Source organism: Chanos chanos, chromosome 3 (assembly GCF_902362185.1).
Source record: "Chanos chanos chromosome 3, fChaCha1.1, whole genome shotgun sequence".
In the NCBI taxonomy this organism is placed as follows: domain Eukaryota; kingdom Metazoa; phylum Chordata; class Actinopteri; order Gonorynchiformes; family Chanidae; genus Chanos; species Chanos chanos.
In genome coordinates this window covers 3,452,011-3,524,099 of record NC_044497.1, presented here as the reverse complement: position 1 = coordinate 3,524,099, position 72,089 = coordinate 3,452,011, and the positions used below count along the sequence as shown (strand labels likewise).

At 38.6% G+C, this 72,089-nt stretch overlaps 2 protein-coding genes across 2 annotated transcripts; both read right to left on the bottom strand.

The window, feature by feature from the left end:
• Window positions 1-30,531: 30,531 nt before the first annotated feature.
• On the bottom strand, window positions 30,532-45,073 carry LOC115806362 (MORC family CW-type zinc finger protein 3-like). The gene is made up of 18 exons (XM_030767036.1): window positions 45,035-45,073; window positions 43,212-43,284; window positions 42,599-42,731; window positions 40,755-40,993; window positions 39,730-39,874; window positions 39,337-39,484; window positions 37,291-37,425; window positions 36,983-37,099; window positions 36,367-36,464; window positions 36,085-36,192; window positions 35,712-35,840; window positions 35,546-35,620; window positions 34,605-34,638; window positions 34,002-34,044; window positions 33,454-33,493; window positions 32,950-33,054; window positions 31,688-32,068; window positions 30,532-31,543 (listed from the first exon to the last, which is right to left on the bottom strand). Exons 1-18 carry the CDS (start codon window positions 45,071-45,073, stop codon window positions 30,532-30,534), a joined length of 3,054 nt encoding a protein of 1,017 aa, XP_030622896.1.
• A 6,606-nt stretch (window positions 45,074-51,679) lies between these two features.
• Window positions 51,680-70,750, bottom strand: LOC115806359 (MORC family CW-type zinc finger protein 3-like). Its single transcript, XM_030767034.1, has 17 exons — window positions 70,712-70,750; window positions 67,785-67,857; window positions 67,024-67,156; window positions 65,861-66,087; window positions 61,627-61,786; window positions 61,254-61,401; window positions 59,627-59,761; window positions 59,321-59,437; window positions 58,478-58,575; window positions 58,107-58,214; window positions 57,370-57,498; window positions 57,177-57,251; window positions 56,570-56,606; window positions 55,981-56,023; window positions 54,854-54,893; window positions 53,740-53,958; window positions 51,680-52,193 (listed from the first exon to the last, which is right to left on the bottom strand). Exons 1-17 carry the CDS (start codon window positions 70,748-70,750, stop codon window positions 51,680-51,682), a joined length of 2,295 nt encoding a protein of 764 aa, XP_030622894.1.
• Window positions 70,751-72,089: the final 1,339 nt, after the last annotated feature.

Genomic DNA, 72,089 nt, shown 5'->3' with positions numbered 1-72,089 from the left:
GAATCGTCACCAGAGAGAGTCATCAGTCTGTTCCACTGTCCAAACTGCCTTCAGATCAGGAATGCTGTGTTTTCAAAAAAATAGAACCACACCAGTGTTCAGCTGTGGCCTATATGTCACTGATGTCAGAGGAGGTGCTGGATGAGTTTGACCTGAAGATGTCCAAAACATCAGCAGCAGGTCAGCAGAGGCTGCTCCCAGTACTGAGGACATGCAGGAAGGCCAGGTCAGCTGTGCTATATCAGTGTTTGTTACATAATTACTATAATTATTGTATTCTGTTCATTCACTTTCACTTCTCCAAATGAATGAACTGACCATTATCTCTTGTCTGAATCCTGTGTAATTGTGGCCTTGATTCTCTAGCCATTGAGCTGATTCCTTGGAGAGGAATACATAAGCTTTGTGTTTTTGCACCACTAGAGCAAGCAGAATAAACTAAACCCTACATAGGTGTTACAGTAATACTGCTGTCACTAAAACGCAGGCCCTTGGTTCCTTTTCCAAATGTCCAAAAGTCTTGCATTGTGGTGTGGGTCAGAAGAACATAGTAGTTAATCTCTTCTGAGCAATAGTACATTCTCATGTCGCATTCAGTTTTCTGTTATCCCGACTGGACCAGCTAACTGCGCCAAAATGAAAAGAATTAATCAATTATTAATTGATTTATTCATAATTAATGATTAATTATCCAATTAATTATATCTATTTTTGCACTGCGCAATATAAGGAAAATATGCAGCATGCGATAATTTTGCTGGATATTGCGGTAGTAACATGAGATACAATAAATTAAAGATTACACCATGCAATTTCAGTCTGTCTCTGATACTATATGCTGCATATGAAGACCCTGAAAACAACAGGTAGTGTTTGTTATGCAATGAAATCAAAATAATTTCAAACTATTTTTCAAGTAGCCTATATTTAACAGCAGACCAAAAAAAAAACCTGTTACACACACAGTTTTACCCTTAAATGTCCCATCAGTTTAACGGGACAGAAGATGGGAACATATTGGACCAAGATTTGGGCTGCAAGTGTCAGAGGGGGGATACCAGCTTTACTGGCAAAGTGAGGCTTGGAATGTACTGGGTTTTTTTTTTTTAAGTTTTTATGCTGTTCACAGTTTCTTACAATCTTGCACCAATCAAAAGACCTCACTCAAAATCACTTCCACCAGATACACTGACAAAGAGAACAGAAGGACAGGATATAATGATGCTGAGGAGGGCACACTCTGGCAAAAACATATATTCTGATTACCTTCAGAAATCTGATCATACTCCATTCCTCTTTTGTAAAGAACCCTTAACTGACCGTTGTTAATGGGAAGTGGAATGCATTGGAGAAGAGGTCACTGTGGGTGTTACATATCAATTTGATATTGAATACATAAAACTCAGCAACATTGGTATGGATGAAGAATTGTTTTGTCTGTTTTGTGAAAAGGATGGATACCACTTCTGTCAGAATCAGGAACTATCAGCTAAATGTTCTTGCATTCAGTCCTCTCACACAATAGGGGTGTATCTAGACTGGGCTGATGGTAATCTGGCCTTCTACACTGTCTCCAATGACACACCAGCCATTCTGTACCCACTCCATACCACATTCACTCAGCCTCTCTATACATTTTGTATGGCTCACGGCAAAGCTACATCCGATTTTAAGCGAGTCTACTGAAAATGATGAATCATACTGATTTACAGGCAATGGTGCAATGAATTTACCAATGGGTAACACTCATGAAGTATTTTATCATGGCAAACTCAATATATTGGTCTAGTACCATGTATATGAAGTGCACCAACATGGAATAACTAAAACAAAATGTATTGTCATATAATAATGTGCAAATATTTTACTGGATTAATTGATTTGATTTTTATTAGGATAGAGTGTGTCATGCTTTTGAGAATTATGATGCTTTTCAGTAACTCACCCAGGAACTGTCAGTAATCTACAACTGTCAACTACACTATACAGACTGGCTAAATTCATCAAGAAATGCTTCATATCCATATATTTTTCCACCTATGCTGACAAATGTAATCTATGTTGTTAAGCACATTAATCTATTAAAAAAAAGCATCATTTATCATGTGTGGATAAATTCTGTGTAATAAATTGAGGAGTTTGAGCACCTCTATCCCATTGAGATGCTATGCAAAATAAAAGCTACATGTGAAGCCCCTTTAGGAAACAATCCTATTCAACTTTTCTTCAGTAAATCCCACAGTTCTCTCAGGAAAACATTTCCTTCTTTAATTTAACAATAAGTCACTCAAAAGTATTCATTTGGGAGAAGTGATTAATGGAGAAAGGTTTGTCTCTCTTTCCCAATGAGCTCAATATGTTTGTAATGAAAAGATTCCACAGACAAGAGAGAGAAACCCATTAGTAATTTTTTCTATAGCTTGAAATTTGATATAAAGGGGCTTAACACACACAGAAACACAAGAAATAGATAACTATGGATTCATCAAAACTGGAGAGTCATGTGCCTGTAATTTAAAGGACATCCCAAATCATAGTTAATTTAAATCTCTGTAGCTGAATAGGACTTGAGTTAAGTGAGTGAGTTTAAGTGCGTTAAAAGGGGTTATTGTTTATTGTTTCATTGTGTATGATATAGTACTTCAAATTACAGAGTATGTTTCTTACAGAGAAAAGAATATGTCGGAATCCAGTGTGAGGCAAATTTTTCTATCTGTAAGAGGGTTGTTAGTTCACAAGAATTTACTAAAATCAGATGTGATGAAACAATGTTTATTTCATGCAGCATGGGAGAAGTACACCTTGGTGTCAGGCTTGCAGTGGAGCTGGACCCAAACGCAAGACACAGTGATGGTGGTAACAAAAAAAGGACTTTACTTGCAAAAGTAGATAAACAGGAAACAAACCTGGATATAAATGGTGCAGCCAAACAGTGTCTTTAAATGAACAAACAACGATAGACAAGGGTCAGGTCAAACACAAGGGCTTACATACACGAGGAGAACCAAACTGGAGACATGATTGGTGGAACTTAACGGGGTAAATGAGGTTAATAAATAGATTAAACTGAATCAGGTGAGGGGCGGAGACAGACATGGAATAGGAACACAAGACATTTAAAAACAAAAGTCCAAAACAAGGTGCAGGCTGTGACACTTGGTCAATGTCTCCTCTAAAACCCCTCCCCATTGGTCCAGTGTGTATCCTTAGACATGATGTCATATAGTATTATTATAGTATAGTATTATTATTGTTGTTGTTGTTGTTGGTGTTATTTTGAGGTGTAATCAGTACCTTTATGTGATATTGTGTGGTATATACACAGATGTTGTCAATAAATTGACAATATATATAAATATATAAATATATATATACACACACACACACACACACACATGCATTTTCATTGGTCATTTGTTTTTAATTGTGAGAAATAAGAACACATGGCTGAGTTCTTTTACCTGTTTTGCATTGAAATTGTTTTATTTTATATAATATTTTGTTTTGTGCCTTATTTATGTTATAGTTGGATTTGGCTAGGAGTATAACTTGAAAGGCTTGAGCTGCATGACGCCTGCTGCTTTGCTTAAGGACGGTTGCCTTTGATTGGCCTTTAATGGCCAATGCGTGTTGGATGTCCATCAATAAAGACATGTTATGTTGCAAAATTAGTGTGACTTTGGGATGACAAACAGCACTGTGCTCATCATATCTTTCATATAGCAGAAGCTGTAGCCTGAATCTTTCATGGCCTAACTGGTGTGCTGTGGAATCGACTAGAGGACAAAGTATAGGTGTTTATAAGCTAAAAGGCAGAATACAAATGTTTCTCATTCAGTTAGACAGACATTATATCAAAGTTTTAGGTGACCTCTCAGCACTGGTAACATGTCCCCCACTGGGCCACACAAACTTACCACTCGTCCCACATTTCGTCTGTTTGCATCTGGTTACCCTGTAACTTTGACCCCAAGTGAAGGACAGTTGCATAACCGTCAAATATGTAATTAATGAGCCTTTCATTAGGAGACTTTTTTCAGTATCCAGCTCCACCCAGACCAGTGACTGTTATTAGCATTTGAAAGGCCGAGCTTTAAGCTAACGACTGTGGTCAAGCTGATTCCTGATAACCTCCGTCTAACAGCTGTATTTGGACATTTGCCTGAGCTTGCAGATCTTCATAACAAAGTTCTGCTTGCATCAGATACATTCACACGTAGCAGAATACCAGAAATCAGTCGTTTTCTACTTTTTTTTCAGTCGTTTTTTTTTCCTCAGATATGGGTTAAAGGTATTTGTTATCTATGGCAGACAAGGTCAAAGGCTTTGTGGATCATGGGTATATCTTTGCACGAGAAATTGTTCTCTTTAGTCAGTAACATCAAGACTCAGTCACAGTAACATCTTGTGCAGGGAGCAGCTTGTGCAGGGAGCAGCTCCTCTCCTCTCCTTTTCTTCATTTGTACCATCACTGAGCCTCAATAAAGAAGATGATTACCAACAACCATCTCTGCATCTTTTTATTATTTAACCAACAAACACAAATGTCCAACACTAGCAACTAAGATATGTGAGCTTTACAAATGTGTTTTAGTACAGTGTGCCACTCTGGCCTGATGGTGGATCTAGCATGAATGACTCATCAATTTTCTGTCCTCTCAGGACCTAATGCCAGTTATGGTAATATGAGGAAAAAAAAAGGAACAAAACATCACGATGACTGTGAAATTTACGGGTCTATTTCTCCAACCCTGCCACAAGTTTCACTTTCACGTCCCTTTACAAATTCACACACACACACACACACACACACTGAGAGAGAGAGAGGGAGGATGGGAGGTACTTCTCACCAGTAGATTTGTGAGGGCTGGGAGTTTGAACACTTGTCTCTCTCTGTGTAGACAGTGAGCACAGTGAAAGAGAACGATACTGAATGAATGTAATGTTGAATGCAGTGAGATTTAGGTGGATCTAAGGCACATTCACTCCATGTATAATGACATCTAAGTTTATACACAGGAAGACTGACTACTAATGATAGCGAGATCATTGTCACTGTCTATCTTAAATATACCTGAATGCCACAACTTTACGTGCATATGAATTATTACTCACACAGAGGCACACTTAACCAAAATAAATGATCTGTGTGATGTTCTAGTGGAGGTTCTCACACTAATGGTAGCAGGGGAAGGAGAGGAAAAGGAGGAGGAAGAAAAGCAGGCCCAGCCCCGTTCAAGTGTCAGAGGCGAGTGGAACTTTATGTCATTAGCAGAAGGGTCTTTCAGCGACACGGATCTTCCAGAGTGGTGAGACTGGGCTGATTCTGCACAGAGATGAGCAGGATGGAATGGACAGGCTACATTACAACTGACTGATGCCCTGGAGCTGAGCTAAGCCAAAGCTGGAGCTGGAGGATAGCAGGGGGTCTGAGTTTTTTTTATCTGATTTGGAAATGGGGTGCTGCTGCCCCTTTGAGGGTGTGTGGAGTTTGCATGTTCTCCCCCGTGTCTGCGTGGGTTTTCCTCGGGGGGCTCTGTCCCACAGTCCAAAGACATGTAAGTCAGGTGAATTGGAGATACTAAATTGCCCCTAGGCGTGAGTGTGTTTGTCTGTGTGTCTGCCCTGCAGTGCACTGGGGACCTGTCCCGAGTGCTTCCCCGCCTTTTGTCCAATGAACGCTGGGATAGGCTCCAGTATCCCCCGCGACCCTAATTAGGATAAGCGGCTTAGAAGAATGACTATTAGCCTACTCGTATCTGTTGAGATATCAAATAAAATTGCCCTACCGTTGTGAATTCACTGACAGCTTAAGAGCTGGCCAGAAGTTATGTAAAAGGACTATAGCATGTTTACAACTATCTGACAAGTTCAATACCCATGATTATTTGGTAATATTGTACAGATTAGTTTCATATTCTCTTGTTCTCTATAGTTTGCGAGTGAGTGAAGGAATGGGAGTTGGACTTGGTTTGAATTTCACTGTCGTAGGAAACTAACCTCTGTCATGGTTTTGGGACTTTGTTGCCCTCTGGTGGCCTTTTTTGTGTGTGTGTGTGTGTGTGTGTGTGTGTGTGTTTTGTGATTACCCCGCCTTCTTGTTAACTACTTCACCTGTGTCTCATTTTCAGTGTCATGTGGCTTGATTTGATTATTGCCTGTGTGTATTTAAACCCTGTTCCCTGTCTTATTCATTGCTTAGTCTTTGATGTTCTCTGTGTGTCACCCTGGCTGAGACCATAGCTTGTTCCCACTGGTTTATGTGTTTTGGGTTCTTTGTTATTTTGTGCTTTGCTTTATTCCTTAGAGCTTAACTGCAGAAGGTATTGTTGCTTGACTTCTGTTTTATTTTTTGGATCCTCCTGCTTCTGTTTTGATTTTTGTGACTATATTTATCATTTTCAGACCTTTTTGGATTTTTGTGGGTTTTATTCTTTTTTGTATCTAAGATCTAAGATCTGAGCTTCTGGATTTTTTTTTTTTTTTTTTTTTTTTCCCCAAAATCTCCTGAGCTTTTGGATATTTGTTTCTTTTTGGATTCGGAATCTTCTGAGCTATTGGACTGAATAAAACTACTCATTTACTTTGGGTCTGAACTTCTAGCTGATGGCTCTGCTGGTAATATCAGCTTGTCTATCCTGAGACGTGGGTTTGAGTCCTGTGTGTGACAACCTCTGAGTTAATCTGGTCTTCACTGGGAATGATTGTTATCAACTTGTGAGCAAATGGTACGGATGTTACTGTGCTAAATTGTTATGGCAAATGGTTTTAGCTTTTATGTGCATTAGTCTTGAACGCAGGGAGGCTTGCGCCATAGAGAAGGTTAAAGGGAAGAGAAACAGAGAGGGAAGAAGAGGGGGTCACAGAGATGGAAACAGGGGCACACAGGGAAATGATTCTGTGTAATGTTTGAACTCAGAATTAATGCAACAGTCAGTAGCCTATTGAAATATAAAAAGTTTGTCCTCCATTTGCCGACCGACAAATATTTTCCAATGTTAGCCCTGTCTTCCTCTGACTGAATATTATTATTGAACAAATATTTACTCATTGTTAATCTGGAATAAAGTTCAGTATTTGAGCACGTTATTGACTCACTGCTATTTGTAGGGTTTCAGATTCCTCATCAGCTGAATCTTTTGTCTCCTCTGGAATATCACAAGATCTGTAACAGACTAAAAATATTAACAAACAGCCAACCAACACCCAACCACACACACACAGGTGACAAGCTTACAAAGATCTTGTAAGAAGAGAGGTTTTTAACCAAACTTTTTGAATTTGGTATGAAGAGTCAAAATAGTATGCCTAAGTATATACAAGTTACACATTTTTTAAAACATTACTGTGGCAGAGACATGTTTAAGTCAAAGGAGTTGATAATTCAACATTCATAGGTTACTCAGCAAAAGAGCCTGTTTCATGGAAGAATGAAAATGACAAAATTAAACTGAATGAGATAATGGGTGGTTCAGGCAAGGTGTGTTTATCATAAGCAGGGAGATCCTACATAAAGACAGAATATAAAACACACTTACAGGAAAGTGTCTCCAATTCAGTGTCTCTGCATGTCTATGGGAACTTGTTCGATAGGTCCTTACTTTGAGGAACAAAAAGGCAAGTAAAATGAGAGGTGAGTTACACCATGTCCTCCACAGGTTGACAGTCCTCTGGATTCCCTGAACATTCCTCTGGCGTATTTCTTTCCAATAGTCCTTGAACTTCAAACCGACGTCATAAATGTTTTTTGGGTTTTTGTTTATAAAGAGGAACAGAATAAACCAGCACATCGGTAGTAAAATTAAACTATGAGCAATCACCAAAATAAAAAATAAATAAAAAAAATAAAAAACAAGCGGCTTTCAAAACACATAAAGAATGATGTTTCCAACACACAGCATTGGTATTTACAATAAATAACATTATGTTATCCACTATCAGGGTGAAGACCACTTGTCACTCAACCAGACCTGGGGGGTATTCAAGAAAGTGGGTTTAGTGAAAACTCTGAGTTAATAAACATAGAACAAGTAGTAAACCTCGTAATAGAAGAGCCTTATGGCTTTGTTTTACAAGGAGAATGAGGCCATATGGCTCTTGTATTAGGAGGTTTACTACTTACTCTAACTGAGTTAACTGACTCAGGGTTTTTACTAAACCCGCTTTCTGGAGTTCATTGGACATGACTTCAGTTGTGTCCCTGTGGCATGATAGACATTTTATCTAGAACTTTCATTTGATACAGTAAACTGATTCATGTCAAAAAGTAACTGGCACTTTCCCACTGCATGGTACTGGCTCAACTCTGCTTGACTCGACTCAACTCTACTCGCCTTTTTCGGTTTTCCATTGGGCAAATCTAGTATCTATTACCTGGTATCTGGTACTTCTTTGGTGTCACCTCTGTTGAAGCTCAAAGCGAGCTGAGGCGATATCAAAAGATGATGTGAAAACACTGCAGGCTATCAATTCATCAGAGAGTCCTGTGAGTTTCTAGTAGGTGCTTGCGTTTAAGTCTAGCCTGTTATTTAACAGTAAACCAGGCTGACACAGATGAAAGTATCAAATCTGACTGAAAACGGAATCACACTTGATCCCCCTTGCACTGCTCTAGTCAGTGGTTTCTCTGTTTTGTTATTTTTGAACACTCACTCTCTCTCACTCATTATCTAAGCCGCTTATCCTGATTAGGGTCGCGGGGGGTGCTGGAGCCTATCCCAGCGCTCATATGGAGAAAGGCGGGGAAACACCCTGGACAGGTCGCCAGTCCATCACAGTATTTTTGAACAGTTTCTCAATAATTCTCAGCAGTTCTTGTGGTACCAGTTGACAGTGAGTTTGATTCAAACGTATATCTGTCAATGTCACAGAATCGACAAAAATATTGACTTCTTCTGAAATTATCCACAAAGCCTCTAATGTTGTGAGAGTCAGGATTGTCTCCAGCTATGACACACAGACATCCTCTTGAAACACTGTCGTCTTTCGGGATAATACCATTATCTTCCAAGTCTTTGAGATCCCTCAGCAATGGACTGAGGACTAACTCATATCCAAGTCTCTTAAAAGTCTTGTTTTCTACACAAAAGCACCAGCTGCATGTGATCGATATTTCATTTTTGCCATGGTGATATGTCACCTAAAGTAAACAGCAAGCACCTTGTGTTTTTTTCTTCTTTTTTTTTTTCCTGATCCCAATGGATTCACCACCTCAAATGAATCTTGATGGAGTATCAAGGCTAAAAATGACCTTTCAGATTGGAGAAAAAAAAAGTTTTTGGAAATAACCTCTCTATCCCAAATATCCTGCATGACATCACTGTTAGTCACACAAGAGCACACTTTGTCATACTGTTGCTTGACTCACTCACTGTCAAGTAGGGCAAGAAGCGTTTCTTGTACTGGAGCATACTGGGCAAAGGACTCTTTTTCTGAATCACTTAAACCCAGATATATTGGCAACGGTTGAGCATATCTGAAACTGTTTTTGAAGATGGTCTTACGACTCTGATCTGTTCTCAAAAGGCTGTTACAGGCTTTAAGACTTTGTTTTTGAAGCTCTCTAAACATAGTTTTGATCGTGCTGTCAGACATGCCGAACAATGTCAGCTTCTGACTCAACATTGTAAACATGTGGCACTGTCCAAGGTCATAGATGTCCTGGGATTCTTCAGAAATGGTCTGAACTACAGAAGCAGGTAACAAAAGCTTAGCTTGACGCTTCAAATAAAATAGTGTCAGATTCTTAAGGAAGAGAGTTTCATCAACATTAAGGATATCTCGATGGTGCACTTCACTAGACTCTCTTTCCCCAGGCTCATCATCTATGCCAAAAGAGTGACTAGTACTAGAAGTTTTACCTGTGGGGTTACTAGCTAAGATTGGCACTACTGTGCTCACTAGATGATCAGCTGAGCTGTTCTTATGTGCTCTAGATTATACATGGGCAACGCACGGCCCATAGTTTTAATCTGGCCTGCCGTGACACCTTCAAGGGAAGAACTATGGGGGAAAAAAATGCTGTGTTACGTTACACTTCCACTGCAGCAAACTTTGCTTCGCTGTCATTCAGGTTGTACGGAGGTGAAATTCGGCTCTGATTGGGCGAAGTCGGACCGAATCTGGCATAGCAAGCAAAATTGAGATGCCAAATCCCCAGCTTTATGCAAATGAGAACCACGCTAGAACCAGTCAGTTCAGGGTGTGACAAAAGCATAGACATCAATGATAGCTACTTATATTCAATCAATGTAAAAACTGATACTGCATTTAAGTGGATTGGTTTATGAAAGTAAATCTTTTTTACAGGCAGTCCCCAGGTTATGATAATCCAATTTCTGGACAAATCATACTTATGCACGGACTGCCATAAAGCCTATTATATTAAAAATTTGAGTTAAATACAATGGTTCATGATAATGAAAGCCCGCACTACTTTGTGACGCTCATGAAAACATTGCACAGCTTCTGCGATCCGTCGGCTTGAAGAAGGAGAATGCCGAATTTAAGCTAAATACAAAATTACACACTCAACATAGTGTTAACGGCAATGTGCTCTGAATGGTGGACGGTGTTATGTTTAAGATGTTTTGGAAATGTTTCTTTAGTGCTTTATATGCGTAGAGAGGTAAGACTATAGGCCTATAGTGATACAAACATTTGACTGACTAGTAGTAGTAGACTAACTGAGGCTAAATAAGAACCGTATGTACCTGTTCCGTCTTACCTACAAATTCGACTTAAAGACAGACTTTGGGAATTGATCTCGCTCATAACTCGGGGACTGCCTGTATTGTAACCTCAGAATACACCGAACTGAGGTGAAACCGTAAAAAAATGTCAGGCTTTTAAAGTAAGCTGGCAAATAGGCTACTGTAATGTAATCTGTCATGTACATCAAATTCATGTCATTTATCGTCCAATGTGTGGCTGTCGGCTTACCTTATCAAAGTGAGTATGGCCCTCTGCAAAAACAAATGTTGCCCATCCCTACTCTAGACACACTAGAAGCAAATGTCGATTTCACAGAGAATGTTTTGCTGTGTTCCCTGAAAGGGCAACCAATCGCTCTACCTCTGTTGTAGATGCAACTTCAATTGCAAAATGAGACCTTTTAAGATCTGACATTTAGACCGACAACCCTCAATGTGACAAATGACTGAATCCGGTAACTGAAATTCTGAGCCTCTACTGGACCTCTGCTATTCCTTATGGTCTGTACACATGTGAGACTTCCATGCAGTGAATTTCCTGAAAGATTGCAAACAATCTGGAACTCCACAAGTAAAGGCTTGGTTTGGTGCATTTTTGTGTAGCTGTGTGTATCTGGCAAAAGCCAGATGGTGTTAAAGTCATGTTTACAGACTGACAGATAAACATAGCTATGTGTGTCTTTGAAACCTTTGTGGAAGTAATCTAATATGGCGCCTCTGTAAAGTAGGGGCAATTCATGTTAGCTATGATAGGTAGCTACAAAAACATATCCAACTGATTATACACGTGTGTATAGAGCGCTTACAAAAATGAAAAGAACAACAAGAAAATATGCTTTCAGTGGGCTAAATGTCTCAGTGGTTTGCACTTGGTTACACTTGGTGGGTTATCCAGATAACTTTGCTAACGTCATATATAGGCAGCTTGCCAAATTACTTTATTTGAATAAATCAAGTAATGCGTATGGTCATGAAAATGCATGCAAAAATAACAGTTGCTAGTTGGCTAGAGGTCACAAAAATCACTCCAGCTAAATTACCTATGACATAATGTTAGCTAACGTTAATTTAATATAACTAATCTGTAACTTCTATGAATTAAAATTATTCCTTACTACAAGCTGGGGGAAATTACTGCATTTTTATTAAAATGCTAAAGCTGGAAAAATAGCAAAATTGGTATATTCCTGGATGCTTCACGCATTGCAGTGTACACATATTATAAACAAACCAATCTTAAAAACTATAGTACACTGTATTTTAAAGTTAGCAAATTCAAAGATGTCGTACAGGCTAATGAAAAGTGAGGGCTCGTAATAGTTTTGACATGAACTATTTTAATAGCATTAAAATGAAAGCAATTTTGCATTACAATTCATTTTTATTCAAATGCAAAGGCTGGCAAAATGGCAAAAGCAGTATATTCCTTCACTGACATTTCCTTCGATGACATTTCCATGGTCTAACTGCAATTACACAGTTACCTAGTGCAATCTGTTCGACGTCCCAAAATGCATTGCAAATTACATCCTTTAACTGTAAACCTCCACACACGGTCATTTACTGTAAAAAAATTACTGTGAAATTCCATAATTTTTTCTTACAGTTCTCCTATGAAACAGTAACCAATTAACAAACAATAAAAAAAAAAAAAAAGCATGGCTATGCAACTGCAGGGTGATTTTTTCTAAAGTGAAACCTTAAAGCTTGAGTGACATTTTTTTTTTTTTTTTTTAAACTGTGCCTCATCATATTCGTTTATGAGTGAAATTCAAATGCTGTCTCGCTACCAGGGCTCAGTGTAAGCTATGACTTTGTCGTATCCACCGTCCATGAAAAATCGAGCTTGAGCTCTAGGCTTGATGGGCATAGTTGACTCATACTTGTAGATGTCATACTTGTCGTTGGCATCGGAGTCTGAAGTTTTCTCAAAATACTGAGCATATTGATAGTTTTGATATTCCTCAGCCTTTTTCTTTTCATCAGAGTACAGTCCCACCCATGACTCTGGAAACACATCTTTCCAGTTGGTGAAAGACTTTTTGATGTACAGGCGAACACAGGCATACCCATCTTTGGCATAGAGCAGTATACTAGCATCATAGCCCTGTATTTCAGTAGGGATCCTCCCTCTGGCCTCATCCAACTCAGGACCCAGCCATACCACCTGACAAGTCGAAGAAGAAGGTGCACTTCTTGGAAACATCAGAGCAACTCGAAGACCAGGATTAAGCTTTATATTTGTATCTTTGCTTCCAAATGTTTTCTTACTGGGTTTGTACCAGTATAGCACTTCTTCAGACTTCAAAAGATACAGGTATCCATCCATGCCAGTAGTATTCTTGGGTATGTGACTCCATGTCATCTTAGCATGTCCATCTTCTGTGGTTCTTACCTCAAGCTGCACTTTATTGTTCATATCACATCGTGTAACAACATCTTCATGTGCACTTCTAAAACAGTGGCTACACTTACACGATTTCTTAAACAGCATATACATGTATTGCAAGTCATAGTCTGCTAAAGCCAGAAACCATGCCAAACCTTCATTACCAAACATATTCCAAGCTATTTCCTGTCTTTCTTTTAAGTTCTTAAATTCCTCTGTTGTGAGATTAAGCCTAGGATCATTAGGAAATTTCTTAGAATGGCTGCACTTGTCAAAGATGAACTTGCCAGTGTCAGGCGTTTCAGGTGGCTCATTGAGTAATTGAATCTGTATTAAGAGTGTGTTACCAATCTGGAATGTGTAGTTTGGGTCATAAGAATTTCCAGTATCCGTTCTTTCATGATACTCTGTGATATAGACTTCCTCTGCTGTGGTTGGACTGTCTACAGACACTTTAATTATAATCCTGTCTATATTAGCAGTGTGACTGTCTTCCTTAAAACTCTGAGTGACATAACTGGGGAACTGGGCTTTGGCACGTAACAGATTTAGGTCACCTCCAATGTAGTATCTGAATTTTGAAGTATCACGCAAGACTGGAAGGACTTCTTCATAATTGTCATAAGTTTGAAATCCATAGTCTTCTTGGGAGGGATTGAAATTAAGTTGAAATCCAACTTGCTGATCATAGTAAGCATTGTTTGCAAACCAGTGCAATAGCATGAGACCATGTCGTGGCAATCTCTTTCCAAATTTGATATTTTTTAAGTCATTAATACCATTTAAGGTAATGCTTGTGGCAGAGATGTGGATAAGAGATAGTAAGAAATAGCAAAGGAATATTCCCAACTTCATACCTAAACCAAGGGGAAAAACAAAACAAAAAGTGCAGTTTATAAGGTTGGCCCAGTCACACAGAAATATTGTCAACAGGACAAAAGAGAAAAGCAAGAACATTCTTACCTATCTCTTGAGTGAAGTCCCCTTTCTTGAGAAATGACCACACCTTCAGTGGAGACAAGAGTGGACATGATTATAGCTGCAAGTCACAGCTTTTATATACTTCATGCCTGGTACAAAGTATTGTGCAACTGGGACTGGGCCCTGGAAGCTGTTAAGAGGTAGTTAATGATCAGATAACAGAAAATGATCAGATAACAGGACTGGAACGTGTCAGATAAGCATCCCCTTCTTCTGTTTACCCAACATCTTTTATTTGTTTGTACCCAGGATTTTTAACTGCTTATGTTTGACAAAAAAAAAAAAAATCAAACCAAAAGTAAAGGAATAATACTTCATTAAGTTGATCATTTAATATGATTTTTTAAAACTGTTTCCAAATGGACATTTCAGCTGAATGTTCACTGGTAGGGAAGCCACCGCTGGCCTAAAGACAGTTACTAATCTAACGGCCGAAGGTTTAATGTGTGATTGTCTTGTCCAGCGTCCTGCTGAGAATGGTTATCTGACTGAAAACCTCTCAAATAATCTGACTCATTTATTATCATTTATTGGCTAAAATTTGTCAAAGTGATATTAATAACGTTATGCCTCTTTATGAATTTATTACTTATTCGACAAGGACTTGTCTGCGTTTACGCAATCTGCCAGTAGCCTGTTTAGTTCAGGGACTGAAGGACGACCACTCAGTTTAAGTCAGGGACTAAAGGAATAACCTTTTCAGTATAACTATGCTAGTTTAGTTCATGGACTGACGGACAACTGCTCAGTTTAGTCTATGGACTGAGGGAATAACCTGTTCAGTATAACTATGCTAGTTTAGTTCAGGGACTGAAGGACAAGAGCTCAAGCTTAGTCTATGGACTGAGGGAATAACCTGTTCAGTATAACTATACTAGTTTAGTTCAGGGACTGAAGGACAAGAGCTCAAGTTTAGTCTATGGACTGAGGGAATAACCTGTTCAGTATAAATATGTTAGTTTAGTTCAGGGACTGAAGGACGGCCGCTTAGTTTAGTTCAGTGATTAAGGGAATAACCTTTTCAGTATAACTAAAGTGATTAGGCTAGCACGGTTAGTAGCTTGTATGTTTTTTGAGTATCACCCAACTCTGCCGTGATCTAGAATTAATCCTGTTTACCTGTGGCCTGTTACTCAAACTCCTTATAACGACTGAAATTAGTAACTTCAAAGGAGGCAATACTGCAGATTAACAACTAACAGTTTATTATAATGCCAGGAATAAACAAATTACTGTATAAATTCAGTGAAATATTCAAACCAAGAAACACTAAACCAAATTAGAAATAAAAGCATAAATATTTAATGCAAGTAACAGTAAGTACAATAGGTAAAAACCAAAAGTTAAAGATTCATCTTAGCTGCCAAGAGTGACTACACACAGGGATATGTGTGGGAGTTCTGTATACAGAACAAGCTCAATACACAACTTTGACTCTTTCCTTTAAATACCCATCCAGAACAAAGAAGTTACTGGCCAAATGGAAAGTTGAATGTATAGTGAATTAACACATCTGAGGACCTTAGGAAGGAGATAGGATCCTGGAGTTGCCTTTTGTGCCTCCAGACTGAAGTAGAGATACTATTATCTCAGGTTTCTAAAAGACCTTGTAAAAACCTACCCTATTATTATACAACTGAGACCCTTGTACTCCTCGCACTGAGACTATTAAAATGATACTAAACCCCAACGTGTTGACATTTTCCATTCATTAAATACATTTGACCCCTAAACCCCAGTATGCTGACATCCACCACTGTGACAGCAGGATGTCTTGTGTCCTGGAAACAGGGAGGGGGAATGGCAAGCCAATGGTAGACAGACACTAGGAGACAGAGGTCCACTAGAATATGCAGTGATTGTCTACAGTTTTCAAGATTCAAGAGTTTATTTGTCATGTGTAGATAACACAGGGTCAACCGTACAATGACATGTATGAGACGAGAGAAACAGGTCAACTCAGCAATAAGAGTAAAATAGAGATTTAAATAAATAAGAGTAGAGAATAAGGAGTTAAGAATAAGAGTCAAATAAGGGATTTAAATAAAAATAAGAGTAGAAGAATAAGGAGTTAATTAAGAAAAATAGAAAATGAGAGGTATGAGCAATAGAACAATTAAAATACAAGGAGGGTGCACAATAAATATAACAAAATATTTGAAATATAACACTATAATGTAATGTGTGGAGGTTTAAAATTTAGTAACACCAGATGTGTATTGTTCACTCCTATGGTTCAACCAGTTCTCAGGAACAAATGGCCTTACACACTTTAATATTTTATTGAAATATAAGTTGTTGCATGTCATTTTTACATACGAGAGACAGTGAAATTTCTGTCTCAAACGAAACACTGGAAAAGCTGGGGTATAAATTATGAACCTGGTTTCACATGCACTGATGCCAGTTAAGTCACTGTCCAGAGATCATAGTAATACAAAAAATGCACTCATGTATCATGTAGAATTATTATATGACTCCTGTCAGCAGTTCGTGTTACTCGGGCTAGTACCCTTCACTGATTGATGCAAAATACTTTAGTCGCCAAACACACACTTTAATTAATGCACTGAACATATGCACCTCATATGCACCTTAGTAAGCACACATTTATGATCATTTCATATCAGTAATAGTAAAACTGATTAGAGAGATTGGCAATGAAAAAATGGTCAAGGTACGATGCTAAATAAAGTTCATTAGCATTCATTTGTAAATATACACATCAAATAAATTCTGGTACCGATCCCTGTGATACCAGTCTCCATCATCTGGTACCACCACAGTGTGTTTTGGTGAAAACATACTGCAAAATAACTGAACCTCAGAACAAAGCCATTGTTAACAAGTATTGCTATGAACAAAGACACTTTAATCCGTACACGTCTGAGTGTAAAGAGAAACCTGGAGAACGTTGGACATTTCTTCTTAAAGGATAAATTTTCTTTTCTTCTTAAAGGATAAATTCAAACATCAGGTAGTATATTCTTTGTAACTTCAGAAAACATAAACGGAATATTTACATTATTACAGTATAATTACTTTAAGGACAAGGAAGAATGAATCCCCAAAATGACAGGTGATATTTTTTACAGATTCTGTTGCTCAACACACTAAATCAGTCCAAGCAGGTTTAAAAAGAGATGAAATTCACTTAGTCCTTCAAACTGACCCCTGTTGATATGCAGTTCTACAGAAATGTAATTCTGGCCCTCACTAGAACCTTTTGAAATTCTGCACGCTTAGCTAAATGTGTATTAAAACCTCTATGTTTTATCCCAAACTTTTTAAAAAGCTATCTTTTTTCTGTCCGATCTAAGTGTCATTAAAAGGTCACAGTGATAAACAACAAAGAGGAAGTTATGTGAGAATGTCATGGTTGAGTGTGTGCAGGAATGTGCCTGCAAGCCCAAAAGAAGAAGTATTACTGATCTGTTGTAACCTATAGAGCTCTTGTAACCTCTGTATAATCAAAAGCATCTTGGATTACACAAATGAAACGGTCAAAGGGATGCTGTTTATTAAAGATAAAATCATACGTGAGAAAAGGGGAAGTTACTCAGAGGAAGTTGTGAGGGGTCCAACTACTTGCCACATAATATCACACGGTACCACATAAACCACATAGACCACATAGTACCACGCAACACCACACTACACCACATAAAAGCTTACCAGATAATGCCACACAGTACCCCATAAACCACATAGTACCACATAACACCACATTAACGCTTACCAGATAATACCGCACTATACCACACGATACCACACAGTACCACACAGTACAACATGATTTAGAATCACTGTGATTGCATATGCACACTCTGAGCAGTGAGTGGTGAATTTAACCTCTGAATTCAACCCATCCTATACACACCGGAAGTGAGCACATACAGACACCAGGAATAGGAGCAGTTGGCAGCACACCAGCTGGGGGTTAAGTGCCTTGCCCACACGATACCACATAACCCCACATAATACCACACAGTACCACATAATACCACACTGAAGGGTTTCTGCAAGATTTTTTTCTTGCCTTTACAGTGTCCAGAAAGAATTAATTTTGCTTGACGAATTTGAAACTTACCGGTTACGTTTCAATAACAGTCTATGTTACAAACGCAAATATAATGTATACCTAGGTTGATGAAAGAATGACAACGACCTCAGATCAGTTTGACCATTAAATGAACAGTAACGAATAAGCAAAACCAACTGGAACAACTGAGCAAAACCTCAACATTCACTGCTAAAATGCAGGCTTTTATGAAACATCTGTAACCTGTTTAAAAAAAGGCTAGGCCTACATGGCATCAAATGTAGATTACAGGCTACCAGGTAACATTTTATTTTTAACTTTTCAAGCCCGTATCTCTAACCATTTGGCTGTGGCTGCCGCGTGGTACCCCACGATACCACATAATGCCACACGGTACCACATAATACTATACAGTACCACTTATTGCCACACAATACCAGACAGTACCACACAATACCACATTATACCACATTATACCACACATTACCGAACAGTACTTCACTTTTTACTTAATATAAACGCCCACATGTGGAGATTCAATCAAAAGGAGATGAGTGATTGTGAACCTAATAGGGCTACAGGTGATGTTAGTAGGTCTGAAGATGTCTAATGGTAAGTGCATGATTTTTGTTGTCTATTATGAATTTAATGCATTTGGTGGTTGAGGCACAAAATCTGACTCCTTGTAGTTATCTCTATGTGATGCTGATTCATATAACATTAGGCCTATGGAACGGAACACTGTTGATTCATTAGTCTAAGTGTTAATACCTGGCAGCATGAGTTTGTGATCTCAGAATCTGAGGCTGAAATGTGCACAGACCTGCGTCTGTTGCTTGGCGCTTGTGTGGAAGCCCTGGATGTGGCATAATCGTGTGAACTTTTATATTCAGAGGTGTGTTTACGTGTTTACCTTACATCTGTATCCCATGAGCTGAATATCTCACCTTGTGTTTCACGCAGAATGGCATTGTAACTGTCGCAGAGCGGGTACTGCATATCTGTGCAGGTGTGAACATGTGTCAGGGGTGTTGCAGTGGACATTAAACTGTGGCAGCTGGCAGGTTAATGGGAAACCCTGAATTTCAGAGCACCCTCGCTGAGAAGTCAAGCAACCCCATAGCACCAGCAAAAGAAAATCTCTTGCACCGCCCCTGACGGTACCACATATTGCCACATAGTACCACATTATACCACACAGTACCACATTATACCACGCGGTTCCATATAGTACCACACAGTACCACATTATACCACATGGTTCCATATAGTACCACACAGTACCACATTATACCACACGGTTCCATGTAGTATCACACAGTACCACATTATACCACACGGTTCCATATAATACCACACAGTACCACATTATACCACACGGTTCCATATCGTACTACACAGCACCACATTATACCACACGGTTCCATATAGTACCACACAGTACCACATAATATCACTTAATAACACACAGCTCCACATAATACTATATAATAATGATATAATGTGATATTATGTGGTATTGTGTGGCAGGGTTTCTGTTAGCTGATAATTACCGGTTTTTGCCAGTTTCAAATTCGTCAAGTAAAATGAATTCTTTCTACACACTGGAACGGTAGGAAAAAAATCTTAGCAAAAACCTGCAGCGTGGTATTATGTGGTACTGTGTGGTATTATGTGGTACTGTGTAGTATTATGCACTACCATGTGGGCAAGGCACTTAATCCCCAACTGGTGTGCTGCCCGCTGCTCCCATTCCTGGTGTCTGTGTGTACTCATTACCGGTGTGTATAGGATGGGTTGAATGCAGAGGTTAAATTCACTATTCACTGTGTGTATGTGATCACAGAGATTCTAAATTATGTGGTACTATGTGGTATTTTGTGGTATTATGTGGTACTGTGTGGTATTATGTGATACTGTGTAGTGTTATGTGGTATTGTGTGGTACTGTGTGGTATTATGTGATACTGTGTAGTGTTATGTGGTATTGTGTGGTACCGTGTGGTACTGTGTGGTATTATGTGGTGCTGTGTAGTGTTATATGGTATTGTGTGATACTTTGTGGTGTTACAGTATGTGGTACTGTGTAGTGTTATGTGGTATTGTGTGGTACTGTGTGGTATTATAGTATGTGATACTGTGTAGTGTTGTGTGGTATTGTGTGGTACTGTGTGGTATTATGTGATACTGTGTAGCGTTATGTGGTATTGTGTGGTACTGTGTGGTATTACAGTATGTGATACTGTGTAGTGTTATGTGGTATTGTGTGGTACCGTGTGGTATTATGTGATACTGTGTGGTATTATGTGATACTGTGTAGTGTTATGTGGTATTGTGTGGTACCGTGTGGTATTATGTGATACTGTGTGGTATTATGTGATACTGTGTAGTGTTATGTGGTATTGTGTGGTACCGTGTGGTACTGTGTGGTATTATGTGGTGCTGTGTAGTGTTATGTGGTATTGTGTGGTACTGTGTGGTATTACAGTATGTGGTACTGTATAGTGTTATATGGTATTGTGTGGTACTGTGTGGTATTATGTTGTGTTTGTGGTTTATCTGGTACCGTGTGGTACTACGTGACAATTAGTAGGACCCCTCACAACTTCCCCAGAGTAACTTCCCTTTTTCTGACATGTAGTTTTATCTTTAATACAGGTATAATACCGGAATGTGACACATCAATAATACTTCCTCTTTTGGGCTTGCAGACACATTCCTGCACACACGCAACCATGACATTCTCACAGAACTTCCTCTCTGTTGTATTCCACTGCGCCCTGTTAATGACACTTAGAGTGTCAGCTACAAAATTATGTGATACATAGAACAGAACACTGATGTTTAGACAGTCCTAAAGTGACAGTTTGCAGTTATTTCAAATAATAAGTCATCCATGGTTAATACATTCAAAATATTTCTCTCACATGCCTGTCTGATGACATGAATAATTTCTATGCAGAAGTTTGGCCACTTTAAAAGGACATTCAACATCACATAGGTATGCTCAACAAACACTGAACATTAAAAACATTTAGATTAGCATAAAATAATGTGCAAGCCAGTGTCTATATTATCACCACTAAAATGCTTGAATTTTCTCCTGAATGGCACAACCTTGGACAGCCAAAAAAATCAGCTTTTTAAAAAGTTTGGGATAAAACATAAAATTCAGATGAATAGGCATTTATACACATTTAGCTAAGTGTGCAGAATTTCAAAAGGTTCTAGTAAGGGCCAGGATTAAATTTCTGTAGAACTGAATTAATTTCAAAATTATACTGTAATAATGTAAATATGCTGTTTATGTTTTCTAAGGTTAACACACAGTGCCACACAGTACCACACAGTACTACATGATACCACACAAAGGAATTACTTGATAGTATGTGGTATCGTGTGGTACTGTGTAACAGGTGGTAATTACCGGTTTTTGCCTGGCAAAATGTATTAAAAAACAATAATTAAAAAACTTGCCAGTCAAAATTTCCAGTAATAATACTCATACAAAGCATAGCTATAATGAAGGCTATTCCTTAACAGGACATTTGTGTTTGATTTCAGGTTGGCAGCAGAGGACTTTGCCACAATGAAAAAACTGTGTGGTATTACGTGGTACCACGAGGCTGCCGCGGCCTAATGGTTAGAGATACAGGATTGAAAAAAAAGTTAAAAATAAAATGTTACCTGGTAGCCTATAATCTACATTTGATGTCATGTAGGCCTAGCTTTTTTTTTTTTAAACAGGTTAAAGATGTTTCATAAAAGCCTACATTTTAGCGGTGGATGTTGAGGTTTTGCTCAGCTCTTACTGTTTATTTAATGAACAGTAACAATTAAGCAAAACAATCAAACTGATCTGAGGTCATCGTCATTCTTTCGTCAACCTTGGTGTACATTACATTTGCATTTTCAATAGACTGTTACTGAAACGTGACCGGTAAGTTTCAAAATTGTCAAGTAAAATTAATTCTTTCTGGACACTGGACCAGCAAGAAAAATCCTAGCGGACATGCTGCAGTGTGGTATTATGTGGTACCATGTGGCATTATGTACTGTGTGGTGTTATGTGGGTTTATTTAATACTGCGTGGTGTTATGTGGTATTATGTGGGTTTATTTGATACTGTGTGGTACTATGTGGTGTTATGTGGTACTGTGTGGTATCGTATGCTATTATGTGGCAATTACTATGACTATGATCCGTTGTAACGGAACATTTCGAGTTCACTCTGCAGTTGTCAGAACATGCTGTGTCAGAGTTCAAAGGTGAGACAGACTAGTCGCACTCCCACATCACGCCACCTCTGAAGTTATTTGTCACACTGTATAAATACTCTGCACCCTTCTCTGTTCAGAGAGACTGTGTCCAGCCATGAGAAAGCACACTCTCCCATGTAGCATGGAGCATGCCATAGAGGGACTGCTTGATCACGGCTGACGTTTGTTGTTTCTGAGACTTAGCAAATCTCCATAAAGAGACTGCAAATTTCCCTTACACGTGTTCTTATTATTCAAGGAAATAACTGGGTCTCAGTACTTTACAACAGAACAGTGAACCTAAACTCCACAGCTGATCCTGTGCAGTAATGAGAACACATATCTATAGTCTCTGAATATAAAGTACATACGTGATCACATTAGGATGTGGAAGAGAAACCTTTCATTTTACTAATGACCTGCTCGAAAACAAAACAACAAAAACAAACAACAGTCAAACTGCTAATATACAAGAGGAGGATCCATCTCTTAACTCTTTTTGTAAGATTGCAATGAGGGGACACTGACTGTTGAAGACATTTAGAAGCACATGGTCCAGCTGATGAGAGATTTAGACTTATTTTAAATGATGAAACATATGCATTATATAACGCAATAAATAATTACATTTTATTCATTTATCTTTATTAGCATGTGTCCTAACAGAGGTGTTTTATGTATAACCCTGCTAGGGCTGTTTTGGCTACATATTGCAGACAAATAATATTAATTCTCTTAATTAAATACTATGATTGTCACGTGAGCATCTGACTGAATTTATTCTCGTAATTGTTTCAATATTTCAATTGCAATGTTTGAAGTTATCTTCTTATTTACTGCTGCCATTGCTTTTGCCATTGATTCCTAACACTAACTATTTGTTTTAACTAAATAAAAAAAATTAGTCTCATTTGCTGAGTCTAATGTCATCATGTTATTTATTTATTTAATTATTTATTTTTAAATTTGGAGAATGTTGTAAAGAGAATGAAAATGGAAAAATGTTGTAAAAAGAATGAAATGGAAAATGAACATGAAAATGGGACTAATATGCAGAAGAACAGTGAAGCTGCACTGTGCATGCCAGAGAAGCACAGCACTTGGGGACAAGTGGTCTGAAAAGTAGTCTAATGAAGTCTGCACTTTGACTGCTGTCAAGGGTCTAATGACTACTATAAATGATCAAAACTTAAGGAACTAGCTGACTATGCACCCTGAATTGAACAGTAGATTAAAGAATATTCTAATCATAACTGTCTATACATCCTGAATTGAACAGTACATTAAAGAATATCCTAATCATAACAGTGAGCAGTGAAACAGTGAAATTTTATCACACGTGATACAAGATTGAGGACCTAGGTTTAATTCTCTTCAATGCCAGTGGTAGGGACTAGGCAGGAGGAAATGATAGGACAAAATAAACAAGCAGTACAGTCCCCCCTATGTGGAAAACAGCATTACTGCCCCCCCTGTGTGGAAAACAGCATTACTGTCCCCCCTGTGTGAAAAGAAACAGATACAGATGATAGGGTCACTTTTATTTTTCAACTACCATTACAGCTGGTAAATGTTAAACATTGTAGAACAGATGTATAGATTTGTGAGAATTCTTCAACACCAACCAAGTCCATACAGTTGAAGTACAATTGTCTGGTATGATATTCTGTGCAGTGATACATTTTTAAGATTTTTCTTATTTTGTTTTATTTCCTTCCTAGTACCAACACCAAGTGAGGTTGCAGACAGGGCCACCCCTACTACACGCGCATCACGTGCTTTGCGTAAGCCACCAAGTGCCGGAGGGGGCACCAAAACATTAACGTGTAAACGTAAACTAACAAACTACATTACACGCAAACGCACAGATCCGAAGTCTGTCGAAAAAATGTAAAAGAATAGTTGAGGTTGTAATTGCTTGACAACCTAACAGCCAAGAGCAATTCAAGAGACTAAATTCTCCAGTCTGCCAAAACAGCAAGCATGCACAGAAAGTTTCTGAGTTAAATGTTCCCAGTTTTTATCTACAAATCTAGAAATAACAGCGATTAAGTCTGCTTTTGCACGCTATTCATAAACACACAATGTAGGTATCTTTTTATGAAATTTAATGGGGTAGCAATCAGATAAATATTTGTATTATCCATTTAGTTTGTGTGCAGACAGTTGTATGATTTGTCTCTGACTATCACACCCTGCTCCTTTTTGCCCCTCTCTGTTCCCTTAGTTCATTTTGTTTTTTTCTCCCTCTAGTGGTCAGTTTAAGTACTGTTATGCCCTGTTCCTTTTGTTTCCCCCTCTTATGGTCAGTTTTGGTTAGCTCTTAGTTACTTCCTACATGCTTGGTTTGCTCTTGTAGGTTTAATCATTGAGCCCACCTGTTTTCAGTCAGTTTTGCCTCATTTAGCTTTGTATAAATACTCTTTAGTTTTCCCTGTTTCTTTGTCTGGCTTTGTTCGGGGCTTACCCTATGTTGTGTTTGACATACCTGCCCGTTTGAAACCTGACACTGCGTTCCTGTAAGTCTGTGGAGGTTCTTTTTGTTATTTTCTTGCAAATAAAAGTAAAACCGACCTGCACGTACATCCAGGTTCTTTTCCCAAACGTGACACTGACACACATTTGCTATGGCATGTGAGGGGATTTTCATTCCAAACCTGACAACAGACACACAATGTAAATATCTTTTTGTTTATTTTGATGGAGTAATAACCAGAGAGATATTTCGCTGTAGAGAAAATAGAAGGTATGAAAGCTGGGGGTACACTGCTTCTCTTTTTTTTTTTTTAATTCTTTTTTTTTTTTTTTTTTTTAATTGTTGATACATACAGACATACATACACACACATGGGACACATAACATAGAACAAGACATCACATTGATCCTGTCACAGAGCCATTATGTTGCAGTTGAAGAAGAAGAGGGGAAAGAAGAAGGAAGAAGTAGAAGAGGAGGAGGAAGAAAAAAGGACAATAACAATATCAGCAATAACAACAACAACAACAACAACAACAATAATAATAATCATCATCATTGGTATAGTTATAACACTGAGTATTCATAAGTGATAGCAGTGAAAATGATACTAGTAGGAAAGATCAGTAATAATGATAATAGTAGTACTAGTAATAATAGTAATAATAATAATAAATAATAATAATAATAATAATAATAATAATAATAATAATAATAATAATAATAATAATGTAGTGATAGTAATGAAGCAGGAAGATAACATTTAGATACCATTAAAGGAAAAGGGGAGAAGAAGGAAGAAGGGGGAGAGAAAGGAAGAAAAAAAAAAAAAAAAAAAAAAAAAAAAAAGGGGGGGGGGGGGGCGGTCAATTTGTTGGAAAGTTCAGAGCTACAAGGATGGGTTCCCAGGTGTTACTGAATAATTTGGTCTGTTTATTGTTTTTAGCTGTGATTCGTTCCATTGAGAGGTAGTCTGTTAACAGATTAAGCCATTGTGATATTGAAAGTTTGTGCCTGTATTTCCAGTTTAGGAGTATTGTTTTTTTGGCTATTGTTAAGGTGACAAGTATGATCTTGTGGTATTTGTGGATATGACTGATGGGTGTGAGATCTCCTAGAAGGCAAAGGGACGGGGACAGTGGAATGCTGTGACCCAGAAATTTGGAGAGTTTGGAGGGTACACTGCTTCTCATTAGGAGAGGCAAGCCTGTCTGAGGGCCTACTTAGTTTTAAATTTATTTTGGCTTGTTTGTTCAAGCAAGAGTGAAAAAACGCATTAAGAAACAGCAGTATATAGTTCAAAATTGAGTTTGGACTGTTCACTAATAGAAATACACTTTCTTGATTTGTGAAATACCAAAGACCCCAGTGGCAATCTCCATGCCTCTATTTTCAGAAAAACAACAGGCCGCAACACCATTCTTAGAGCCAACAGCTTCCATCCACCTCGGCTAACTGAGAACATGTGGTCAACTCCAACAGCTTCAAAGAATTTGTGACTCAGAGAAGGATTTTGAAAATCAGTTGGCTGATATGTGTCACAAATTTCGCCAGAGAGGATATGACCAACAGATTCTCTCGAAAGCTATTTCAAAAGTGAATTCCTTTAGTAGAGAACAATTATTCAAGAAAAGATTAAGCCAACAGCAAACAAAGTGCATTTCATCACTACTTATGGCCATGAAGCAGAACAAATTAAGCAAATAGTAAAACGTTACTGGGGCATTGTTAATAGTGACATTGTTCTGCGTTCAGTTTTTCTAGAGATGCCATCAGTGAGCTATAGACAAGTGCCTACACTTACAGATAAAGTTTTCAGCCCCTGAAAAAAGAACTTGGCTCAGTAACCATGTGGGCATTTACAGCTGTGGAAACTGCAACCGTAGTTTGCAGTAATATGATTAAGACTAATACATTTTCTCAGATAAAGTTTTTTCAAATGAAATCTTTCATTAATTGTAACTCCTCTTATGTTGTCTATAGATTGAAATGTGAGTGTGGCCATTTCTACATTGGACAAACAAAAGGAAAGCCAAAAACTAGAGTTGCGGAATATAAATATGCAATTAGAACTGCTAACTTACAGTATTCCATGGCAACCCATTATGAGGAAGCTAACCATGGCAGTGAGGGTTCACTTAGAGTGGTAGGCACTGAAATCATCCCCAAGTCTATTAGAGGTGGCTCTGAAAAGGTAGGATAGTTTAGTTAAAAAGGTAGGATGGTTTAGGCAGGCCACAGATATCTGAAAGGGGGACCAAGAATGGGTGGGCAGTAGACCAAGTAAAGGAAGGTTACCAACTGTGTCACATCTGGAATGCTGTCCTGAAGAAGATACCAACCAACACAAAGCATCACAGTATACCACTTTAATATCCAATGTGCATACCAAACTGATAGCATACATGTCATATCAACACCTCTTACAAAAATGAGGGAGATGGCAGATAGCATGTTGAAAATGTCAAACAATACCTTAGTATGGTTGTAGGTAATTACTTGGTAATTTCATATGTTAACGTAGGTGAAATGAACCTCTCTAATAAGAAAGGACACTGCCACCTAACCATAATTCTATAGGTGATTAAATGGTGGTAGCATGTTAACAAATATCTGATGGAGCTGACAGTTTAACATGCAGACTGACAAAGGGTCAAGATAAAGCTAAGCAACTAGCAAGATCTGAGATTTAGCAGAATAGATGAAAAGTGCAGCAGTAGCTTGATCTTGCCAAATAGTGAGCCATCGTCGAAGTATGGAAACTATGTTATAACTTGTTTATAACTGTTTATTAATGATTTATAAAGTGTATACAACTTTTCCAGTAACATAATTATAAACCATTTATAAATGCTTTATAAGGTAGTCTCATTGTAAAGTGGTACCAGAAAGTTCCATCTTCGTTCTGTGTCATTCACAGGGATTTGCTGGGGAGACGAGTTTCACCATCACAAACCAGAGTCTCCAAGTGGTTTGATGTTTTGATGAGTGAACCAATGCAGTTCAGCCAAGGACATCAAAGAACAGGCAAAAAGTAAGCACGAGTAATTAATTTAATGCAATATGTTTGATTTGAATAGAAAAATATACAGTGACTGAAATTCTGGAAATGTTTTTTTTTTCTGACCTTCCCTTTGTGTCCCTACACTGAGCTAACAGACAGTGGGCCAACAGATGATCTCTTCCAGTTTGACACGTGCAAGGAGAAGCTACAGAATCAGTTAATTCATTTCAAACATTTCACTGCAGCTTCTGTCCAGCAAATATAAAAAGCAGGGACCAGAAGTCCACTGTACAGACTAGAGTGATGACTGATTGGACAACAGTTCCGTTAGTAAGAGCTGTTCAGGACAGATCTGAGAGGATTCCCTACACTGAGACTGTATCAGATGGTAGACTGATATATAGATAGAGGGAGCATAGCGTAGTTTGCAGTCAAACTACTGTAGAGTGCAGTGGATAAAGCCCTCCAGAGTAGGAGTGGACATCTAGACATCTACAACCTCCGTTTCCTTTTTGGCCTCTCAATGGGCTCCAACCAGACTCTCCTACAAGACCTCATGATGGGTAAAAGTTCAGAAATGAAGGAAAAGACCACTTCAGAGATAAATAAGTACATAAAAATGAAGGTCAGGAAGGAATCATCACCAGAGAGAGTCATCGATCTGTTCCACTGTCTAAGTGAACTCAAAGACAATTCACAAGTGAAGGAAATCCAAACTGCCTTCAGATCACGAATGATGTGGGTTTTTTTTTAAAAAAAGAGAGAACCACGCCACCTATATGTTACTGATGTCAAAGAAGGTGCTGGATGAGTTTGATCTGAAGATGTACAAAACATCAGCAGCAGGTCAGCAGAGACTATTCCCAGTACTGAGGACATGCAGGAAGGCCAGGTGAGCCGTGCTATATTAGTGATTGTTACATAATAATTATGTTATAATTATTGTTTTATGTTCATTCACTTTTAATTCTCCAAATGAATTAACGGATCATTATCTCTTGTTTGAATCCTGTGTAATTGTGGCCTTGTGTCTCTAGCCATTGAGCTGATTCCTTGGTGAGCAATATATGAGCTTTGTATTTTATATTTTCCTCAAATATATAGTTTAAAATTGAAATATTAAAAAAAAAATGCATTTATTTTTTACAGCTATAGCTCCCATTTCTGTCAAGTATAGGCTGCTGGTAGCAGGCTATACTCTGCATTTTTGATATGTTGTAAAGAGAGAATTATGCAATGCATTGGTGAATAAAAATTGCCCAGCCCAAAAGTCTAGAACCGGGTCTGATTTAAGCTGTCTTGATAAAGTCAGTGCTAACCCATTAAGGCAACATTAAGATGCAACATTTGCTTGATCCCTTTAAGAACGGGTGCAGCGTTTCTGTGCTTCTCCCTTTAGGGCTGGATGAGTCACTCAAAAGTATTCATTTGGGAGACATAATTAATGGAAAGCTCAGCTTTCATTTAGAGTATTGTTTCTCATTGTAGGGTTATCTCTGGCTGGGAGTCCTCTCTGGGGTTTCACATATTTAGTTCAGTTTAATTAATCACACATACTGTTCAGTGTCCACTTCTCCCCTGTGTTGTGTTGAAACTGAGTGTAACAGTGCGATTCAGTGGAAAAAGTCCAAACATATTAATTAACTAAAAGCTTGGTAAACAAAGGTCTTCTCCATAAAGTCATAATAGTAAACAAAGGGTAAATCCATGTCCTTAAACCTTCTCAAAGAAATGCCCTCGTTATGCACCTGACCTACTGAAGGTACTGAATGTGTTTCATTTTAGTGCTATTTGAACCAGAGATCTGTTTATGCAGCATGCCGTGGAAAGATAGAAAGAAATTAAACAAACCCAGAGTTAGGGTTAATTAAGATGCTCGAGTTTTTCAGCCATATTGATGCTGCTAAAACATGTATAAGTTGCAAAAGAGTTAAATACCGACTTTATTTATGACTACTGCATCTTAAAAAAAAAAAAAAGCATTGTTTTAACCCACTCTTCTTTTACACCAACACTACAAAAGTTGAGCCACATTGAAAACAGAATGAATTCTATAAGAGTTCATTAATGGGTATTAAGGGTCAGTCTTTCATGCATCCATGAGCTATAGGTATGTACTATATGTATGTAAATATATGTATGTAATATATGTTATGTAAAGGATACAAAAAGAAAGCACAATGTTCACTAAAAACCAGGTCTCTTCAGGTTTAAGGAAAAAAAGTGGATGTTTCCACCATAGAATCAGTGAGTCTGGATTTTCAAAGACTTGAGAAAATCAGAACTTTATTTATTTAATTTTTTCATTGAGCCTCGTCATTTCTTCACGCTTAAAACAAATTTCACTTGTGAAAACATATATATATATATGTATATGTATAATTGTATGTATAAAAATAGAAAAATCCTTTATCTATGTATGAAAACAGAAAAAATCCTTTAGCAGTGATAAAATCAGCTTAATCATTTTTACATTAACAAATCTAAAACAAGTTTATGGAAACAGTTGATCCATGCCTTGTCTTTGTCAACATTTCATATAAGATTAAGAATAAAAGCAAGAAATGTAAATCACGAACCCTAGTCAATCTCTATCCTGCTACACTGGTTCATCTCTCCTCTGTCTGAACTATTCCATTTGGTGTTTACTCTGTGAGTAGAGGGATCTCTCAGTACTCTGTTGGCTCTTCTTGCTGCTCTCTCCTGTTTGTAAACTGAACTTCCTCTAGCTGTTCTCTGAGAGAGTGTATTTGTTTCTGGAAGTTGTATAATGTTTTACGTACTATGTTCACTAGCTCCCGTTGCTCTTTCATGCCAAGGAGTGAACTCTGAGCCAGAGTGAGGAGTTTCTCCAGCTCTCCACAGAGCATTGGCTGCTCCTCCTCTCCCTCCCTTAGGACATTACCACACCCATTCTTCTCCTCTTGTCCTTGTTTCACGATGCCATCACAATCATTCTGCTCCTCTTGTCCCTCCTTCATGATGTTGTTACACCCGATCTGCTCCTCCTGTCCCTCCTTCATGATGTTGTTACACCTGATCTGCTCCTCCTGTCCCTCCTTCATGATGTCATTACACTCGATCTGCTCCTCCTTTCCCTCCTTCATGATGTCATCACACCCGATCTGCTCCTCCTGTCCCTCCTTCATAATGTCATCACCACTCCCATTCTTCTCCTCTTGTCCCTCCTTCATGATGTCATCACACCCGATCTGCTCCTCCTGTCCCTCTTTCTTGATGTCATTACACCTGATCTGCTCCCCCTGTCCCTCCTTCATGATGCCATCACCACTCCCATTCCTCTCCTCCTGTCCCTCCTTCATGATGTTATTACACCCGATCTGCTCCTCTTGTCCCTGCTTCATGATGTTATCACATTCAATCGACTCCTCCTGTCTCTCTATCTTGATGTCATCACACCCACTGTGCTCCTCCTGTCTCTCCATAAGGCTGTCTTTACTCACACTCTGCTCCTCTTGTCCATTGTTAAGGCTGTCTTCACACCCATTCTTCTCCTCCTCAACATCATTAGCAGTATTGAGTGACGGTGTTATTGTGTGAAGTTCTGGCACTGGGTTGAGGGTTGAAGGCGTTTCAGAGTTATCAGTGTTCCCACCATCACTCTGTTTGGTTCTCTTTACTTCTGTGTTTTCTTTGCCAAAAGTAAGAGCTCTCTCTGACCTGATTGAGAGGATGAGAGATTGAAGGGTGTTCTTAATAATGTTTGATCAGTGTTGCAAATTTTCATAAGCTGCTCATTCTGCTCTGCACACATATTGACTTTTGTTCTAATCCAGTGCTTACTCAGCTGCATAGCACACTCACCCATTCAGCTCCTCCTGTCTCTCTCTCTTGTTGTCATCACAATCAATCTGCCTCTCCTGTCTCTCTCTCTTGACGTCATCACACTCAATCTGCCTCTCCTGTCTCTCTCTCTTGACGTCATCACACTCAATCTGCCTCTCCTCTCTCTCTCTCTTGACGTTATCACACTCAATCTGCCTCTCCTGTCTCTCTCTCTTGATGGAATCACTCAACTCCTCATCAACATCATTAGTAGTACTGAGGGACATTGCTGTTGTGTGAACTTCTGGCACTGAGTTGACGATTGAAGGTGTTTCAGAGACATTGACGTGCCCACCATCAGTCCGTTTGGTTCTCTTCACCTCCTTGTTTCCTTTGTCAGAAGTAAGGGGTCTCTTTGACCTAATAGAGAGAATGACAAATTGTTGTACAGTTTCATCAGCTGAAGATGTTCATTAGCTGCTTATTCTGCTCTGCAGACATACTGACCTTTGTTCTATTTTCAGTGCTCAACTGTATAGCACACTCACCCATTCCATACCTCCTTTCTCTCCCTCAGGATGCTCTCAGATTGTCAAAGCTATGTCTCCACCCCCCCCCCTCCCCATTTCAACCTATCACTGCTTGACTTTGCCAACCCACTAATCATTGGCTCATTCAGTTCATGAACTCATTATCACCTGTCTCTTCTCCATTGACTCATTTGTATATATATATTCCATGTTTCATCTCAGTTCCTTACCAAGTATCTCATTCTGAGTGTACCAAGCCATGTATACCCTGTCTACTACTCTACTCTGTGTATCAGCTTTGTTTTTCTCTGATTATGTCTCTTATTCTTGTCTATATGTGCCTGTTTACAGTATTCTGAGCCTAGCATGTTTACGATGCCTAGCGTTGGAAATAAACTTCATTCACTACTCAACACATGCATCCAAATTTACAGGGTGTTCACGCCATGTAGTAGCCTTCTAAATAAAATCCAGGTCGTGAACTACTACTGGATTGTTAATTTTTGACGCATGCATTCAAATGATTCCACAGGAGTTCAAACAATGTTGAGTTTTGTGATTTCTTAAGTAAAAGTAAAAATGGTCTACATCCAAAGCAGATAACGAAAAATGTTCAAGCCCTAAACTGTTTTTGTGAAACAAAGAAAATCCAATATGTTTCAAAAACCATGTACTCACCAGTCCAGTCCTCCCTCCCCAAGGCATTTCATATATGCTACTTAGCGAAATGTGTTGATTTCAGAATAAAAGTACATAAAAGAATGATATTACCTTCTCCGCTTCTGATTTGTATCCGCCATACTGTCGTCACCCTCCCCCACATCATCATCATCATCATCGTTGTTCAACTCTTTGTGAGGTCTCCTTTTCCTAAGACTGCGGAAAAGAGGTGGAGATTTCATAAACTGAAGATGAGATAGTTTGCATTAAAAATAAGACTTTTGATATTGGCTCCTTATTCTGTTTTGCTCTTGGACTAAGATACGTACTAAGATACGTCTGTTCAGCTTTCAGTGACACACTCACCATAACTAATCACAAAGCATCTAGATAACTGACTACGGGTAACCTTGTCTTTTCACTTCTCAGAAATAAATCCATGTTTCAGAAGGGATTAAGCTGTGGTCTGTCATGATGGACCTAGACGTCAATGCAGTGCCTATGTCATCATGAATCCCCCCATTTTCTCTGTCTGGAAGTTTTTAAAAGGACCAGTGAGAGAGAGAGAGAGAGAGAGAGAGAGAGAGAGAGAGAGAGAGAGAGAGAGGTGGGTACCTCATTGGAGTGCCAAAGTCTGACTGAGATGACGTGGAGCCTGTTGAAGGGAAATACACCAACAGTATTAATTATTACTCATAAATAACAAATACGGAGTGTGAGCTTTATGCAAGTGTTTTAGTGCTGTGTGCCACTCTGGCCTGATGGTGGAGCTAGTGTGAATGATTAAACAATTTGTTAATTTACTGTGCTCTCAGGACCTAATGGCAGTTATAATAAATGTGAGGCACAAACAGAAAAACATCATGATGGCTGTGAAATCCATGAGTCTATTCCTCCAGTCCTGCCTTACAGATGCCTACACATGATATTATTACACATGACATATTACATTATTTACATATATTACATAGCATTATGACTATAATGGCAGTTTTCACTGTTTGCGGACAAATCATTCACCCTGCTCAAAGAATCAGAAGTCTAACTATTGTTCATTGAAATTCATTTAAAATTCAAAGCAAAGCTTTCAAACTGATATGGACTAATGTAACACACATACACACACACACACACACACACACTAGTTGGGAGGTGCTTCTTACCAGTGCGTTTTTGAGGGCTGGGAGTTTGAACACTTGTCTCTGTCTGGTTACACACAGAGAGAGAAAGGGAGGTTCAGTTTGTTTTTGGAGCAAAACCATTCTATGTGGCAATGATAAGATTTGACAAAGTAGCCACAAGTCCTGCTCGCCCTGTCATCTGGCCATCAAAACATTAAGCAATTAAGCAGTCAGCAACACAAGCCAATGAAACAAACTGGTTAGAGCGAAAGAACACTGATGCATTGTTAGATCAGTTCATTAAGTAAATATCAAAATAGTCAGTCAGCTAAATCAAGCTATTCCAGTTTATCCTGGCACCAGTCAGTCATCCCTATGAATTAAAAATGAACTAAACCATCCTGAACAGTTTAAAAGAAAAAAATAAATAAAGGTTAATTTCTAGTCAGAAAAATAGATTTCTATTCCAACTAAACAGGACATGTTGCCAAGTTTTATTTATCTGTTTGTTTGTTTGTTTGTTTATTCATTCATTCCTTTTTTTATTTATGTTTATTTCTTTATGTTTTTTAATGATCTCAGATTTAGTGTGTACTACTTCCCAAGCAAACTCACTGCCACACACATACAGCACACAACTATTACCTGTTTCCTTCTCTCCCTTTGTTTCTGTTTCTCCCTGTGTGAGAGAGAACATCAGCATCATCAGACTGTGGTCCTTCAGGACGCTCAAAAGGAAAGACTGACATTAACATTATCAATTCATTTTGCAGTACTGAACTTAGACATCTCAATTCAATCTCAGTTCGCACAAATTACTATCAGCATATACAACCGACATTTTACTTTAATTAGTTTGATTAAAAATTTAGGTTTCAATGATGTTATGTCCACAAAACAAGTTTAAAGATTTAACATATTTAAGGCATGTCAGACATGTTTATCACATATTCAAAACAGTGCTTTTAATCAAAGACATACCAAAAGAAAGTTTCATTTTTAGTTTGTTTTACAGACACTCAAAACATAAGGAGAGCATGTAATTACACCGCTAAGAACATAACGAATGCATGCATTACTTGTTATGCCCTAGAGAGTCACTTGGTGATACAGAAAAAAAAGTATAGACAAATGTCTGTTAGTTCTAATAGAACTACATCATTGTTTTTTCCTCTTCATCTTTCATCTCTGAAGCCCATCTCCCTGAGCAGTGCTTTTCAGGTTAAACTGACTGGGCAACCGTGGTCTAAAGGTTAGAGAACCGGGCTCAACATCCAGGACCAACATCCTTGGCCGTGTGCCCTCGAGCAAGGCACTTAACCCCAATGCTCCCCAGGCACAAGGAAGGCTGCCCACTGCTCCTGTGTCTGGTGTGTGTGTTCACTACTGGTGTGTTGGACAGGTTAAATGCAAAGGACAAATTCACTGCACAGTGTTTGTGTGCAATCACAGAGATTTACATTTACAAAGAAATGCCTTTCACTGATTGTTAATCTGGAATGAAGGTCCGTTTTTGAGCATGTTATTGTCTTGACTCACTGCTGGAGAGTTAAAGTAAAACAGTAAAACAGTGTTTTTGAACTCACTGCTGTTTGAAGGGTTTTGGGTCAGGCTGTTCCTCATCACCTGAATCTTCTTTCTCCTCTGGAATATCACAAGATCTGAAACAGACCAAAAATATTAACTAACATACACACACACACACACTAAGGGTATGAAGGGGAGCCACCCTAGTGACACAGAACAGATCACCTGAACTGATTGTCAGGGTTCATGTGGCAGAACCATTTGCGTGGGAGCAGGTCACAGTCAAAGCCATCTGGGATTTTACGCCACTTCATACAATCATCACACTGCACCCAATTCTGGTCTGGAGATTCCCTAAAGGATGTTACACATACACACACACACACACACACACACACACACACACGCACATTAAATTGACTGCTATAATGGTTGTTTGAGGAAAAGCATGTTCATCATAAGGAAGGGGATCCTTCATAAATATAAAAATATAAAACACATGTAAGGGAACATGCTATCCAAGTCAGTGTCTGGGGACCTGTTAGCTAGTACTTTCCCTTTAGGAACAAAAATGTGAATAAAATGAGAGGAGACCTACACCATGTCCTCCACAGATACAGAGCTGTCTGGATTCCCTGAGCTCTTCTTATGACGTACTTCGTCCCAATACTCCTTCAGCTTTCCAGCGACATTATAGATGGTTTTTCTACAAGATGAACAGGATAAACCAGCATGTTGATAGTGAAATTTAAACAGGAGCATTGCCAGAATACATAGAAAACAAGGACCTTTCAAAACACATAAAGAATGATTGGTAAAATGAAATTTTTATATCTCCTCGTCTTCGTCAGGGTGAAGGGCAGCTGTCACTCAAACAGACCTGTACTGTTCTGTGTCATCAAAGTCCTGCTTGTTATGTGTTGGTTTGAGGAAATCACACTCAATCACGCCAATGACTCCAACTCCCTGGTTATTGGCCTGTCAAAAGAGTTAGTGGATGGGCATTTATTCAGGTGTATGATTCTCTATAGTTCTCTTACAAAGAAGTGAAAACAATAGAGAAAAAGCAAAACAGTTTATTCCCAGACATGACAGACGTTATAATAACATCAGAGTAACTGATGCTGAAAATGACAGGATAGTGATTTGTCATAGTTTTACAGTTATCAGTGTGTACAGAGGTGTTCACAAGATCACAAGAGAGAGGTCACAAGAGAGATGAGTCAGTTACTATCAGCATATCCCAGGCACATTCAAAACCAAAGCTATTCATCATATATGCAACATTATCTGTTATGTTTGATAAAGCTACTGATTTATGGAAATACTTGAGAAAGTTATATCTTTCCAAATGAGTACATACACCTGCTTAATCATAAGCACATAAATGCTAACCAAAGACAATTTTAAACGTTGCACTGTATGGTAGTTGAAAAGCAATGTTTTGGAGTTTCAACTATTTGTTTTACACAAGACTACTAGTAACACACACATACTTGGAGCTGGCAGCCGACACGCTTGTAGGCTTTGATGAGCCGGTTATTGTTGTACATCATGAGCCCGTAATGCTGTTTGCTCTTGGTGTTGTACCCAAAGGTGATCAGCACAGATTTCTGACGATTTGATTTAAGGAAACTAAGCAGTGGGAGTTCACAAGGTGATGCGGAAAATCTGCATACGCAGCCATAAAACTGGGATCATCTGTGTCTTTCCTTTTGGCCCTTCCTATTCACTGTCCCTTCCACACCCTTTCCCTCTCTGGTGACTGTTTTGGTTTGTCTTTGTGATCCAGGTGTAAGGATACAGGCTTAAGGAAGGTGGGTTTGTAGTAATCCTTTCTGGTGAATGCCAGACTCTTGGAGATGAGCTGCGTCTGTACCTTCTTCTTACGAATGATGATCTGCATCCTGGGCTTCATGTACAGAATACTGCAGTACGCCTGAGACAGACACCATACAGTCAAACACCAAACAGCACGTCACACAAACGCACAAATACATGTAACACAAATACCACATCACACAAACACACAAATACACATGACACAAGTAACACAACACACAAATAAATAAAACACAACACATAAACAACACATCACACAGACACAAACATACACATCACACAAACAACACAACATACAAATAAAACAGCACACAACAAGCGAATAACACAACACACAAACAGAAAAATACCAAATAACACAGTACAGAGCCACTCTTTACTGAAAAATAAACCCTGACATGGTGATGCAGGACCCCGACACAAAGCAGAGGGGTTTACTTTACAGTAATGACCAGCTCACTGTACCCTGCTTATTACATGACTGCTTACAGAAGAAATCTTCTTTTTTTCTTTTATTTCCCATTACAATTATTCATGTTTGCTTATTTTGGATGCATTTCAAATCAGATCATTTCAAATTAAAGAAAAAGCAAGAGAGACACCTGAGGAGTTTTGTGCACATCATGTGACCCCAACCTGTTGGAACAGCACCCCCTGTTCCAGAACCTCCTGATTTACAAATTAAGCACTGGTTCCACCTGTTTCATGTTAGTTTAGTCTTGTCTGGTCATGTATACAGTAAATATAAGTAGTAGTAGGCCATAGTTTTGGCCTTGGTTTTCTGTGTGGAATTGTGTGGTGTGTTGTGTTGTGTTAAGTCAAACTGCTGCAAAGCCTAAATACTTGATCATCTAAGTTGTGACTAATTTTCAACTTTCCTTTTTGTTTGTTTGTTTTTCAAAATGATAATGTGCAATATTTAACACTACACATCTAGGTGTTTAAATCTACTTTCTATAAACTACAACAATATTACTACTTACCCGATTGTATTACTGTGATGAATCACCTGTATTTGGGGTTTTAGGGCCAAACCGAAGCTGTGTATTCTACACTGATATATTAGGCATAGAGCTGAAACTTGCCATGCAGTTGTATTACAAGTTATCACAGAGGCCATAATTTGTTTCAGAAAACATTCTTTTCTTGTCTCATAATTTCACGTCTCCTGCTAAAGCAGCAACACCACCTAATAGTCAGAAGAAAAACACAGGATGTATCTAAATGGGCTCATTTTTTACAAGCCAAACACAGTAGCATCATCTTCCATTCATCTTCGTAGTGTTAAGTGAGTGACATGAGTCATGGCACACCCTCTTAATTCACTGATCCTTTGGGCTAAATTCATTCAGCCCACAGATCACTGACTTTTGACCAATGACAATGGACATACAGACGGCACGTACAGTGAGGTGCTACTCTAGCACCTACTTGTGTGAGAGTGGGGAGGGAGAAGAAGTGAACGCTGTGGCAATTGTGGGTGTTAGCACAAATGAGGTGGATTATTTACTTTACTTTAATTTCTTCAGTTTCTCTGGAGGAAAAATTGGAGATTAAGAGACTGGGTACGCATCGCCCAAATGATGTTCAAATAACACAAAATGAGTTTTGTGTTACTTGGTTTCAACAAAAGGACTGGCTAACAGCAAGTGTAGCCAAGGATTCACTTTTCTGTTTCCAATCCTTGCTTTTTGGAGGAGACACAACTTGGACTCAACAAGGGATTGTGGATTTGAAATAATTGTCAGACAAAATTAGGAAACATGAATGCAGCACCTGTCACATTGGAAATAGCATAAGGTTATCAATGTTGGGCAAAGGTAACTGTTAACATGATATCTTGGGAGTGATGCTGCTGTTGCTGCAGGATGTACTATTGATGGGTATAATGCATTTGTTGACCCACCCACCCAATATCACCACCAGCTCATAATGATGTGTCTTTTCAACATCCTTCAATCCGTGTACCTTAGGCAGTCGTACCCAGCACCAGCAGTAGTGGTCTTACCCGCAGAGAGAAATCACTTTCAGGAGTGGACTCCATAAAACGTTCTGGTTTTCCGAAATTCTTTTTCTTGTCTTCAGACTCGTCCGCTGGTATCCTGATATCGTAGCTGTCCTCATCAAAATCAAACTCTGTTGGCCTTTCTGATGTTCTGTTGATGGGATAAGATTTGTTATAACAGACCTGAACGCAAGGCTTTCTCAGTGAGGGTACCACGTTGGGCCAGCTCTAACTCTCTTCTAATTCCTCTCATTCTTACTTCTTGGTAAGTAATTGCTGATGAAAGACTAGAGCCAAGAAAAGATAGCCATTTCATGCTTCCAGAATGACCTGTCCACTCACTCTTTCTCTCTCATCAAATCCTGCCTCACTTTTTTGTCAGACTGATGTTCTTACTTGCGGAGATTCCAGATGATGATGCGTGTTCCTGTCTTGTCAGAGGTGCGGCTGGGTGTATTGATTGCCTTGAACTCAGACTTAAGTTCTTCTTCATTCTGGAACAGAGAGTGCTCCAGAATATCTTTCAGGCAGTCTGCATGCTCTGGGGAGGCTTGGACTGGTTCACAGGTCAAGGGTCAATCGCTGCACTCAAATCAACTATAGCTTTGTGTCTAAGACCATCAATATTTACACGGGAGTAGCTATAACAGACAAAGATTCACCTGACAAGATTCACCTGAATAATATTGAAGTAGAGATTAATAATATCCAGTAAAGTTTTACTTTAACCATTACCAATCTTTAACAATTTTGTCAGCATGCCTATACAGTCAGCCCTTCATATCCGCGGGTTCCACATCTGCGGATTCAACCAGCTGTGGATCGAAAATATTCAGGAAGAAAAATTTCACAGATCCTCAGTCTCTCTCCAGCACATGCTGTCTGAGCATTGTTCGCCTAACGTCTCCTTAGATTGAGCACTTGACTATGACCTTAATTCAGGATGCCTAGCAAACGAGTTACCCTCTGGTGAGGCAGGCTAATTAGCTTTGGTACACTGTTTAAGATATTACTTGAAAAAAAAATCGCACATTATCAGGAGCTAATACCCTGCAGCCTACAGAAAACTGATCCAGAAAAAAGTCAAAATCTCTGACTGACAAAAGATAACAACAGTATTTCTGTTAAAGGCAAAATGCCTTTTTTGCCCATTTGATAATCTCTGGTTTCCAACACACACAAGGGGTTTCAATCACCATGTTGTTTTAAGTTGAAACAAGGATATAGATGTATCAAGTTGTGTTTGATAGATATTTCAGTTGCTTGATGTATCAGCTACCTTGTGGAATGATAAGACATATGTTTCATGAGTATAGGCTATTCTTTCTATGAGGTTTACCCATCAACCCTTCCTTCTCATATCTCAGTATAATTTTCCCTCTCCCATGTATCATTCTCTCTGTCAGCCTTTCTCTCTCAACGAGTTAGGATACTCTGGTTCTTTCCGTTGCATGTAAAGGTGACTATGGGAACAATTACATTCTCAGCTCCTATCTCCTCTAAGTATGTCTGGGAGAGCAGGCCCACACACATGGTCTCCTTGGTCTTCGAAAACACGATGGCGTCCTTCCCCAGTCGCATAGAGCCTGACTTGAACCCATTACCGTAGCGACCTACTGGAGTATGGTCATCTTTTGCCTCTTTGTCACTGAAGCCAAAACTGTAAAAGTGAGACAAAACAAGAGGGTGAGAGTGTAACATTCTTCAGATACCCTCCCTTGCAAATCTAATTTGATCAGCTTTGCCTGCATGGTTGCTGTTGGTAATCAGGAGATGGGACTCGGATGGGATTACTGACGCTGTTATTCTTGAAAACGTCCACACACGCCTGCTATGTGACCTCTTCAAAGGCCCCAAATAACGTGGAGGAGCTAGAGTGGCTTAAAGAAAAGTTTGAAGGCCCTGGGGATTTTTAGAACCAAACTGAATGCTTGCCGCTAGACCCTAGAAGTCCAACACTGTCCCTGCTAGCACTTAAAAGCTGATAGGGCCTTACCAGGCTCGGTCACTGGCTTGGCCCAACCCTACACAGCATGAAAGAAATTGCCAGTAACAGAAATGGCTCCAGACAATGCTGAGTCAACACCTATCAATCCTCAATAACTACTGCCTGCAGTAGGCTTAACAATGGGGATACTTTTTTGGAGAGGGGGTTAAGTGGACTTATTTCTATTCCTCTTATCTTATGGGCCACCACTACACATTAGTTGCTGTAGCTGGTCTAGAGTTGTTCTAGTTGGTCCTGTTCTCTGTTATTACCTTGTGTATTTGACTTCAATGTATTTGACATTTGAGTGTTTTGCCTACTGTTTTTGTATATTCTGCCTGCCTGTCCTTGTCTGCCTCTGTTTTTGGAACTTTAGCCTGTCCCTGGATCTTGCCCTTGCCTGCTGTTTGAACTGTTTTCCTGGCTCTGCCTGCTTTTCCGGATATGACCTCTGTCTATATTTCAGAATCCGCATTTTGTCTATTGTATTGAAAGACTTTTGCCTTGGTGAGCTGTACCCAATTCCCTGAAATAAACGGCTTGCAATCAGTCATCTGCTGGCCTGCATCCGACAGTTGTCCTGACACTATGCCTGTGTGTTATGCTGAGTGTGTAATGTTGGTTTTGTGTACATGTGTGGTACTATGACTCTTTTGCATAAAAGAGAAGTGTTCAGATGACAAAGTTTCTGCATTATAATGATTCTGAAATATGGGTTGTAAATACTGTTTCAACAAATGGAAGATAATGGACATGGAGAGAGACTTTCTTGCAGAGACAACCAAATACGTGACTGCAGATTCTTCAATTCATGGCCTTTTGTATTATGCATTTTATGGCCACAAATCAGTATCTTCTTCAAACAACTTATTATGTAGCTGGGCCTTTACTTCACTGTGAGCATATTTGTAACATGGCAATGTAACAGATTTACCAAGTGTAGTTCTTAAAGGGCATTGCAGGTGGGCATTATCTAAAAACTCACCAGAGCTTTACATCGAGTAGTCTCGCACAACGTTTGGAATGATGTGAACTGTTTCATGTGTCTTAAGCCTCGGAATGTTTAAAGTGATGCCCATATTATCAGCATAACAGCGTGGCTACATGATACAAATTTATGCGCAGAAGATTAATGGAGTGTGACCATTACATATTAGAAATCCTCCACGTTCCCTCCTCACGTCTGTCGGACAGATTAGAGGGGGTGTTTACCAGGTTCATCAAGATGACGCTAGTCAGAGTGGGATGGAGGGAATTGTCAGGTTTTATTAGACATACCTGAGCATGTTGTACATTTTTTGGTAGTTCATGCCAACTCCATTATCCCCGAAGGTGAGGCAGACCTTTTCTTTGATCACTGTCTTGTCTATCCAGAAGTTCTTTGCTCCCACATCTGGGTCATATGCATTGTCTGAGAAATAAATAAATAAATATTGGAATCTTAAAACCCCAGAAAAACAGCATGTATTTTTTTTATGAGCAAAATTAAAATGTATGAATTAGTAAATGAAAGGATGAAAGCATGAATAAAAATGTAAATGCAAGATCAAGTCCAGGCTAACATAGAGTGTTACGTTACCATATCCTGGACTTACCTATATTTTTTAAGCTCGCTATCCATTATCCATTATACAAACTTTACATCAATATATTTGTACCACAGCTCTGCCAAATTTATAACGATGAATCACTCTACACTAACAACATACAACTTATAAATCATAGCTTTTAATTAAAAAAAAAAAGGAAACAGAGGTGTGCAGCTGTCAACAATGCCGATCCCTTCAGCTCAGGTTCATCTCCTCTACACGCCAACATGGACAACATTACTTGGCTGAAATGAATTTCATATCCTCTTTCTTAAATCAGCAGTTTTGCAGATGTGTCTCACCGATAAGCTCAGCAATGGCGCTGAAGGCCCAGGTGTGGCTGGTTGAATTTGAGTGTAGGTATTTCGGACTGACCTGCAGTGAGAAAACAGTTGAGAATAAAATGAGCCATGATGAATAGATAAGGTAAAAGATCAAGCAAATTAATTCATCTGCAAGCCAAATCTGTCTGTCATTCCTTTTCGTCCCTCATTTTTGAGGGAGTCAGTTCTCCTAATAGGTTTCAGAAAATAAGTTTATCATCTAATGAATTCATTAAAAAATAAAAAGGTGGGTGGGGATCCCCTGCGGTAGAGGTATCAGACTGAAGAGACTGTCTCAATATGAGGAATATAAGGGAAAAACTACAACATAAGGTAACAGAACAAATACAGTATCATAACACAGTAACACAATCAGAACATTTAGAATAATTTCACTATTAGTTATCAGTGGACTGCTTTAGTGTGTATATATATATATATATATATATATATATATATAATCAGCATCACCATCAACATCTTGGTAAATAAATAGAGGTTTTTCCTACTGCTCTCCCTTCCTCTGGAATAGTTTACCTACAGAAGTAAAGGAGGCAAAATTTCTCCATACCTTTAAAACCAGACTAAAGACTTATCTATTTTCTGTAACTTATGGATGATATCATTTGATTTGACTTTGTTATAGACATGTACATTGGGTCACTTTCACCAGGCAGTGTAAACGCAGCCATAGATTGCAGTTAAATTCCTAAATTGTAGGATTTATTCATTACTTTTATTTAATTATTTACCTATCCATGTATGTATGTATGTATGTATGCATACATGCATATATGAACGCACACATGTACGTATGTAGCCTATGTGTTGTAGCGCCCCCCAAGGGCTGGTGATTACGCCAACCCTTACCTTGAACTGGGAGTGAAGGGAAAACTCTGCAGGTTGTGAACTAAATGATGAGCCAATTTGCATTTCCACATCCTATTTCCGTGAGGATATCCTCACCAGCATGATATCAGCATAAACGTATGAGTATAAACGAGTTATATATAGCACACGGTACAGTTCTCTATTACCTCACAAGTTTAGGAGTGGTATACAATACATAAATAAAAGGTTCATTGGGGCCACATAAAGTTAAGAAATGTATATATGTATTGCTTTACTGAAACGATCAAATTTCACACAAAGTTATATTGGTAAACGCGACATTTGCCTTCAGTGGATCTGCTAATGAATGCGCGGGTTAGTATTAATTAACTATTTCAAACCTCAGCTCGTTTACAACACGAGGTAACCTATGGAGGTCCACTAAACGCAGGTCGTGGTGGAACTCTGCTAGGTGTCCCGGTGCCGGACGACATTACAGTATGTTAGATTGCTATCCAATCTTAATGAGTTCTATTGCCTTAACTGATCAGATAACAGGTAATGCAATTAAAATTAAACCAAAAGACAGATGTACTAAACCAGTGTCTGGCTATGTGCGCGTGCGAACCTGTCCTAGCATTAACGAAACCGTTTGCTTTGCGAGAAAGTCACAATCCACGGTTTCCCTTTGGCAGAAACGAAACCGAAACTCCCGTTGATCACGCATGCCCCCGAATCATGGCTCTGTTCGTTTTCACTCGCGGCGCCTGACTTCAAAAGTTACGATGACGTTAAACTTTCACCACAAGATAATGCGGAACTTCAAAAACATGATTTTCGAGTGTCAAACATAGTTAGTAAGTCTTAAAAGTGGTCTATTCAGTTACGATAACACAACTGATCAGCTGATGTTGCTTCTGCAAACTAAAAAATAAGAACCAGTTAGAACATACCTTGGTATGAGAACTTACCCTGCTAACAGGTATATTTCCACATGTTTGTGCTGCCATTTCTCCTGTGTTTTGTTGCCAACGCTACAGAGAGTTGCAAGAGAGGGGTCAAAGATGCTGTATTCCAGTCCTGAAGCGTATCTGCAATTAAACAAGACAACCTCAGGTCATTCGTATATAGTCAGGTGTTGGGCGTGGCATAAAGGTATTTTTACCTTGTTTATGACATTAGCCTTTCAAAATTGTCCTTATGTGACTGGACCGCCTTTGGGAATGTAAAAATAATCCGACATGAGTCAACCACATAAAATTCTTCTGTTTTTTTAATAACTTCTTTTCTTTTCTTTTCTTTTCTTTTCTTTTCTTTTCTTTTCTTTTCTTTCAAAAGATAGGTGAAAACTTTAGCTGATCACAGTTTTCTAGTTCTGCAATGCACTGGTGACCTGTCCAGGGTGTTTTCCCGCCTTTTACGCTATGAGCGCTGGGATAGGCTCCAGCACCCCCCATGGCCCTAATTAGGATAAGCAGCTTAGATAATGAGTGATTGAGTGAGTGAGTTTTCTAGTTAATAGACGGCATTTCCGTGAAGTGCTACTTGAAGCAGAAGTCAACGAAGCATTTACTGAGTTTAATTCAAAAACATAAGTCCATATCATAAATTACACAAAAAGCTCAGCAAAGACCTACACATCTACATATCTTTGTGACACTTTCTGATCTTCTTGCATGTACAGTATGATATTATTTTCCCTCTCATGACAGTCTTTGAAGTTTGCCATAGTGTACATGCTGTTATTCCAGGAGTGTTATTGATTTCTATAAAGGATGCCCATTCGTGTTTGAAATAGTTGCGAAATTCTTTGTCTTTAAGTAATGAGTTACTGAAGTGCCATCTGGGAGGAGGGAGGGGTTGGTGTTCTGCTAAAAAGACAACACTAATGGGAATATGATCAGAGATGATAATGCTGTGGATGATTAGGTCAGTTATTTCGTGTGTAATAGAGTTGTTAACCAAAATGTAATTTATGGTATGATTTTCGATAAGGTGGGAAATATGAGTATTTATTATTACTGGGGTTATTCAGTCTTCAGAAGTCCACAATCTGACATGTTTATTTGTGGAGGCTGATGAGAAGTGATCTATGTGTGGGTCCAACAGTGTGTTAAAATCACTGCCTAGGATGACATATCATCAGTCAGGAAAATTAGATAGTGCTGAGAAGAACGAGTGGAAAAAGGAAGAAGAGTCTAGCCATAAATATTTGCTAGAGTGTCTTTTTGCAGTGGTTCCAGTGATAATGATATAATGGTCTTCTGGGTCAGTCAGTGTTGAATTGTGGTGAAATTAAATGTTCTTACTGTTTAAAATGGAAATACCTTGTTTTTTGGAACTATTTGAGGAGTCTGGCCAATCCACCTGGCTGTAGGTTTTCGAGACTCTGCTTCTGTAAAGTGAGTGTATTGTACAGAGCAGACATCAGATCTTAGTTTATTTAGATGATGTCAGGACTGTGGGAGCGTGCCTTTCTCTTTCTGGCCATGTGGGGTCCTCAGTCTTTTCGTTTTGTCCGTGTCATATGATTAGTCCTCCTGTTCCTTGTTGATGTATTGTTATCACCTGTGGCTTGTTTTCTCTGTCTATTTAAGCCATGTTCTTCTGTTCTGTCTTTGCTTAGAGTTGTTCTCAGTGTCATTGTTCCTTATCCTGATTTTTCAGGGTATCTAATTTATCGCTTCTTCATTTTCCTGTACCTTTTTTGATGATGTGTTTGCTCTTTTGGATTGAGCCTTTTGTAGTCACTTTTTGGACTTCTCTTGCTTTTTTTGGAAGAGGTGTGTGTGTGTGTGTGTGTGTGTGTGTGTAGGGGAAGGATTTGAATGTAAAAACATTCAATGAAACCAAAAGGAACGGGGGGGGGGGGGGAGTCTCTTGAACACTTTACTATGTATAGTGGGCCTGGAGAAGAGTTGCAATGTTACAGCAGTTAAGCCATTGTGTTAACATCTTTTAGATTTGTGGGGTGTTTTTTAATAAGCATTTAACAAAACAGATAAGAGGGAAGATAGGGAGAAGAGGATGATAGTGGGGAAATAAAAGCAAGAATCCTTATAGAGTAATAATGGCAAAGAGAGATGTGGTTGAGGTTAAGCAGAAAGATTGAGAAATATCAAGAATGCCATAACAGCAATTACATTATTAGGATTAGACAAATGTTTTCAGCAGCTCTCAGTTCACAGACAGTACCTGGCTCCAAGGATTGGTATAAAGCATTATCACTCCAGCCTAGGGGTAGTGTTTTTGTATCCTTAAATTCTTGTTTATGTAGAGTTTGTCAGAGATCAGATTCACCTGGTTGCTGTTTTGGTTTACTTTTCAGCCGTCTCCCAAGACTTGACACATTCATGCTGCTTGAAATGTTCAAACTTATCCCAGCATTCTTTGGGCAAAAGGCGGGGAAACACCCTGGGCAGGTCGCCAGTCCATTGCACTCAACACGTACAAACACAAAGAGTCAGTGTGAATGATACCCAATAATGGCTTATTAATATAAATAAAATACAACCTATAGAATGTCTCATCATACATACTGAACCTTTAGACATACCACTACAATGACATTAAATCAACTTTTTCCCACACTCAGGGTTTGTAGTGAAGGTCTAATATATTAGATGTCTTCAAAGTACTCCAAAGTTTATTGAAGATGTGTGAGGTGTGGATAGTTGTGTGAATGCACACTAGATACAAGTACAAAAATAAGAAGTGAAGCAAATCTCCACCACAGTTATCAGCTAATACCTTTCTCTGTCGTGCATACACTGTTTTTCAATACCAGTGAAAACTGTGTAATGCAATCATAGCACAACATTCACTGAAAACCCCTGAAGTCCCCTTTAGGTCAGGAGAAAAAAAAGAGTAAAGCTAATGCTTTCAACAAAAGAGTCAGGAGCTTTGGATTTTCAAAGGATTCAATATCAGAATTTTATTGAAGCATTCTCCTTTTAAGTAATTGCCCAAAATCTCATACATCTCCCATTGTGAGTAGGAGACACTGTTGTTGAGATATAGCTTGGACTGATGTCATTGTTCATTTTAAATTATTTTATTTATATATGTTTAGTTACATCATTTATTGTGCTTGTTTGTACTAGCATGTTATTATTCCAGTTTGTTGCAGAAATTAAGAGTATTTATATATAATCCAGAACTTTATATATGAAAAAAAAAACAAAAAAACGCAAAGCTTAAACTACAATTACATTTATGAACATGAACTGCAAACAGTAATATGGAAAGTTGACAGTTGCTGTGTAAACTAATCCTAATTGAAAACAAGCTTATCATCAAAAATCAATATATGAAATTCTCCATCGCACTAAGAATCTCTGTCAGCTGTGGCGAGCTAACCTGCTCAACAAGTGCTTCACAGGGCTAGCTGCGTTAGCTAGCCAAACTCAAGAAGAAAAATATTGTGCTTTCGGCTGACTAATGCAGAGGAAAAGACGCTCTTAATTTACCTAACTACAATACCGTTTTCACCTCTGTGTCCTCTGCTCATCTCTATCCCTCCAGACATACCCCTCCCCCCTCTTATTTTCAGTAAAAATAACCCCCTATCCTAACCCACGGAAATTCACCAATATTGACTGATCGCTGAAAACACCAATCAGAGATGAGATTACCAAAGGGTCTGGCTGACTGTTATATCTAAATATTATTGGAAATAACGACCGAGACCATAGTAGCCTGATGGGACACCAGGGCTTCATTTATATTTAAAGAGACTTAAGCCATAGAATTTCAAATGTTAAGATGTCATCATCATCATTATCATCATTTGCCGCTTATCCGGGGCCGGGTCGCGGTGGTAGCAGGTCGAGGAGGGCAACCCAGACCTTCCTTTCCCTGGCCACATCCCCCAGCTCCTCCTGGGGGATCCCAAGGCATTCCCAGGCCAGCCGAGATATATAATTCTCCTAGTGTGTCCTGGGTCTGTCCCTGGGTCTCCTCCCAGTTGGTCGTGCCAGGAACACCTCAACTGACTCCTTTCAATGTGCAGGAGCACCGACTCTACTCTGAGCTGGTTCCAGATGTTAGGTTCTCATATATTATAATTTGTTCTCCTTTATAGTCTTTCATTTCCACTGGCCACAAACCCACACACATACAAATAACCTCAACTAATATGTATGGCCCACCTTTGACTATCTTGTAAGTTAATAATATTGGATAAGATGTTCCTGCTCTGGTTCTTGATTCTTTGATCTGAATCTTTGTCCCTATTGGTGACCTCAAACAGCATAACCTAGTGTGGAGCTATCCCTCTCTGCTGCAGGTCTGATGCTATATTAAAAAGAATCCAGTTAAGGACATTGTAGCCTAAGTACAGTCAGAACTAGTACAGTCAACACAAACAAAACAAAACAAAAAGAAGTGACCAACAGTTGTAGTAATAAAATGTCCAAAAAAAGGAGAGAACTCCACTTGCTTGATTAAAAGACAAGCGTCATGACTGAGGAAGGAAAGGCTGAAAGACAATGAACGACAGTCCAATGTCCCACAGCTCGGCCTGTAAGATTTCAGGAGATTTAAGGAGGTGTGGTATCACATGTGTGTGAAGTGCACCAGCATAGAATAACTAGAACAAACATATTTTCATATAATACATAAAAAAAAAATTGGGATTAATTGCTTTGATTTTTATAAGGATGGAGTGTATCATGCTTTTTTGTAGTATGATGGGTTACTAGACCTAAACTACGACTGACCACTAAAGAGGAAACGAGAGGAACAGGGTGTGACAGGGTAATAAATCTAAGAGTGTGAGCAGCTCTATCCCATGTGTCAGTGAGATGCTATGCAAAATAAAAGCTAAAAAATAATGTGAAACCCCTTTAGTAATCACCTCGTTCAACGTTTCTCCAGTTGAGTGAATCCCACAGTTATCTCTGGAAAACATTTCCTCCCTTAAATTCATTTGGGAGAAGTGATTAATGGAGAACTCAGCTTTAGTTTAGAGTATTGTTTCTCATTTTAGGGTTGTCTCTGGCTGTGACCCTCTCTGGGGTTTCACATAAATTAATTCAGTTTAATTAATCACACATACTGTCCAATGCCCATTCCTCCTCTGTGTTGTGTTGAAGCTGAGTGTAACAGTGAGAGTCAGAGGAAAAAGTCCAAACATATTAATTAAGAAAAAGCTTGGTAAACAAAGGTCTTCTCCATAAAGTCATAATAGCAAACAAAGGGTAAATCCTTGTCTTTAAACCTTCTCAAAGAAATATCCTCGTTATGCACCTGACCAACTCAAAGTACTGAATGTTTTTCTTTTAGTACTATTTGAACCAGCAATCTGTTTATACAGCATGCCAAGGAAAGACAGAAAGAAAGAAAGAAAGAAAGAAAGAAAGAAAGAAAGAAAGAAAGAAAGAAAGAAAGAAAGAAAGAAAGAAATGGAACAACCAGAGTTAGGGTTAATAAGATGTTCAAGTTTTTCACCCGTACTGTTGCTTCTAAAATATGTATAGTTGCGAAAGAGTTAAATATAAAATGTAACTATGACTACTGCATCTTAAAAAAAGCACTGGTTTAATGCACTCTTTTTTGCACACTGATACTACAAAAGTTGAACCAAATTGAAAACATAGCGAACTCTATTAGAGTTCATTAATGGGTAGTACTCAGAATGAAGGGTCGGTCTTTCATGCACCCATGGGCTAAATATATTTCAATGAAATGATGCCACAGAGAAGAGAGAGAAAACCATAAGTAGAATTTTTTGGATAGCTTGACTTATGATATGAGCGGGCTCAGCACGCACAGAAAAATAAGAAATAAAATTATGGATCTCTTGGATAGATCATTATGGATTCATTCAAAACTGGGGGTCACGTAACTGTGAAACACACAAGATCTCAAATTATATTTAATTTAAATCTCTTTAGTTGAATCAGACTTTAAGTGTGCAAAAATGGATTATTGTTTGTTGTTACATTGTGAATGATATAGGACAGCAAATTATTACAGAGTATGTTTCTTACAGAGAAAAGAATATGTCTGAATCCAGTACTTGAAGATTTTGATGATTACAATAAACAGTCAGTAAGAGGACACAGATGATGTGACACTGATAAAGGTGATCTGGTCATGTAAAGGATACAAACACAAAGCGCAATGTCCTCTGAAAACCAGGTCTCTTCAACTTTAGGGAATAAAAGAGGAAAGTGGACGTTTCCAACAAAGAAAATCAGTAAGTCCGGATTTTCAAAGACTTGATAAAATCAGAACTTTATTTTTTTCATCAAGCCATGTCATTTCTTTGTGCCTGCTAACATAGATATATGAAACAAATTTCATTTGTGAAAACCACATGTATGTAAATGTATGTATAAAAATCAAAAAATTCTTTATCTATGTATAAGAACAGAAATATCCTTTAGCAGTGATAAAATCAGCTTAATTGTTTTTACATTAACAAATCTAAAACAAGTTTATGGAAACCTTTGATCCATGTCATGTCTTTGTCAACATTTCATATAAGATTAAGAATAAAAGCAAGAAATGTAAATCACGACCCTAGTCAATCTCTATCCTGCTACACTGGTTCATCTCTCCTCTGTCTGAACTGTTCCATTTGATGTTTACTCTGTGAGTAGAGGGACCTCTCAGTACTCTGTTTGCTCTTCTTGCTGCTCTCTCTTGTTTGTAAACTGAACCTCCTCTAGCTGCTGTCTGAGAGAGCGTATTTGTTTCTGGAAGCTCCGTATTGTTTTGCGTACTATCTTCGCTATATCCTGTGTCAGATTTAGGAGATTCAACAGCTCCCCATAGGGTGTTGGCTGCTCCTCCTCTCCCTCACTTACAATATCACCACTCCCATTCTGCTCCTCCTGTTCCTCCCTCAAGAGGTCGTCACACTCATCCTGTTCTTCCTGTTCCTCTGTCAGGATGGCATCACTCTCACTCTGCTCCTCCTGTGTCTCACTAAGGCTGTCTTCGCACCCTTTCTGCTTCTCCTCATCATCATTGGCAGTTTTGAGGGACATTGATATTGTGTGAAGTTCTGGCATTGAGTTGAAGGCTGAAGGTGTTTCAGAGGTATCAACGTTGCCACCATCAGTCCATTTGGTTTTCTTCACTTCCATGTTTTCTTTGTCAAACGCAAAAGCTCTCTTTGGCCTGATAGAGGGGATGAGAGAGATTCTTTAAAGATATGTTATCAGTGTTACAAATTCTCATTGGCTGCTTATTCTGCTCTGCAAACATACTGACTTTTGTTCAATTTCCAGTACTTACTCAGCTGTATAGCACACTGACCCATTCTGCTCCTCCTGACTCTCTGCCCCTCTCTGCTCCAACCTATCACTGCTTGACTTTGCCAACCTATTAATCACTGGCTCATTCAGCTCATGAAACAATTATCACCTGTTTCTTGCTAATTTATGCATTTGTATACATATATACACACACACACACACACACACACACACACACACACATATATATATATATATATATATATATATATATATATATATATATATATATATATATATATATATAACCTAGGTACTTTACCAAGTCTCCTTCTGAGTGTACCAAGCCTTATATCCAGTCTACTGCATTCTGCGTATCGACTTTGTTTCTCTCTGATTATTATTCTTATCCTTGTCTGTATCTGCCTGTCTACTGTGGTCTGATCCTCACCTGTTTGTGATATCTAACTTTGGATATCGACTTAATAAACTACTCAACACATCGTCGCTGTCGGTGGAAATCTCGTATCTCCTATTTTGTCTTTTTCATTTTTTTTTTGCTGTTGGTCACCCTTTACATCTGTCTGTAAGTTTTACAAATGTTTAACCAATGAAATGTATTAAAAAGAGTTTGTAACCAAATCTCGTAACTCCATTGGATCCTCAGACTGTCGGCAAAATCTCATAGCTGGTTGCTAGTTGCTTGACTCAATTGTAGAAGAACACACAGGCAGTCATCTGAACAGTCAGTCTAGTTGTTTGCAGTGCAAGAACTGTAAAGAACTGGCTGTTTGAATAAGTACAGCGTTTTGTTTGCTCAAGAAAAGTGAAGTCTGTAAAGGCTCATGTTTTATGTGTTTGAGGCCTGAGACATGTGGGAGCGGAGAAGAGTGCAGGCAAAACACGGTCGGCTGCAGGGCAGCTCAGTCTAGCATTTGCCATCTAGTCATAGCCAATACTGTCTTCAATTGCCTGTTCAAGGCACTTGATCTTTTATAACAAGAGATTTTGGCCAAATGTACACAACGAGGAAAGGAAAATCTGTGCGCACACAGAGCTACAATAAAATGCGTAACCTGTAAGTTGATGATAATGTAATGCGATGCACTTACTGCCTCAGATGTGGCCAAAATCCTCATGACTCCATTTAAGCTTGATTTTGGTAAAATATTAATAATATAATGACGCATGCAAGTATCTGACCACATATACAAAGACACAACACCAACTTTGACGACACAGTGTTCAATTATTTTAAAAATGCAGGGTGTTTTTTTTTTTTTTTTCATTTCCTGAAAAGTAATGGTTTTGGACATACAAGCTTTCCACCTGACAGCGACAACATGCATCCAGCCTCACAGAGTGTCCATGATACACACCTCCTCGTTTACAATATCTAATTTTGGATATTGACTTACTAAACTACTCAACACATGCATCCAGCCTATCAGAGTGTTCATGATACACACCTCCTCCTCTCCTGATTTGTATCCATCATGCTGTCATCACACCAGGTCTGCTCCTTCTTAACCACATCATCATCATCATCATCATCATCATTTTCGGATTTTATTGGTGTGAATATTGAATATTTCTCAGAGTCACTGACATCACCAAACCCACTCAGTTCATCTCTCTCCCACTTTATCCCTCTTTGGGTAACCTTTTCACCTTTCCTTTTCCTAAGACTGAGGAAAAGAGACATCTCATTAACTGAAGATGACAGTTTGTATGTGATATTGATGTGATATAATAATTTCCCTCAAAATACTATAATTTTAAGTCTCTGGTATGACACTTTAACATTTCCCATCTGGCAATGCTGTTGGCAACTTATATCATGGCTACTCTCAGAAGAGGAAAAAGAACGGATTTGTGACACATTTTAGCTTTAATACATCTGAAAATAAAACGCACTGCAAACAATGTGGGCGCAAAATCGGTGGAAAAAATACCTAAAGCCTCAGTAGGCATTTGAAGATGCACTACCAAGAAATATATGATAAGAAAAGTTACACTTTTATCAAAATCAACTTAAAGGCTTGACTTTGTTAGCTAGTAGCAGACGGCTATGTTTTCTTGTTCACATGACTTGGTAACGTTAATTGTGCATACCAATGTCTGTGTGCTCGATAAAATCACTGTAATGATATAATTAAAAAAAATGCAAATGGACCAAAAAAAGTGACAATTGCATTTGACTAAAACTTGTCTAGTTTTCGTTGACTAAAACTAATGATGATCAAATAACTAAAATATGACTTAAACAAATATGTATTTTAGTCAAAAGACTAAATCTAAGACTAAATAAAAAACAACAGAGAAAATTAACACTGGTAAGGGTAACGTTGTCACTTGTGCGGCTTTATTTCGGCTTTAATTCACCTCTGCTTTATTTCACCTCTGAAGTAAAGCCGTATTTCAGAAATGATTAAACTGTGGCCTGTCATGATGGACCTAGACATTGATACAGTACCCATGTCATCATGAATCCCCCAATCCCTCTGAAAGCTTTTCATAGGACCAGCGAGAGAGAGAGAGAGAGAGAGAGAGAGAGAGAGAGAGAGAGAGAGATATGGATACCTCGATGGGGTGCTGAAACCTGACTGAGATGAGCTGGAGGCTGCAGGGACAACAATATCATTTCAAGTCAACACTAACAGTATTTGTTATAACTCTAATGAACTTTAAATCACAAATAAGGAATGTGAGCTTTACCCAAGTGTTTTAGCGCAGTGTGCTACTCTCGCCTGATGGTGGAGCTAGTGTGAACGATTAAACAATTTGCTAATTTACTGTCCTCTAAGGGCCTAATGACACTTACTGATAAATGTGACACACAAAAGAAAAAAAAAAAAAAAACATCATGATGGTTGTTAAATCAGTGAGTCTATTCCTCCAGTCCTGCCATATGTTCCACGTTTAGGTCCCCTTACGGATGCCTTCACATTATTATTATGTGTCATGTTATCTACAGCCGTGGTCTAAAGGTTAGAGAACCAGGCTTGTGACTGGAGGGTTGCCAGTTTGATTCCCAGGCCCAACATCCACGGCTCTTAACCCTAATGCTTCCCTGGTTCAGAGGAATGCTGCCCACTGTTGTGTGTGTTCACTACTTGTGTGTTGGATGGGTTAAATGCAGAGACAAATTTACTGTTCACTGTGTGTGTGTGCAATCATAGAGATTTACGTATACATATGCTGCTTGTGTACAAATTACTCGCACTAATCAAAGAATCTGTCATGCACTGTTCCCCTTGTTCCCTCTCTAGTGGTTAGTTTTCAATAAAGTGTCTGTTACCTCCTGGTTCATTAGTTCATCCTGTTAATTGTATGACTTGATCCACCTGTGTCTTGTTTAGTCTTGCTCTCAGTTTGTATAAAGGCCCCTGGCTTGCTTCTGTTCCTTTGTGTGGAACTGTGATGTGGTTACCCTCTGTTGCATTTGGTTTATTTACCTGCCTGAAACCTGTACCTGCGTTCCTGTAAGTTATTGGATGTCTTTTCTTAAGTTTGATTTAAATAAACTAAAAACTGACCTGCAAATGCATTCAGTCTCCTTAACCCAGCGTGACAGAATCAGAAGTCTAACTGTAGTTAATTTAAATTCATTTAAATTTTAAAGCAAAGTTTCAAAATGATGTGGACTAGTGTAACACACACAGACAGACAGAGAGACACACACACACAGATTCGGAGATGCTTCTCACCAGTACGTTTGCGAGGGCTGGGAGTTTGAACACTTGTCACAGTCTGTGTACACAGTGAGCACGGTGACAGAGAGAAAAGAGAGAGAGAGAGAGAAAGAGAGAGAGAAAGGGGTTCAGGTTATTCTTGGAGCAAAGACATACTATGTGGCAATGATAAGATTTGACAAAGTGGCAAATCCTGTTCATCCTGTCATTTAGCCATCAACATATTAACCAACTAAGGATTTGAGCAAAACAATGAAGAAAACTGCTTAGGGTGTGAGAAAATAACACATCAGTTCATTTAATAATTATCAACGCAGTCAGTCAGTGAAAGCAAACTATTTTATTTGATCCTGGACCAGTCAGTCATCACCATCAATTACAAATTAACTACAACCTCCTAGTTCATTACCTGTTTAAAGAAAAAAAAAGAAAAAAAAAGAAAAAAAAGTTAATTTCTTATTAGAAACATAGATCTCTATTCAAAGTAAACAGGGCAATTTGCCAAGTTTAATTTATTTGTTTATTTATTTGATGAGCACAGATTTAGTGCAGACAACTTCCCAAAAGAACTCACTGCCACACACATACAGCAATCAACTATTACCTGTCGTTTCCTTCTCTCTCTCTTTTTCTGTTTCTCCCTGTGTGAGAGAGAACATCACTATCATCAGACTGTATCCCTCCTGAAGACTCAATAGGAAAGACTGATGCAAACATTATCAATTCATTTGTAGTACTGAACTTCTATTCAGTAAAATATCTCAATTCACACAAATTCCTATAACATATACATATACATATACAACTGGCATATTACTGTGATTAGTTTTGATCAAAAATGTAGGTTTCAGTGATGTAATATCCACAAAATAATCTATAGATTTAACATATTTAAGATATCAAACATATTAGAATCAGTTACTGGTTAACTGGCCAGGAGTTATTTAAAAGCCCTATAGCATGTTTACAGCTATGTGACAGGGAATTCCATTCCCAAGGGAAACTAATCTCTGAGGTGATCTGGTCTTCGCAAATATATTTACATGATAGCAATGTCTTCTTCTGACTGTCTGGATATTATTTAACAAATGAAAGTCTTTTGTTGTGATCTAATCTTTGTGAATCCGGAATGAAGGTCTGTATTTGAGCATGTTATTGGCTTGACTCACTGCTGGAGAGTTAAAACAGTAAAACAGTGTTTTTGAACTCACTGCTGTTTGTACGGTTTCAGATCGGGCTGTTCCTCATCAGCTGAATCTTTTGCCTCCTCTGGAATATCACAAGATCTGAAACAGACTAAAAAGATTAACAAACAACAAGCCAACCAACCAACCAAACAAATACACACACACAAACGCAGAATAACAGTAAAGACGTGAGCCACTGTAGAGCCAAACAGATCACCTGAACTGATTGTCAGGGTTCATGTGGCAGAACCATTTCTCTGGGAGCAGCTCACAGTCAAAGCCATCTGGGATTTTTCGCCACTTCATACAGTCATCACACTGCACCCAGTTCTGGTCTGGAGATTCTCTATAGAGTGTTACACACACACACACGCACACAGTAATTAATAGACCTACTTAATGGACTCCTGGTACAAAAATTTGCAAGCTATGCTCAGCTCAATTATGGAAGAGCAAGTGCTGACAAACGTGCCACCTAGAGACATACACCAAATCTGGAATGCTGATGGTGGTCCCCTGAGAACATGTGCATCAAGACAAATGACAAGTACACAAAGTTCTTACGAAAGAGAGTTTTTTTTAACCAAACCCTTTTGACTGGCATGAGGAGTCAGTACAGTATATAAAGTTCCACATTTTGTAAGGCATTAGTGAGGCAGGGACACTTTCAAGTCAAAGGAGATGATGGTTGAACAGTCACAAGTTGCTGTTCAACCAAACGCGCATGTTTCATGGAAGACCGACAATGACAGAAAATGAATCTGATTGCCAAGATGGGTGGTTCAGACAAAGCATGTTCATTGTAAAGAAGGGGATCCCACATAAAGATAGTAACATAAAAGCACTAACAGGAAAGTGCTATCCAATCCGGTGTCTCTGCATTAATCTGGGGATTTGTTAGACAATTCCTTCCCCTGAGCAACAAAATGGCAAGTAAAATGAGAGGAGACCTACACCATGTCCTCCACAGATACAGAGCTGTCTGGATTCCCTGAACTCTTCTCGTGGCGCAATTCTTCCCAATACTCCTTCAACTTCACACCAACATTATAGATGGTTTTTCTACAGATATGAACAGAATAAACCAGCATGTTGGTAGCAACATTTAACTATGAGCAATCGCCATAATACAAAAATAAAAAAAAAAACAACAAGATAAAAACAAAACAAGGAACTTTCAAAACCCACATAGAATGATTTTTTTCCCAACAAACCACTTTGGTATTTACAATAAATAATATTGTTATCTACTACCTATAGAATAATTTGGGTAAAATTAAACCTCGCCTTATTCAGGGCCAAGTCCAACTGTCACTTAAACAGACCTGTACTGTTCTGTGTCATCAAAGTCCTGCTTATTGTGTGTTGGATTGAGGAAATCACACTCAATCACACCAATGACTCCAACTCCTTGGTTATTGGCCTGTCAAAAGAGTAAGTGGGTGGGTATTTATTCAGATATATGGCACTCTATAGTTCTCTTACATAGAAATGAAAACAAAACAGAAAAACAAAGACAGTTTATTCCCAGACATGACACTACATACAACTCAATCGTGATAACACTGGAGTAACTGGATGCTGAAAATGGCAGGGGAGTGCTATGTCATAGCCTAGTCATCACCATCACAGCAGCTTAGCACCCTCTATGGAAAATACTGTCAATAAATTGGGGTTGTAATCAATTTTTAGTGACTGTCAAATTGTTTTAATGTGACAACACAATGCAATACAACATCCCAAGACATCTTCCATCCCAGTTCAATGGCATATTATAACATGGCTGCTCAAACACTATTGCTATTAGTACTGTGACAAGTTACTGAACAGTCTTATTGTGACAAATAAACAACATCAGTCACAGTGATCAGTGTGTACAAGGATGCTGAGGTCACAAGGGAGATGGCTCAATTACCGTCAGCAGGACCCAGGAAAATTCAGAACCAAAGTTATGCATCATATTACCTGTTCTGTTTGAAAAAGCTACTTACTGATTGCGAGAGACACTTTAGAGGGTATTATCTTTCCAAACAAGTACATACACCCGTTTGACCATAAGCACACGAATGCTAAAGACAACTCTAAACTTTGTATTGTAGTTGAAAAGCAACACTTTGTAGTAGCCTTGTGTAACACAAATAGTCGAAACTCCAAACACACACACATACTTTGAGCTGGCAGCCGACACGCTTGTAGGCTTTGATGAGTCGGTTATTGTTGTACATCATGATCCCGTAATGCTGTTTGCTCTTGGTGTTGTACCCAAAGGTAATTGGAATAGATTTCTGAAGATTTGATTTAAAGAGACTGAACAGTAGGAATTCACAAGCTGATGTGGAAAATCTGAATACACAGTCACAAAACTGGGATAATCTTTCTTTCCTTTTGGCCTTTTCTAATCACTGTCCCTCCCACACCCTTTCCCTCTCTGGCGACTGTTTTGGTTTGTCCTCATGGCCCAGGTGTAAGGATACAGGCTTAAGAAAGGCGGGTTTGTAGTAATCCTTTCTGGTGAATGCCAGACTCTTGGAGATGAGCTGCGTCTTTACCCTCTTCTTACGAAGGATGATCTGCATCCTGGGCTTCATGTACAGAATACTGCAGTATGCCTAAGACAGACACCACACAAATGACACATCACACAAATAAACAACACACAACACAACAAAGACACAAATACAAATTACACAAATACTCGTCACACAAAGAACAAACAAGAGACATAAAAGAACAGAGTTACACATAAAAATTATTTCAGTTACTGAGATTCATTCGACACCCCCATACAGAATGATTTATAGGCCTAACTGTTTCTGTCAGATGTCATATAGTACCAACTTGCAAGTTCAGAAAAGACACCAACAGATCACTGCTTCCACCAGTAAATGTTTTTTTTTTTTAAATATATATATATATATATATATTTTTTTTTTTTTTTAAAAATGATAACAATATGTAATACTCAACACTGCACATCTGTTCAAATCTACTTTCTATAAACTACAACAATATTATTGCTTACCCCATTTCATTACTGTGATGAATTACCTGTATTTTAATTTTTAGGGCCAAACTAAAGCTGTATTTTACATTTATTTGTGGCAGCTGGAAGTTGCCATGGAATTACGTTATGAGTCATCACAGAAGCCATAACTTGTATCCGAAAACATTTTTTTTCGATTTTATAACTGCATGTGTTTCCTGATTGGTGGTGTTCTACAGTATATAGTGACAGAACACCTGAGGTGTGTTCAAATTCGACAGAGGCGAACATTTCAGGTGAACAAGTTTTCTTTGAACTTTTAAATGTAAACGTTTTTTAGGTCAGCATACTCCAACGACATTAATCCTAGGCTAATAATAATAACCAGGTTATTATTTCAAAATTTAAATACCGAACGCTTTAGCTGCGATGTATGTGGATTAGCCTAAACTAATGACCACAAAGACCAATAGAGTCGCTTGACTAACCCTAAGGATTGACAACGATAGCATACAAAAAAATAGGCTTTCAGAAACAGTATCAATGTAACTGACAGTTAGACAAGTTAACCACTTGAAAGAAGATTCTTGGGCACTACAGCAAATTCAACCATAATACATCATTCAATCCATTCAAATATTACAGCATAATTGATAGAATTTTGAAAACACATATCCGATGATAACAAAATACAGAATTAGTTTCATAATTTTTGCTGCGTATTTGTGAGCATCAGTTGAAGAAACTTACCATTTCAATGTGATGTTAGAATAATGACTATTTCTGTTTTGATGCTTTGCTGGTTTGCTAATAATTCTTATAACTGTGTTACTCTGTTATCTCTTGGACTCCATTAAACAATCAGTTCATATTTTGCAATCAAATTTCAAACTACAACACAAATGATCATTTGCTTATGAATGTCAAATAGAAAATTTTGAATGAAGTTACAGCCATGACCTCTGGATAATTCAAAAGGAACTGTATTGTAGCTGCCACAGCCTGTTCTTCACTTTACTGTAAAACAATTCCCTTCACTCATAGTAATGTGGCTTTTCAGCATCTTTAATCCATGTATCTCAGCTAGTCTTACCCAGTACTATCATCAGTGGTCTTACCCGCAAAGAGAAATCACTTTCAGGAGTGGACTCCATAAAACGTTCTGGTTTTCCATAATTCTTTTTCTTGTCTTCAGACTCATCCACTGGTATCCTGATATCATAGCTGTCCTTATCAAAATCAAACTCTGTCGGCTTTCCTGATGTTCTGTTGATAGGAAAAGATGTTTTATATGTAATACACCTGAACACAAGGGTTTCTCAGTAAGTGCACCATATTGGACCAGTTGTGACTCTCCTCTAATTGCTCTCATTCTTACTTACTGCTAATGAAGGATCAGAGCCCAGAAGAGAATGCTATCTCATGCTTCTAGAATGACCTCCTCAAATCCTGCCTCACTTGTTATCAGATAACTGTAACTGATGTTCTTACTTGCGAAGGTTCCAGATGATGATGCGTGTTCCTGTTCTGTCAGAGGTGCGGCTGGGTGTGTCGATGGCCTCGAACTCGCGCAACAGTTCTTCTTCATTCTGGAACAAAGAGTGCTGCAGAATGTCCCTCAGACAGTCTGCGTACTCTGGCAGGGCTTGGACTGGTTCACAGGTTAAGGGTCAATAGGGGACTCACTGCACCCAAAACAATCACTCACTTTCAGAGCCACTTATCCTAATTAGGGTTGCAGGGGGTGCTGGAGCCTATCCCCAGCAGGCAGGGAACACATTGGACAGGGCGCCAGTGCACCGCAGGCGCACAGACAAACACACATTCATACCTAGGCAATTTAGTGTCTCCAGTTTACCTAACCTGCACATCTTTGGACTGTGGGAGTAAACCCACGCAGACAAGGGAAGAACATGCAAACACATTCCCTGGCTGCCCGGCCAGGAATCAAACGCACCATGCCACTCTGCCACCCACACCTAAAACAACCACAGCTGTTTTGTGTGTGTCAAAGATAATCACTAGTGGTGTGTATTTCACAAACAAACAACAAGTCATTCCTTTTGAATGATTCTTTTCGGTGAATGGTTCACATTGGTACACCAGCACAACTGAGTAGTTCTTCCTTTTTTTTTTTTTTCTTTTAGGTCATTCTTTTTTATTCATTTTTTTCTAATTCAGCTGCTCCCAGTCAACTACATGCAATCCAGTCAGAAACCTTTGGTATCACTACGCAGTGCGCACAGCAATGGGCTAATAACAATCGACAAAGAGCAAGAGAGTATGGACTAATGTGCCCAAAAAATAGCTTGCAGTAACTTTCACCACTTAAGAAAACAGACTAATCATCTTACTAAATTGACAAGTTTTACATTTACCCCAGTGAAGTAATTATTTTTAATCTCTGTATTAAAAACAGAACGATCTGAATTTAGTTGAACTGCCGTAGTGTCTCCACCATCAGCCTACTGCAGCTCCGTAGCAAGGAAGCTCAAGTTCAAAAACCTGAGTTCAGAAGCTTGAGTCCGAAAGCACGAGTTCAAATAAACAGCTTTATTGAAATTATACAAAGTTTGAGTAATTATTTTATCAGTATTAGATCTGTACACAACCTTTTACATTCAGCGTAAAGCTTCAGTGAGTACTGTAACCTGAAGAAACAAGTGAGGAAACATACCAGAAGTGCAAAAGAATCAAAACTGGAAAATTTGAAAAACATGGTTCGGTTTCTCGAACTGTTTGAAAGAATCGGTTCACTAAAATGAATCAAACTACCCACCACTGATAATCACTATTAACATATGAGTAGCTTGGACTGACAAATTTTAATACTGACTTGAATAATGAATAATGTTCACATATGGCTTAATAATATGTTCTTTAACAATTTTGTCAATATGCCTATACTTTATTATATTGTGTAATTCAGGAATTTATGTAGTTAATAAAAAAAAAAATTGGCAACAAATTAGATTGAGCACCTGACTACGTTTCAAGTTTATTTGAAGCCCACTATCACTGTTTACAGTCTCAAAGTTCTTTACATGTCCACGAACATGGTCCAAGTGTAGGATGCCTAGCCAGGGTTCCTGCAGATCCCTAAAAGTCGTAAATCTTAAATTAGATTTGCTTGTCTTAAATGTATTATGTAAGTATTATTTTTACTGGTAATCAGCCTTAAATTCGGTCACATCAGAGATGATGTCTCAATATTCATTAAAATAAAAGTATGAATGTTTATGGAATCATACAGCCTGTGAGCATCCATGCCTTGTTTATCATTGCCATGACAATCACGCGAGCTCTTGCTTGTCTAGCAAGGTATAGCCACACTCATTTTCTTTTCACGTGTTTAATGCAAGCTAGCTAGCACTGAAGTTCACGTGAGTGTCAGCTATTAAGGCTAGCTATCGTTGTCGACATGGGTGTAACAATTGGCTAATGATGAACTAGAGGCACTTAGAAAGAAAAGGAGAACCATGGGCACTGTGTGTGTGTGTGTGTGTCACTTAAAAACGATGTGGACATGATGGTTGAGAAAGCTGAAAGAAAATCAGGCAGCCCGATGGCTAAGCTGATAACGAAGTCAAACAGCCTCCGCAGAAGATTCAAAGAAGAACAAGTACAGTTAAATGAAACAGATAAAGAGATAGATAAAAGGGGACATTCTAAAACGCTTAATGTGAAAAAGCTCAACGTGGTTTAATGTTCCACAACGGCAATCAGTGACCATCAAATTTTCTCAGACATCTCTTGTCAGGAACACTTCCTCCTGTCAAAAAAATCAAAACCGAAATCCTAGGGGTATGGTTGTTATGCCATGTTAAGCATTTCCCCCTCGATTGATGTCCATGATAAGGAAACAGCTTAATGTGGCTTAATGCACCAAAACTATGATCAAAGAACACCAAATTGCTCTCACAAATCTCTTGTTATGAGCTCTCTCCCATCATAAATTCTAACTGAAGCATATAAGGTGATTACTGGACGCTATTTTGGACAATTAAGCCACGTTAAGCCTTTTCCTTATAATGGGCGTCAGTGGAGAGGCAAACGCTTAATGTGATATAATGACCATACTCAGGATTTTGGTTTTGACTTTTTGACAAGTGAAAGTGTTTCTTAAAAGAGATGTCCAAGAGAAATTTGGTGGTCACTGATTGCAGTTTTGGAACATTAAACCCCATTGAGCTTTTACTTGTTAAGCGTTTTAAAAATCAATGTAAGGAGAAAAGGGCTGCTGATCTTTGATTGATGTAATGTATCTCCATCCCCATCACATCCTTGTCCCATCCCATATGCACATTATTTTCTTTCTGTGTCTCTTTCTCTCACACAAGCACACTAAGAAGATTCAAAGAAAAACAAATAGAGCTAACTGAAAAAATAGATGAAAAAATAGAGAAAAGGGCTACTGCTCTTTGACTGATGAAATCTATTATTGGTAGCCTAAATGGAGGGCTTCTACAGCCTAATAAGATAAAGCAAGTGAATTTGTGCGGTGGATTGAAGTTTGTGTGTTAGCCTACTTGTTCTGTTTTTGATTTTCATTCCTCTGTATACTTGAGTAGACGGCCATACATCTGTTTACTGTGAGTCTTTGACTGTTTAACTGTCTACAAAACATACCCCTATCCCGATCCCATATGTCCATCAGTGTCTCTCTCTCACACACAAACACATGTATATATGTGTGAAAAAAAAAAAAGAAGAACTGCTCCACTTGAATGTTGTTTTTTTGGGGTTTTGTTTTTTTTCTTGCTGTTGTTTGATTTTGTAGCGAAATTGTATCATTTTTTTTTTCTTGTGGTCTTAAAAAGGTCTTAAAAAGTCTTAAATTTGATGTTAAAAATTGTACAGGAACCCTGCTAGCAAACTAGTTATTCTCTGATAAGGCAGGCTAATTAGGTATGGTACACTGTTTCAAATATTACCTCACGATAAATTGCATATTATTAGGATCTAAGACCTTTCAGCCTGCTGAAAATCAATCCAGAAAAAGTCAAAATCTCTGACTGACAAAAGATAGCAACATTTCTGTGGTCTCTCTCAACTCAGAATGTTATCTACTAATGTTAAAGCAAGATGCCTTTTATCACCCATTTGATCATCTCTGGTTTCCAATGGGGCAGCACGGCGGCGCAGTGGGCAGCGCTGTTGCCTCAGAGCAAGAAGGGTCTGGGCTCGATTCCAAGCCGGGGGCAGCCAGGGTCCTTTCTGTGAACGGAGTTTGCATGTTCTTCCCGTGGAGCTCTAGTTTCCTCCCACAGTCCAAAGGCAAATTGGAGACACTTAATTGATCCCCTAGGTGTGAGTGTATTTGTCTGTGTATCTGCTCTGTGATGGACTGGTGACGTATCCAGGGTGTTTCGCTGCCTTTTGCCCAATGAGCGTTGGGATAGGCTCTAGCACCCCCCACAACCCTAATTAGCATAAGCGGCTTTAAAAGTGAGTGAGTGATTTCCAATACACATGCGTTTTCAATCACTGTTAAGTTTTGAGTTGATACAGGGATACAAATGTATCAAGTTGTGTTTGATAGATCTCTCAGTTATTTGATGTATCAACTACTTTGTGGACAGATAAGACATAGGTTTTATGAGTATAAGCTGTTTGTTCAATAGGGTTTACCCATCCAGCCTTCCTTCTCATATCTCAGTATAATTTTCCCTCTCCCATGTATCATTCTCTCTGTCAGCCTTTCTCTCTCAACGAGTTAGGATACTCTGGTTCTCTCCGTTGTATGTAAAGGTGACTATGGGAACAATGATGTTCTCAGCTCCTATCTCCTCTAAGTATGTCTGGGAGAGCAGGCCCACACACATGGTCTCCTTGGTCTTCGAAAACACGATGGTGTCCTTCCCCAGTCGCATAGAGCCTGACTTGAACCCATTACCATAGCGACCTACCGGAGTATGGTCATCTTTTGCCTCTTTGTCACTGAAGCCAAAACTGTAAAAGTGAGAGAAAACAAGAGAGCTCTTACAATCAAAGTCTACTTCTGGGCAAGAGACTTTCTGGGACTAACATTCTTCAGCTACCTCCTTTGGCAACTCTAATTTGATCAACTTTTCCTACATGGTTGCTATTGGTATTCAGGAGATAGGACCCAGATGAATGGGATTACTGATGCTGTCGCTCTTGAAAAGTTCCACAGAAAACTACAGAGCGATCTCTTCAAAGACCCCAAATATTATGGAGGAGGTAGCATGGCTTATAGAAAAGTTTGAAGGCTCTGGGGATTTTTAGAGCCAAACTGAATGCCTGCCACCAGACCCGAAGAGCTCAACAGTGTCACTGCTATCACTTAAAAGCTAGAGAGGCTGTAGCAGGCTTGGTCACTGGCTTGGCCAAGCCCTGCACAGCATGAGAAAATTGCCAGTGACTCCAGACAATGTTGAAAAGTATTGAAAGTATTACCTTGCAACCAAAGAGTCAATGCCCACTAACCCTCATTAACTGCTACACACAGTAGGTCTAACACTGGGGATACTTCTCTAGAGAGGGAGTGACTGACAGTAAAGTAACTTATTTCTTTTAATAATCCATGCTGTTTCATTTGCCTTAAGGCTTGACGGGATGTTTAAAGCTGTGTCAATATGATGAGCGTTAAGGTGAGGCTACAAGACACAAAGTCATGTGCGGAGGATTCATGACATGTGACCATTACATAATAAAACACCTCCATGCACCCTCCTCACTTTTGTAGGACAGAGTAGAGAGGGTGATTACCAGGTTCATCAAGATGACTTGTTACAAGAAAAATAAAAACAAGAAGGCAAAAAGCATGTAAAATGTCAATCAAAGATAAATTCAGCAAGGCAAGGATCTCCCTGACTTTATCCACTTTTTGACAAAGGAGAACTTGTCATGTTTCATCAGACATACCTAAGCATGCTGTACATTTTTTGGTAGTTCATGCCAACTCCATTATCCAAAAAGGTGAGGCAGATCTTTCCTTTGATCACTGTCTTATCTATCCAGAAGTTCTTTGCTCCCACATCCGGGTCATATGCATTGTCTGAGTAAATAAATAAATGGCAAATTAAAAAATAATGACAGTTGTCTCTTAAATTTGATTTATGCCATGTGTATATGAGAACTGGGATTTAGACTTCTTTGTTATTTGGATTTTTAGTGACGGGAAGTCTTTTGCAATGGAAACGGACACTGCTCTATGCATTCTTGAAGGTGTAAACTTCTGGGTTCAAACAAAATTCATAAATGCTTTGTTAATGCAGTTCGTGAGACACGACTTCAGTTGTGTCCCTGTGGCATGATAGACATTTCATCTAGAGCTTTCATTTCTTACCGGAAACTGATTCATGCAAAAAAGTCACTTACACCCCTCTGATTCCAAATTACCCAAATAAGCCTCTTTTTTTCTCCTCTGGGGGTGGGGGGCATGAAGTGATAAATGAGAAAGCATTATACAAATACTCAGACTTTATCAAAACAGGTAATACCACACAAACAACAAGCATTTTATGAATTCATAGGCTTTCATCTTAAAAGGAAAAAGAAATGCGCAGCTGTCAACAATATATATCCCTTCACCCCAGGTTCATTTCCTCTCCATCCCAGCATGGACAACATTATTTCTCTGAAATACATTTTCTTAAATCAGAAGTTTTGCATATGTGACCTACCAATAAGCTCTGCAATGGCGCTGAAGGCCCAGGTGTGGCTGGTTGAATTTGAGTGTAGGTATTTCGGACTGATCTGCAGTGAGGAAACAGAAAAGAATAAAATGAGTCATACTGAAACATTAAGCCAGTTCTTCCTCAAGCCAAATCTGTCTCTCGTTTGTGTTTATCCCTCATATTTTGAAAGGACAAGTTCACCTAATAGGTTTTACGAAGAAAAGAAAAAAAAAAAAAAACTAAATAAATGAAATAAAAAATAGAAAAAAATTAAATGGTGGAGAGAAATCCAATATGGCAGAGGTATATTGGACTAAAGAGATCTATTTGTCTCAGCCTGAGGAATATGAGAAAATCAGAAGAATTATGTCTGTCTACTACAAAAAAGAGTGTGTGCGTGTGTGTGTGCGTGTGTGACCTGGTAGAGTAAGTTCAAATCTAGGCCCAATGGGAGAAATGGGGCAGACACAAGTGTTTGAAACGAAAAGTTTGTGTAACTGGCTAAGTAATGCTATCAAGAATTTTGGTTGTAAAGGAAATTAAATGAGCAAAAGAATTGGACAAATAATGAACGTAACTACAGGATGATTCCAATAAAGCAAATATATAAAGGTAACGGAACAAATAGTGCATTATATCACAATCAGAACAATTTCAGCATTAGAGGTTGCAATTAAATTCCTTATGCTGAGCATTAGCTTATATACAATAGAGTTGATTCATTTGTTTATTTAATTATTTACCTATTCGTGTGTGTATGTATGTATGTATTAGGGGTGTAACGATTCACCGATACAATCGATTCGTTATAATGACTCAGCGAGTCGATTCGCTGCGACACAGTGCAATCTGATACAGTTCTCAACATTTGTTTAATGTAGACATGTAACGATTGACCTGGGAATCAAGGGCTCTGGCTTGGAAGCCCAGTGCTTTACCCTTGTGCCACCAAGTGTAAGACCCAAATGCAGAGAGCAAGGCAAAAGTAATTAAGTAAAGTGGTTCCCTTTAATTGGTAAATCAGGGCAGAGCAATCCAAGAGAGTCAGACAAAATCAGAAAACAGTTCCAGGCAGAGATCAAATCCAGTAAGCAAAGATATCCAGCAAACAAATCCAAGAGATGGCAGGCAAAATCTTAATCCAAGAACAGTCAAAACAGAGATTCAGCAACAGAGAAAGACAAAGTATGGCTTCAAAAGTGAAATTCTGTATTCTACTTATGACCATTACCAGCGAATGTTGTATGCCTGGTTATAACCATGTTTAGGCCTATTAAGTAGCCTAGAATTTGACACTGCCGTTTAAATGTTTAGAAACTTCCATCCTCCAACGTACTGTATAACCTATTAAATCAGTCAAACAAAACATTTCCTGAGGCTCTGCATTTCCACTTAAGGATAATTTTATACTCATATTTTTATGTTTCTATATTTTCTTTATGTTTACATTTTGTAGTTATATTTTAATTCCTTCTACGTAGCTTGGTACTGCACTCTGAATCTCGTTGTACATTTACCATGACAATAAAGGTATTCGTTATACATTTACTTGTTGCCAGTATTTCAGTATTCTCTGTTAAATTGTAATTATCAAGGTGTATATATATAGATTACAGTATACAAAGATGTGTGTGTGTTCTCAGCCTGTGTGGACGTGGTGGAAGTAAACTGTTACAACATAAATTAAATGCAGTGGTGTATTCACTATAATTCCAGGTTCCAGGTTAGTTTAATGCATTTTAAATACCAACTGTAACATTTCACACACCATTGTGAACTCAATAAGCTAGTTGTCTCTAGCTAAATAAGCTAGTTGTCTCTAGCTAAAACCAGTACAGACCGTTTGAGACCAGTTCAACCAATACAGACCATCTGAGACCAGCAGCTTCTATCAGTTGTTTTTTTTTTTCACCTGGAACAGACCAATACATTCCAGTAGAAATTTCTATTGGTTTTTAAATGGTTTTCTACTGGTGTTCTAGACGTCTACTGGGCATTCCAGTAGAAACCAGTTATGAAACCAGTTGAATGTGTTTCAATTCCCTATAAAAACCAATAGGAACCACTTAAAATTGCTACTGGTTTTCTGCTGGTGTTCTACTGGATTTCAACTGGATGTCTACTGGGATTTTCTACTGGGATTTTCTACTGGATTTGAACTGGAATTTCCACTAGGCGTAAAAGCGACATTTTCCTTCTGTGGCTCCCCTAATGTTAAACGAATTATCAGAGCAGGTAAGTATTATTTAACTGTTTCAAACTTCAGTTCGGTTTTACAGCACGACCTTTAACACGATCTTTCCCTTCAGTGGCTCCTGTCATGCTGAGTGATCTGAGCGGGTAGCCTAAGTATTAAACTGTTTCGAACTGGAGCTCGTTCGCACCACTAAGTAGTTAAGCTAACTGTAGTTTCTGGCGGAACTCTGTCAGTTGCCTCGGTTTCGAACCACATTACGATATGCTGTCAAATATTAACTAGTTCTATTGCCATAATTCATTGGAAATGAAACAAAGAGACATATCTACAAAACTGTCTGCGCGCATGTGCACACACCTTGCCTGGAGTTAACGAAACCGCTTGCAATGCGAGAAAGTCGCAGTCTATAGTTTCCTTTTGGCATAAGTGAAACGGAAAATCTCGTTTATTACACCTGACTCCCTTTCTGGGCTATGCTCACTTTCGGGCATGGCTCCGGACTTATTTATGACAACGAAAAGTAACTTTTAAATTGCACCCAACAAAACTGCAGAACTTCAAAATCATACATTACACGGTATGATTTTCGAGCGTCAAACGTAGTTACGCAGTCTTAAAACTGATCTATTCAGTCACGATAACACATAGCCTACAATAAGCTGATAAGTGATAATGATGCCACTGCTGCACAACTAAAAACTTTGTCAGATATTGCCAACTTTGAATGGCAACTTACCTTGCTAACAGGTATATTTCCACTTGTTTGTGCTGTCATTTCTCCTGCGTTTTGTAGTGTAACAGGGAGTTTCAAGAGAGGAGTCAAAGATGCTGTATTCCAGCCGTCAACAATGTCTGCAATTAAACATAACAGAGCTCCCGTTCATTCATATATAGGTGTTGGGCGTGGCATAAAGGTAATGACCTTGTTTATAACATCAGCATTTGAAAATTATTGATATGTGACTGAATGCCCATTGGTAATGTAATAATAATCCGACGTAAATTAACCACCTAAAATTCTTCTACCAGTTTTCAAAATAAGTTCTTAATCTTCTAATCGCATTTTCTTTTCTTTTTTTTTTCTTTTCTTTTCTTTCTTTTCTTTTCAAAATGTAAGTGATCATTAGCTGACCACAATTTTCTGGTTAAGATAGGTAGCCTAATTTCTGTGAGGCGCTGCTTGAAGTAAAGGAGAGCTCGAGGAAGAGTTTACTGAGTTCAATTAAAAAAGTCCAGATTATAAAATCCACAAAATGGTCAGAAAACACAAGTCTACATATCTCATTGTGACACTTGCTGGAGTGCAGATAAGAAGTGAGGAGAGAAGAAAACATTAAAAGGACATTTTGTTTAAGTTAACAAAAACATACATACACGCACACACACACACACACACACAGACACACACACACACACACACGCACACACACACACACAGCAATGACAGTCTCCTCTTCACATTTTTTTCAGGTTCACTTTTAATGATTTAGTCCCTCTCAACTGGTTTGAACCACTCATGATGTTAGAAAGAGCCATGTAAGATAAACCTGAAAATGAAACCCAGCCGTGTCACTATTAATGTAGGAGAGACATAGAACATCATATACTGAGTAAAGGCCTTTAATCAGTTAGCTTCAGAACTGAAACATAATAAATAAATATAATCACAAGTAAAATTTCCCTTCATGGTGATTGTAAGAGGTGGTTAGATATATCTTTCCAAGCTCAAAAACTGCGCCGTATATAAAAATAATTTCAGTTAACCATTGTGTTCCATGACAAGAGTACAAACCAAACAAGTACATTCAGCAATTTAATCTGTGAGTGTTATTTAAAAGTCCAAAGTCGCAAATTTCTGGGGGAATACAGGAGCAATTTAAAACAGAATGTGTGACATACGTACCGTGAAGAGACACACCAATCCAATTTGTACCTGCTGCCAGTTGGTGATCTGTTATTTTTTTAAAGGGGGGGGGGGGGGGGGGGGGGGGCTGGTCAATGGTCACTGACACTACTCTGTAGAGTATATAGGGGGATGACAGGTTAACAAAGGGGATGCATTTTGGTCGTTTTGCTAACAAGAGGGATGGCATCTCCCTTCATCCCCCCACAAA

Excerpts from the sequence above, each read along its gene's own strand:
- LOC115806359 (XM_030767034.1), bottom strand. The coding sequence starts at position 70,750 with ATGACAGCACAAACAAGTGGAAATATACCTGTTAGCAAG. Across the intron at positions 66,088-67,023 it reads AAAATGTACAGCATGCTTAG|TTTTGGCTTCAGTGACAAAG; the intron begins GTATGTCTGATG and ends TCACTTTTACAG. Across the intron at positions 53,959-54,853 it reads GGTTTCAGCACCCCATCGAG|TCTTAGGAAAAGGAAAGGTG; the intron begins GTATCCATATCT and ends TCTTTTCCTCAG.
- LOC115806362 (XM_030767036.1), bottom strand. The coding sequence starts at position 45,073 with ATGGCAGCACAAACATGTGGAAATATACCTGTTAGCAGG. Across the intron at positions 36,193-36,366 it reads GATGACACAGAACAGTACAG|AAAAACCATCTATAATGTCG; the intron begins GTCTGTTTGAGT and ends TTCATCTTGTAG. Across the intron at positions 34,045-34,604 it reads AAAGGGAGAGAAGGAAACAG|ACAGAGACAAGTGTTCAAAC; the intron begins GTAATAGTTGTG and ends GTGTGTAACCAG.